The 72,089-nt window shown below is 37.6% G+C and overlaps 1 pseudogene; it reads right to left on the minus strand.

The window, feature by feature from the left end:
- Positions 1 to 3,175: 3,175 nt before the first annotated feature.
- On the minus strand, positions 3,176 to 57,265 carry LOC101685935 (annotated as a pseudogene).
- Between the last annotated feature and the right edge of the window lie 14,824 nt (positions 57,266 to 72,089).

The following is a 72,089-nucleotide window of genomic DNA, read 5'->3' on the forward strand; positions in this document are numbered from 1 at the left end:
CTTGGAAAGAAGATGGATTTCACAGTAATTGGAGGTAGCTCATAGTGGAAGTCATTGGTAAATTTACCTTGGGAGATTATATGGAGTAAAAGATAAGAGGACCAAGGGCAGAAACGAGAAAACCCAAAATTAATGTATGAGGAAGTAAAGCAGAACCTTCCAAGGAGGATGAGAAGGAGTAAACCTTGAAAGACTCAGGCAATGTGTCACAGAGACAAAGAGAAGGGAGTTTTTAGAAGGACACAATCAACAGAGCAATATGTTTTGAAAACAAATAAAATTATGATAATGAATATTTTGGATTTACAACCAAGAGGTTCTTTCTCTTTTTATTCAGCATGTTCTATACAATATTGATTTATTTTTTTTGGCTTCTATTTGTTCTTGTGTTGACAAGAGTATGGTAGGAGAAATGTTCTCCTGCAAGTGCTCATAAATGTGTGTCATTGCATTACACTCTTCTAGGCTAATATTCCCTTCTAATATCAATGCTTTGTACTGTCTCCTAGAACTGCATTTTTTTTTTTTTTTGACCAAATGATTCCTATTGGCCAGCCCAGAACCCTTTTCAAGAAAGTGAGTCATCACCACATAAGTAACTTTAAGCTTCTCACAAATTTCCTTTTTTTCTTTTTGATCTGTCCTGCTGATTGATCTGTTGTCACTTGTCAACTAACAATGCATTTGTATCTCTTTATTTGGATATCAGGGAACAAACTAACATTTCTTTTGGTTAATTTTCTTTTTCTCATTTCATCAGAACTATGATTCTGAGATCCTGCTCCAACATCTCAATCACTGTTAGCCCTTTGACTCTTTCTTGCACATTTTGTGAGGTCTACAATTATATCAGCATCTAATTTTGGCAATGAAGTTGTACTCACTGTCTACATTTTTCTACAAACATCATCTGTTCCATCCTTTGTGAGAATTTTATACATCTAGCCTCAAAATGCTTACATAATTTCATAGAGCACCTTTTTAAAAAAAATTTTAAGCTTAATTTTTGTTAATTAAGACAATAAAGGTATCTCGTTAGAATACTTGGTACTGTGCTGTACCTTGTGATTCCTTGGGAAACACTGATTTATCATAGGGTATGTGGCTATCACTGTGATAACTTCGGGTAAAAAAAATTATATAACTTAAATATTTTCTTTGGAGAGAAAAATACATACAATTAAAATGTTTAAATATCAAAATAGTATAAAACAAATCATAATCAAATTAGCAGTGCATATAATAACTGTAGTTAGAATTAAAACTCTCAATAAATCCAAGCCTTTAATGGGGAAAACACACATTAATAATTAAGATGAGTGCCATAACTTTAACTTGACAGCATCACAAAGACACTCCATATGACCTTTTCTTAGATATTCTGTTCATCGTATATGAGGCAGTAGTTGGCTGTGGCAAATAAAACATTCCCAAGGTTAGTAATGTTGGTATTGAGATTTTAATTAGGTTTTGATGTTTTAATTCAATCTCTGCCTTGTCATTTTCCAGTCTGTTTGGCAACAGCGTGTAGGAAACAATAAAGCGTATTTTTCTTCACCAAGACTAGTGACCCAAGGTGTTATTGTGACAAGTAAACTCTGATTCTGTAGGGGGGAAATGTATTTTGCATCCCATGACTTCATTTACTTAGTAGAGGTTCTTCTGGTAGAATTCTACAATTTCAACTCACTTAAAAGGAGGTGCTTGTACTATGTTAGTGGGGGATTAACAGATAAATTTTAACTTACATTGTTGAAAACATGTTTGTCCTCATTTACTAAAACTTGGAGCAAATAATGTCTTAAGTAATTTACCTGTCACAGTTCTTTTGGAAGAATTAATTGGTTAGTTGTTGTCCAAAGAACTTTTAGAAACACACAAGAAAGACCCAAAATAATTGAGAATAAAAGGCTATTTTATGTTTGATGGTTGAGTCTCGGTCAAATCAAACAACACTTTTTATGCTTACTTTCTTGAGCGTGTAGTTTGTTAGTGTGAGAGATGCATAAATGTAACACTGTCCTGAAGCCTTGTTCAATCACTTCCTGATTGGAAATGAAAAATTCATAAATATGGAAGAGTAACAAAACAGTGAAAGAGCATATGTATAGGCAATACTGATGTTCATTAATCTTTCCTCCCTCAGAAAAAGTAATCCCAATATTTATAACTATTTTTCGTATATAGGTTCAGAGATCACTTGGGTCCACAGTGGTAAGGGGAAATCTGGGTGAAGGGATCAAGAAGATAACCACAGTTAGATGGGGAGGATGAAAGAGGAATAGGCATTCCAGTCTAGGCGTGAGCAGAATATATACGTAAAATGGGGAGGGAACCATGTGACTATAGCAGCCTGCTTATTTTAGATTCCTAAGAAGGCGGTCAAGGTGGGAGGATTAGGAGGGACCATGGTCACATTTAGATGGATTCCTGTCTGTGTGTTTACATCTTACACACTGAAGAGGCTTTGGGAGTTACTGAGCATGGGTGTGGCCCGCTGAAATCTCTTTCAGAAGAAAGGGTTAGGCCACCTATTCTGGAAAATTGTATTTGGGGCAGCAGTCTTCAAAATGAGGTATTTTTAGTGGGAGGTTCCACATATTCTTTTCAAGGATATGGTGCTAAGGGGACTAATTTCCAAACCCTCAACTTTCATTTTTACTTTTTTCCAAAAACTCATCTGTGATTAATGTCATGTTGGTTCTTAGCTCTTACTCCTCCTAGAGCCGTGACCCTTCTCCCACTTCTCCCAAAAAGAACATTTCCTCTCCTCAGTCCAGAGTCTCATGCTGGTGTACTGTTCTTGGCTGGATAAATCTCCTAAATGTCAAACAAGGAAGCAATCCAAAATACTGTTGTGGATATTAAGAAAGGGAGAGCCCCTTAGGAGGAACCTTATAATGAATCCTTTACAAGACAAGTGGTTTCCAGTGCATTTCCTTCAACAAAATGTAAAGAAGAACCTAACCAGATTGACACTTGATTGATTATTCATTTTAATTTTGATAAGGTGTTTTAATGTTAAACATGGAGGTAGTTTAAATAATTGAGTGATTACTACAGGAAAGAAAAAGACTTTTATCCCTAACTTTTTATTTGTTTTAACAAGATTGCCAGATGCACACTTCCACATATAAGTAAAATGGATAGAGTTGTTACAGAACTGCATCATATTCTAGCAATAATTAATTATGATACATGCACTAATTTTTTTTTTAAGTTTCATCTCTTTCACTAAGTTATGTATTTCTGGTACTATTCAGCACCGTATACTTACCAGTTAACAAAATATCAGATACGTTTATGTTGGTTTGACTAATTATATACTAGTTATCAAAATATGAATTTTGTTAAAATATTTAGAACTTTTGATTCTGGAAAAGAGAAGTATATGGATGGGGAACCAGCACAAGACTTTGTCCATAAAAATATATTACATAAGATAAAATTCTACAGTGAAATGGAATGCAAATATGAATTCAGGGAGAAAAGGAATGATGTAAGAAACAGTTTGGTTATGTATATTTAAAGTAGATGTTGAAGGGTGTCCTCTTGCTATGGTAGCTTTCCATTGGATATATTGAAATGAGCTAGGTAACTGTTTTCCTTAAACAAGTCAATATTTACAATATGCCTGAAATTACATCCTTTGCAAGTACCTAAAGATACATTGAAAAACTTCAGATGTCAACTGAAAAGTGTGAAGAGCTGTGTATCTTTAAAAAATTATTTTTGGAAGAACATGAGTAAAATACTTGGAGAGGCTTGTCCTAAAAATGTATTTGCATATCACACACATTGTTTGTTTTTGCTTAGCTTGTATGTTTTCCATTATTAAAAATAATAAGGTTTTCTAAAAATACCCACATTCACTTGCGTAGGATTTAGAAATATCAGTGATTGTGCTGGGCAGCCACAGAGGAAGGAAACTACTGACGGTGGAGGTTGCTCGATCCCCTCTACCTCCTTCTTGGAGGGCAGAAAAAGGAGAGGCACTGGAGTCAGGGGCACACAGGGCCTGTAATGACTATTTCTGAACTTATCATTTGGCTTTTTCCCAGTTATTTGTCATTCCATGGCTTTATCTTTTTTTGTTTTGTTTTGTTTTTGTTTTTGTTTAAGATTTATTTGAGAGAGGGAGAGAGAGAGAGAGAGGTGGAAGGTGCAGAGGAAGAGGGAGGGGGGAGAGAGAATCCTCAAGCAGACTCCCCACTGAGTGCAGAGCCTGACTGGGGTTTGATTTCAGGTACCCTGAGATCATGACTTGAGCCTAGACCAAGAGTCAGCTGTTCAAGCAATGGAGTCACCCAGGTGGCCCTCCATGACTTTATCTTCTTTCTCCTGAACTGAATGATTCAATTTCTGAGAGCCCTGTCTTTGTCTTGTGTTCTTTTTTACTTTTCCTAACCAGCTACTATAGTCCCTGGCACACTGTAGTATACAATATATTTGTATTTATTCACATCCCTCCTATTTCATGAAGAACATTTAAATTGGTGATTGATGGAGGGGTTAAAGGGGTTGATAGGGTCAAAAATAATACCCAGATCTTGAACAAACACATTGAAGATAATGATTGTGCTGTGAAAAGAGAGAGGCATAGGATGGAGAGCTTATTCAAGTATATTGAATTTGTGGTCAGTTTGGGGTCAGGGCTGCTGCTGGCATGGAGAGACCTCTCAGCAAATTGGAAAAGGTGCCCTCTCTAGGTCAGCCCTTTCTGGGTCCATTAATAATATCTTTGGATGAAGAAAAAAAAAGCCCCCTTTCTTCAGGTTAATGCAGTCCATGTCAGGGCCCAAATTTAACAAGAAGGGTCACCTTCTTCCCCTCTTGTTCAAGGGTCTTTATGCAGTGTACTGACTGTACAGCTGTGTTTGTATTTCTGCATAAGTTAGGTCATTGATAGGTAAATAACAATTTATCGTATGTATTTGGTTTGTTCAAAATCAGAGAACTTTATTTTGGCAAAAAAACCCCACAAAACATATATTAAGTTGTACTCTAATTTTAGATGGTATTATTTATCAGGGTTTCCTGCTGAATTCATGTTAACTTTTGTATTCAATTCCAGAAATCTCTAGTTGATAAGTTAGGGAACTTCATAGACATGCCTGCCTCCAAATAGATAGAATATATATTTTATCACCCTGTCACAAACATCTCCTCCCATTTTCTCTTGCTTTGCCTAAAATTTGCAATATCAGAGCAAATCAGTTTGTATTTGACAAAGGCTAGCATATTACCTACAGAAGGCCGTGATTAAATAACACATATTTTATCAGGAAAAGAGAAAAGAGATCCTGAATTAGTTTGTTTATCTGTGAAAAGATTGTCCTTTAAGGCGTGTGATCCTGAGCAACAGAGAAAAGGCATTTATTCACTTATCTCTTCATTCAGCCAGCAAGCTATATTTTCTATATTTTAGGCATTGTCATTGGTATCTCTCTCTCTCTCTCTCTCTCACACACACACACACACACACACAAGTAAAACTTTTATCCCTTCTTAAGGCACTGAGTCTGGTGAAAGAGAAAGATAGGCGCACCCAAACCCAGTAGAGTCTGTGTGCGTTCTTCCCAGAGGCATGCATGGAATCCTGCAGCACGGGGAAGTACAGGAGGAGTCCATTCTGCTAGCTGAGGAAGGCATCACTAAGAAAGCATTATCCGAGTTTACCATGGATGGAATGTTTACATCCTCTCTAAACTCGTGTGTTGAAGATCAACACACAAGGTGATGATATTTAGAGATGGGGCCTGTGGAAGTCATTAAAATTAGATTAGATCATGAGGGTAGGGCCTTTATGATAGGATTAGAAGTCTTATAAAGAGAGAGAGATCTCTCTCCACATGCATGCACAGAGGCAAGTTCCTGTGAAGAGGTATGAAGGAGGGGACCCTCCACAACCCGGGAAATGGGGCTCTTAGAAGAACCTGACAATGCCAGCACCCTGATCGCAGACTTCGAGCCTCCAGAGCTGTGAGAAAGGAGTGCTTGTTGTTGAAGCCATCCAGCCATGGTGTTTTGACTGAGCCGCCAGAGGTGAATAAGACAGAGCAGACCACTACCTGGGGCTTTTCTCATGGACCATGTGCTGGATGTCTTCCATCTGACCCTCTGAGACCACTCTCTGTTTTTCTGTCTTGCTTTCTCTTCCACAAAACCAGCCTGCATGGGCTACATCTACAGGTCTCCCTGGTCTCTAACTTCCTGCTGTTGAGCTCTGGAAGGAGATCTGATGCAGGGCAGAGAGTGAGGTTGTGGTATTTATTTCATAGGCCTCCCACCTGGCAAGGTTACCTCTGGCTGCTTTTCTCTTCATTATAGGTCACTGCCCTTGGAAGGTGGCATTCGCTCCTAGGATTCGCTCCTTCTGGCTTCTGATTACTGCTTCCTGTGTTTGTCTTTTTGGATCTAGGGAGGGTCACCCAACTCACACCATCCCGAGCCCCAGGGAACTGCATTATCTCTTTTGGTTTATCTACACCCTTCCCACACGTTTGCAGATAGTCCCTTGATTAAACCCTACTCACAGTATCTTAATTTGAGTGCACCACCTGTTGCCTGCTGGGACCCTGACTGATACAGATTGTAAATTGTGTGAAGATGTATCTAACTTACCCAATAAATGTTAGCTATTTTTAATATTGCATTGTGATAATATTTTGAAATGAGAGCAATATATATATTTTTTCAATAGTGCCTGTTTCAACTTTACTTTTCCAATTTGAAGCAGGTACATGGCTGATTTTAATGCTTCTTCAAAAGATTTGTTACAGCCATAGCAGACAAAAAGAACTTTGGGGGTATAAAATGAATAGACCCCAAAGGACTTAAGATTTGGGACAAACTCCATGTCAGACAAGATGAAGTTGAGGAGGAGGAGTCAGGGAGTCTGGGGTGGGTGATCCCTCAGAAGGGACATTGTACTTTTCCCCCACTCCTACCACGAAAAGGAGTAGAAAGGGAGGCCAGAGCCTCTGCAGAGGACCTGTGGCTTTCACACACAGACATGATTATAGTCCGGGAGCTGACCTGACCCCAGTCAAGCAATGACTGGGAGGTCTAGGCAGAAATGTCAGAGATGGTCTCACAGTTTTAGAGCAAGGCAGGAGTAGCCGATGAATGCCTAGTGGCCAAGAAGGGCAGGGAAACAGCAAGGAGATTTCCTGGAATTGCCTGATTAATGACCAGAGGCTAGATGAAGACGGTACAGTTATCAGGGATGCAAGCATGGACTGATGACCATCAGTGGATGCGTGCTAGGCAAAAGTCTGGGAACTTAGACACGGCCCCAAGGAGATGGTAAAGAGAAGGTGGATTCATGGATTGATCGATATTAAGTTTTTACTTCCCAGAGAAATGGATATCAAAAGAAAAAGTTATCTTTAGTTGTAATAAAATGGGTTTTATTTCTTACACACCCAAGATTGTAGGCACTGAGTCATCCCTGCTACATATTATTATTAGTCCTATTAATAAAGTGAGCAGGGATGGAGAGCCCTCCGTGTGGAGAGCTTCCAGTGTGTTCTAAGACGAAGAGGCTGAGAGAGTGGAAGCCCATGTGGGCACTGGCCGCATGTGCCTTTGGACGCAGGAGTAGTAGAAGATGCGGGTAGAGCTGCAGGCAGAGGGTCGCATTATGAGTGATGACCATTTGCCAAGCAATTTATATGTGGAAGAGCCTCTGCTCACCACTATAGCTTCATTATTACTCCTAGTTCTCCCCCTCAAGTCCTCATTTTACAGAGAGAAGTTGAAGCTAAAGGAATTGGCTAAGCGCCCAGGTCACGTGGCTAGTGAGCGTGGCAGCCCTGGAGGGCTCCGTTCCAAACCCCAGGCTCTCAGCCCCTTTCCTAACCTGCCTTCTCAGGAAAGAACAGGCGGCCATGCCCCAGACTTGGCATTTTATTAAATAGGCAGCGGGAAAAAAAAATTACAAAGTTGGTGCTATGATGAAATTGATGCTTTAAAGAGAACATTCTGTTAACAGTGTGGAGAAAAAGAGGGGAAATGCAGGATTGGAGGCAGAAGGACCAATTCAGAGGCTTTGCGATGGGCCAGGTGAGGACCGCCAGGTCAGGAAAGGTCAGGCATTAAGGGGATGACAGGAGGAATAAGTAGTGTGTGCTGCCTTGGTGACTGTTGAGAGCACTTGCTGTTACCGGTGAAGAAGATGACAGCCATTCGCGGCTTTTTCGTGAGTTTACGTAATGGCAGGCGCAAGAGCTTTGCCCCTGTTTGATAATAATATGTACAGTGAAAAATCGGCAACTGTAGTATTGAGAGAGTTATAAAGTGTGCTGTGATTGCCTCTCTAGGCTTCAAAGAAGACATGACCTTTCAGGTGATACGTGGAGTGTGGTTCGAATCGGGAGTTGCAGGGATGAGAGAGGGGCGAGGAAGAGGGCAGGAGAAACAGTGGCGGAGAAGCCAGGTCTGTCAGATCGATTTCCTCGTGTGTCTAGAGGAGTTTTATTCAAACAGACTTTACACAACATGTACATAATGATCTACAATTTAGTGATACCTTTAAGTTTTACTTATTTATTTATTGAAAAGCATTGGTTAGCATTTAATGAACCTCCCTCTACGGGACTTCAAGTTCTAGGGCACAGCACACCCACCCCCCCACCCCGCCCCGAGTCTTCTCCTTTGCTCTTCTACCAAAGAATCTGTCCTTCACAGTGACAGGCCATTTTGGGAGCTTTCCCTTCCCCCAAAACTTTGCAGTAGGCAGGGCACAGCACATCAGTGATAGGAACAACTCCAGTCCTGTGTTTGGCAGCATTTACTGGTGTCGGCTCACTGACCAAGATCCACAGTTTGTCAAGGTCAACAGCTGGGCAGAGGCTGTGGTTTCTCTTTAAGGAGTAATGCCTCACACTAACTTATCCAAAGTGACCTGAGTCATACTTTTTGAGGCTGATCGGGTGGTGATGCATGCTGCCAGCATCATCCCGGCCTCCTGGGTGCTTCCAGTGCTGGCCCACGTGGCTGCGGCCGTGGCTGTGGCCCATGTAGCCCTGAAGTTTCCAGGTCTTCCTCAGTCTGAATGACTATATGCTTGGTCATAAGGCCAGAGGGAGGTGGGGTAGGGGGCAAACTCACCCGTCTGCACAGGGGTCTGTAGGACTAGGGGATGGGGAGGCGGTAAGGGGTCAAGGATCTGCTTTGTGGCACATTCAGCAAAAATGATGTGAAGGCCTGGCCCTGCCCCTTGGCCTCATCAGAGTGGCGCTGGAGTCACTGCCCTGCGTGTCTCAGAGACCTGAACCCTGGGCAGAACAAGTAGCCCCAGGCTCTGGAGCCTATGCTGGCCACCCTGCCCTGTGGCCCACTATCCACTGCCTAGAAGACCCAGGTAAGGTCCGGGGTAGGTGTTTGTGTGCAGCATGAAGAGTCCAACTCACCTGTACCAACAGGGAAGCCAAGGTACGAAAAACTATTGGTACTTTTTATAAAATGTAGGTTATGATAAGGTTTGTCAAAGGAATTTTGCATGCAAGAAAATGTGTTAGAAAAGGTGGGCAAGGGTTTGTGTGGCTTTGCTGGTTCATGTGAAAGTAGTTTTCCATTTATCCCAGTATTGTAACTACCACCGGCCAGGGCAGACCTAAATCTATAGTGAAACAAGGCTTCTGCTGACAGAGAGAATAGAGAGAACTAGCAATTATAATAGACACCTTTGAGGCTTTGGGGTATAGATAGATCTGGGGGATCTGTTGCAGAATAAATCAGAGTGCATGGGAATTCTGTTTGTTCTGTTACACCAGTTATGTAACAAGCGTTACACTGACCGCCTATTATGTGCTACTGACTGTGTGGTTCATTTTATATACATTATTTTTGACCTGCTCAACATTCTTCTTTTTATATATATATATATATATATATATATATATATATATTTATTTATTTGAGAGAGAACACACAAGCAGCAGCAGAGAGAAAGGGAGAAGCTGACTCCCTTGCTGAGCAGGGAGCATGATGTGGGGCTCAATCTTAGAATGGTGGGATCATGACCTGAGCCGGAGGCAGACACTTCACCAACTAGGCCATCCAGGAGCCTCCACCTTGACATTATTATTATTTTTTTTTTGTAAAGATTTTATTTATTTATTTGCAGAGAGAGACACAGCAAGAGAGGAAACGCAAGCAGGAGGAGGGGGAGAGAAAGAAGCAAGCTTCCCGCCAAGCAGGGAGCCCAGTGCAGGGCTGGATCCCAGGACCTCCAGATCATGACCTGAGCCCAAGGCAGATGCATAAGGATTGAGCCACCCAGGTGCCCCACCCCCCTCCGACTTTTTAAAGATTTTATTTATTTGCCCTGTCAACATTCTTGAAGGCTAGGTAGTATTCTGATTTTGCAGAGGAGAAAATTGAAGCTTGGAGAGCTGTCTTCTTACTAGTAGGCAATGTAGTTGAAATTCAACTCCAATTCTCCCCAATAAAAATTCTGGTCTTTTTCTTGTCTGTTGCATTGTCTCTATGTCAGTAAGCTGCTGCAGACTTTGTTTGTGCTGAAATAAGGATAGTTAATGTCATCAAAAATGTGAATCTGAAATTATTTTATGATTCTCCAACATTTTTCAGTTTGGAAAAAGAAAATCATTCTGTGAAAGAATGAAGCACATGCCCTCTTTTCATAGTTCCCTTTCCCAAGGTAAGAGACTATATATTTGCTAATACAGGGAACAAAATCCAAAACATGGAAGGAAAGGGAGCAGAGAGGCAATGCTGCCCATTTGCCTAGATCTGCTCTGAACTGTTCCTGCTAACAGATTTAGCTCCAAACTTTGATTTTCAACTTTATGCTGTTATGTGAAAGAAGCTGTGCTTATTCTTATTTATTTAGGTTTCCAAAAATAGAATATTTGGTTATTTTAGAAATTGACAGAAATTCCATAGCCTCCATCATGAACATTCTCCTAGGAACAGAGACCAAAAATACATGCTTCTAGCCGATTTTGAGCCTTCATTTTGCCTTAGCCTAAAAATTCCCTAATCCAACAGAACAGTTCTGAATTCTAGGCTCTATTTTTGAGATTTGACTCTCATCTGGAAATCATTTGTTCTAAACTATATGCAGGAACCCATTTCAAACATAATTTAGGTTCAGTGTATAATTTCAGGTCTAGCTTGCAAAAGCTTGTTAAAGTTTGAATGATCATGTATTGAATTATACTAGCTTTTAAAATATAGGTATGCATTGAATGCTTTTTATTTATTATAAAAAGACTCTATAAATGCCATTGCATGATAGTGCAAAAGGGGGCTAATTAATTATATTTTTAATGACTTTCTCCCTTGATCCCTGTGACATTGCTTGTGAGAGAGGGACTGCTTGATGCATATTATCGGGTTGCGGCATTTAGTTTCTCGGGTTATACCAAGGGGCCGGCGGGGAGTGGACAGGAGCTGCGAAGGCAAGCTGAGGTAGGTCCTAACTGGAAAGCTGAAGGAGCAAGAAGCCTTTCTTCTCGATTCTTTCTCTTCACATTTAAAAATGTATACATATGGAATGATTTTATACATACATGTATATATATTTACATACTTGTCTAGGGACATACATCATGTGGTATTGTTTCATTGGGTTGCTGTGCCTGAAATGTTAAGCCTTTTAAAAAAAATAAAATACAGGGGAGCCTGGGTCACTCATTCAATTGGGCATCTGCCTTCAGCTCAGGACATGATCCCGGGGTCCTGGGATAGAACTCCACATTGGGCTCCTTACTCAGGAGGGAGCCTGCTTCTCCCTGTCCTTCTGCCATTTGCCCTGTTTGTGCTCTCTTGTTCTCCCTCAAGTAAATAAAAATAAAAATAAAAATAAAATAAAATACAAACAAAATGCCCCCCTACCACTCATAAAATTTATTTTCCAAAATTTCCATAGGGTTTCTGTTGCACATTTAATTTTTGGCAGATACTCCTGCAATAGTTTTTTTTTTTTTTTTTTTTTTTTTTTTTTTTTTTAATACATAGGGTTCTTGACTTTAGGTAAATAGCAGCAATTAAAAAGATGAGCAGACATATGCCTGTATCTGTGTGATGTTTGCCTGATGAGGAAACTCCGTGGGCGCAGAGGCTGTAAGTCAAAGAGACAAGAAGCAGATAGTAAGAGAGTTTTAGAACACATGGCTGGGAAGCAAGAGGCTAGCAAAACCAGGAGGAAATTACTAATGTGTCTTCACAAAACTACTGGAATTTTTTTATTAAGTTGACAAATTCCTGGTACTCAGGAGCAAGTCCTTCCCCATCTTTAAAAATTCATAAATTAAAACACTTGAGCATGTCGTATATTTAAATTCAACAGGGAAAGTTTCACAAATCTGGTAAGCTTGCTGCTTTGGAGAGTAATGAAGTTGTAAAAAATACTTCGGTCTGTGCTACCTCAACCCCTTTGATATTATTTTTTCAAATACCCATGCAAATTTGTGTAATCTGCTTGATATTAAGGGTATGTTAATTTTTCATAAGACATGCAAGAAATGAAGCACATGTCCCCTAGTAAACATCAATAAAAACTGCTTGATTTCTTATGTAGTGATGAGAAATGATCTTAAATTGTCTAAAATATGTCTGCCCCACATAATCTGATATGAGAGCAATCAATAGAAAGGGATTTTGAAAATCAAGGTGCAGTTTTGGTGTTAAAAATTGGCCATAGCACCTGTTTCCTGATAATGGACCCAATTTATCTTTCTTGAAATGACAACTAGATAAACTATTATAGGACAAAGAGACTTCAGCAAATCTTCTTTGAAATTTGTTGCTTGTGACAGAGTATTTTTTCTATGCAGGGAAAAAAAATATTGTTCAGGTGGAATTAATGCATGGGCTGTGAGATGCACATATTAATCAGGGTTGGAATTAGAATGTAGTCATAATAATGGATTGGCTTGAATTAAAACCTTTAATTTAACAGATCATATCTGGGGCTGAATGGCAAGTATATACTTGGCTTTGAGTTCTGATGGGAAATAAAGAAAAACTAGAGTACAAGAATAAGTGGAGACAGAGGAAGGGTCAGATGCAGCTTTGGAGAGTGCAGGGTAGGAGCATAGAGTCTACAGAGTAGATTCATGGAACTCAGGGTAGAGAGAGAAAGATGGCCAAGGGGTGGGGGAGAACCAGGATTTATATTTTTTGGTTTCCTTCTTTTTTTTCTATTTTTTCATTTCATGAATCAGTTAATATTCTTTTCACTAACTGTTGTGGTGGCCTGAGTGACTGGTAAGATTTGCCTGCCTGAAACTATTGATGCATAATACATTATATGGAATAATATTCTTACTGTCCTTTGAGGCTTGAGTTTCATTATCCCGGGAGTACTTTGATAGCATTAAGCTACTGGATAGCCTCCATACCCACTGCACAGGGTTGTATATATCTGGTTGTATATTTACAGTGGTAGCTGAGATTTCAACTCCCAAAAAAAGCATTGTTCTCTAAAATCAAGCTATTTTTGTTTCTGCTCAAATGTTGGGTCTAGCTACATTTAGACATAACATGCATGACTAGATATTAGCCAAATTAAATATATGTAATTATAATACATATATTAAATATATGTAATTAAATGAAGATTTTGAGTTATAAAAGCCAAATCATAAATACCTATCTTCCTTTATGCTCTTCATCCAAGTTAGGGTGTGTAATTTTCAAAAAATAATGCTAGAAGTGACCTTTTTCTGCTGAATGTATGACATTTCCATACTAATGGCAGGGGCAAGTCCTGTCTGTGAGAAGCTAGTTACTTTAATATTGTAGTTGATTAGGAAATATCAAATGTTAGAAAAGAGACTGTTAAAATGGATGAAATTATCAATGTAAAAGTGATAGGAGAAGAAATCAGATTGCCATAAATTGGAATAATTTAAAGTTAGTGTTAGGGAATCAGTAAATGAAAGTAAATTAAAGATAAAATAATTTAAATGAGCAAAAATTGGGTTGTCAGAATTGTCTTTTTGTGTTTTGTTATGGTGAAGAAAAATAAGCTTTTTCATCACATACATAATGAATTCACTAAAGAAAAGTGCTTTAAGTTGTTTGATTAGGCTGATGGCTTTGTGTTCATCTATCTACACTTTTGCATGTTGCTTTTAAAAAATTCTGAATATTTTCATGCTGATTGGCTTGGTTACGGGCCACAGTTACAGTTAAGGAATAAAATGAAGGAAATACTCCCCCCAAAACAGAAACTCTGTTCTTGACCCGTGATAAACTAGTTGCTTTATTTTTCACAGTTGATGATAGGATTAAGTAATAAGAAATCAAATCCCAGTTTTGAGAATCTGGAGCCTACCTTCTAGGAAGCCAGTGATCAAGCAAAATAAATAGTTTGTTTGTTTGTTTATTTATTTATTTAAAAAGATTTTGATTTATTTGACAGAGCGAGTGAGAGAACACAAGCAGGGGGAGCAGTAGAAGGAGAGGGAGAAGCAGGCTCCTCACTGATCAGGGAACCTGATGCGGGGCTCCATCCCAGGACTCTGGGATCATGACCTGAGCCGAAGGCAGATGCTTAATGACTGAACCACCCAGGTTCTCCAAAATAAATAGTTTAATTGAAAAAGAGAAATTCAAAGAAAAATTAGTTATGAGTGAACCGTCTTATCCATTGCTTTTTCACCCCTCACACCCATTTTATTGTATATGTTTTTATAGTTTTGTTGATGTCTTTTATTGAGGGTTTGCGGTGTTTGAGATGGGGAACTTTGAAGCCAACAATTAAAATTTGCTTCTGGATTTCATAATCTGAGAAGTTTATGGATGTTCGGTGTAACAGTTTTCTCTTCTGCGTTTTCATTCAAAGTGGCTAATTATCAGACACTCTAATTAGGTTTACTACTGGATAGGGATGGAGCAAGCATTTATTTTAGAATATCATGTGTTTTTGAATATGTATTAAGAAATCTGAGCTACTATGACCTTTGATCCAACTTTCTTTTAAAAGAGGCTCTGTCATTACCTACTCATGGGTCAACCACCAAATTGAGGACTTTCGCCTTCTTTTATAGAATCCTCAGTAGGAATTGAGATGTAAGAAAATTTTTCTTGTAGAGACATGCATTCATAAAAATGTATTTATTTCTGAAAATCCATTCTAAAGTCACAATCTCTATGAATATTTCAGACCCAGTGTCAAGATACTTAATATCACCAACATAGGAAAATATCCATAGCATACAGACTCTACATTCCCTCAGAGGTAAGTCTGGATGTGAAATAAAATGGTGTTTCTCAAATATTGATATGCATAGAAGTCACCAGAAATCTTGTTGAAATGCAGATTTGGATTCAGTTGGTGTGTGGTGGGGCCTGAAATTCTTTCCTAACAAGCTTTAGGTGATGCTGATGCTGAAGTCTTAGCCTCACACTTTATGTAACAAGGGAATAAGGCATTAATTACAGTTTGGCTGTCCTAATGGAAAGAAGCAGAAGAATAATACAAAATCCATTCATAATTGACTTTTGAATATTCTTTTGTACTTATCTGATGATGAGTTTATATCACATTTAAAAAATTTAGAACACTTTAATTGAAACATTATAAACATTTATAAACATTATAAAGATTTAGGAAGTACTAGAATGTGGCAATAACTCCCTAATAGGCTCCTCCTGATTTTTTTTTTTTTTTTAGAGGCAATTTAATCAATTTAGATACTGGTTCTTGACAATGTAGAGTTGCATTATTTTTCTCTTGGAATCTAGTCTTGTCTGATTTCTTTTTAGTATACATTTAAAGGTTCTATCTTAGAGCGGGAGTGTGTTGGTTTCTTTGTACCTTACAAGTTTTCTTATGGAAGTAAGGTTAAAGATGATAGGTGGATTTCCAAGTCAATGCAAAAAAATTATTTTGGGGGCACCTGGCTGGCTCTGTGGGTTAAGCCTCCGCCTTCAGCTCAGGTCATGATCGGGTCCTGGGATCGAGCCCCGCATCGGGCTCTCTGCTCAGTGGGGAGCCTCCTTCCCTTCCTCTTTCTCTCTGCCTGCCTCTCTGCCTGCTTGTTATCTCTATCTGTCAGATAAATAAATAAAATCTTTAAAAAAATTATTTTGTCTGTGTGATACTGGACTACAGAAAACAGGTTTCAGACTGTGAGAATAGGGAGTCTTGTAGGAGACGAGCAAGAGGAGGAGGAGGAAGAGGAAGAAAACAGGGGGTTGCTGCTCTCCTGGGTACAAAGCCAAACTGATGACATTTTGAAATGGTAAAGTATGCCTTTAGCACTGAGCCATTGTCGAATATTCAGCTATCTTTCTATTTTCGCCCTTTCCTCATGATCCTCAATGTTCCATGTATTCAAATCACCTAAGCCCATATCAAACGGAGTGATGCCGCCCAGGGCCCCATGTAGAGTGCACACCATGCCACCAGGGGACAGATTTCCTGGAATTGGGCAACATACATGAAATCGCCTAAAGAAACTTGCCTGAATGCAAATGCTTGTACCTGTCTCAAACCTACTGATTCAGAATCTCTGGGGTGGAGCCCAAAACTGCATTTCTCTCAAATTCTAGAATGTGATATTACATCCATTAAAGTCTGGGGACCACTAGCCTATATTTGGCATGTTATATACATCTGCTCTATTGCACGTAATTGTTATTCTGCAGCCCCATACATTTAAAATCTAATTTCTCTCACATAGCTCGTTGAGGTATTGGTGAGAGGACAGATGTTATAATATTCGCAAAACTATTTGGATCTTAAAAGAACATTATTGTTGACTGAAATGCAACTCTATTTGGCAGGATTTTAGGTATCATGAAGGAGAGAAGGAATTTCTGAGATAAGTATATTTAGAAAGGAAAGAAATATGTTTGGGATAGGTATAACCACATGGACAGGATTTTTATAACTGAGATTCTCCTCTGAAGTAAAAATTTTCAAAAATTTTCTTTTAAGAAAACTTCTTGGCTTCCTTATGAAACAAAAGATTCCCTAAATAAATATGAGCCCCTCACCCATCCACACATCATCATGTATAGTTACTTTTCAGTGATGAGGCAGTCTCTATCGGTGATAGAAATTTGGGAGCAGAAACAGCTATTTTTGTGTGTGGATGATTAGTAAATTATGTGATGGTACATAAGGGCTTTGTGGTTTCATGATATTTCCCAGGTTACTAAACCAAGGTCAGCAAAGAAGTAGCAATTACCTTGTTCCACAGATAGCCACTTCTGAATCCTTCCTGTGGAACCAGGCAACAAAACAGCTTATGAAATTAAGAACATATTGTGGCTAAAAAAGGTTTTATAATTTTCTTTCTTCATCCTTCCTCCCCTCCCCCTTTTCCTTCCTTCCTTCCGTGTTTCCTTCCTTCCTTCTTTCCTTCCTTGTAGGAGAAAGGCTATTTGTTGATAGGAGTTTGGATCTACTATGTGAAATATGCTCACAGTTAATCGAGGTTGATTTATGGTCATAACCTTAAATGGAGAGAGACAGGTCTGAGGTTGAGATGAAAAATCACACACCTTAAAAGTCCAATTTTGATTTTTGCTAGGGCTCCACACAGATATTCTCCTTTTAGTCTGTATTTATTTCCTCCTCCCACTCTTCATCTGTGAAATGGTGAAGTAATAACTACTATGCAGCAATGTTCTCTGGGAGTAATCAATGTTTTTCTCAAGATGAAAAATAGTTTTTATGCGGAATGAACAGTATTATTTTAATTTTAACCACATGCTGTGCATAAAATACGTCATTAGGCAAAAAGTTTTGTTCTGTTTTTAAACTCAGAAGTGGAATATGATGAGACACAGTGAAAATCCACTATTTTACAGACACAGTGAGATGAGAAGTTGAATATCTGCTGTAGCAAAACTTTCCACACTTTTAAGAAATAGCATGGGGTTTAGGTGTTTGTTTTTATGGGAACAGATCTTGCTAGTTCTTGGGAAGGGAGACTGAGGACCACTATCTTTGTGGTCGACTCTTCAAAACTCTTCCATGACTGGAAGGGACTTCAGAGGGGGAAAAAATGAAAGTTTGAAGATATAGCTTCTTAAAGTCCTTGTCAAGCTTATAGGGCTCCTAGTCCCCCGGCTAACTCATATTTGATGTTAAGTTGTGGTCTCACTCAGAGATAAAACTCAGAATTCCTGGAGAGAAGAGGTCAAGGAGTCCTTTAACCTTCTCCACCTAATACACAGGGTGTATTAGGTCCTTTAAAACTGAGAGAGATCTCTTAAGGTCAAACTGTAAGAAAGGCAATATTTCCTTTAAAAATCTTGAAATAGACTCTAGTGCTGCTGGGGATATAACTGGAGATTGGATTTGGGGGAGAAATTTGGCTAAAAATAAGTCAATGATCTGAATAGGCACGGACTGTATAATATATGTGGCTATTTATAATAAAATTAACTAAAATTAAATAAAAATTAGGATACAATTCCCCAGTCATTCTGACATATTTCAAGTGTCCATTGGTCACCAGTGGCTAATGGCTACTATGTCAAATGTATTGAATCAGAACATGTGCATCGTTGCACAAAATTCTACTGACCAGCACTGAACTAGGTCTTGTGGGCAGAATCACCCATTATGAAAGGCCTTTCTATACCCTGAACGGGTCACACAAGTCTGACGTGGTGCCCATACTTTCTTTCCAACATCATATTAAAACTTTATCTACAGATTCCCCACTGATCACTTATCTTTTTATCATTTTGAAAGAAACAGAGTGAAATGCAGTAGATATTTTTTTGTCAGATAGAACACAGTTGGAATATGTACTGAGAGAGGGATGCCATGTTTTTCTGGTATATTGAAATATAATCCCCCATGCTCCAAGTTTTAGGAGTCTCCATGATTAGTAGAGAGAGTCTTCATTTGAAAAGGAGGTCCCCAATACGAGACTGCCTGTGGTAATTGGGGTTCCTCGCCTCCATCCAGTCATCGGGCAGGGAGGAAGCAAGCAAACACTGAGCAACAGCTCTTTGTTGAGCAATGTCAGGGCATGATGGGGAGAGATGATGAGGTGTGGTCTTTATTCTAAGGTTGTTCCTATGAGACTGAGGGGCGGTTATCTATATTAGAAAAAGACAGAGACTTTGTGCTCCAAATAAATTTAAGTATATTCTAGGGCTGTAACTTTGGAAGGGAAAAAAAATATTTACCCAAAGCTTCAGTCTCTTCTCTGGTGCAGCCCCCTCTCAAAGGGGAGCAGGTGAAATCTGGGGGTAGACATACCAGAGGCCAGAGTTTGGGTAGAGGATAGAAGCAGAGGGTGACAGCAGATTTGGACAGATTTTTTTTTTCCTTTTTTTCCAAATACAGAAACTCTTTCTTGGAACAGTTGGTAACAGCACTAGGATGCTGGAACTGGCCTGTAACATGAGGTATTTTTATTTTTTCTATTTATAGAAACACTGAAAGGCAATTTTTCTACTGGCCACAATTGTTTGTATTTCTCAGGCTTCTAGTCAACTGAAAAACAAACAAACAAACAAACAAAAACAAAAACCAGCAACAACCAATCAATTAACTTTCCAACTTCAGATGAAATGAGAGGATATCAGTGGTATTCTGTCAGAGAATGAGAGGTGTCCAAATCATACAGTTCTATGTTTCTGGGGAGAAAATAGGTGCCTGCCTAGAATTCTTTCCATTCTGGCAAAGGTAAAGGAAAAACAAAAATGTGGAACCTGTAGAAAGATTTGGTAACCAAAAGAAAAGATAAATAATACATATGTAATAAACATATGCATATTTCATTGTAGCTTTAATCACTAAAAATTTCTGAACCTACAGGGTACCTGGGTGGCTCAGTTGTTAAGCATCTGCCTTTGGCTCAGATCATGATCCCAGGGATCCTGGGATGGAGCCTAGCTTTGGGCTTTCTGCTCAATGGGGAGCCTGCTTCTCCCTCTGCCCCTCCCTCTGCTTGTGTTCCCTCTCTCACTCTATCTCTGTCAAATAAATAAATAAAATATTTTTAAAAATTTTCTAAACCCAATTAAATTTTATACACTATTATATACATGACAGTATAAGAAAGAGATGAGATAATAGAGATGAAAAAGTATGTGGACTAAGACACATAAAATAACATAAAAGTTAGGTACAATAACTAAAAAGGTTTTTAACAAGTGGAAATAAAATTTTTACCTGTTGTAGACAAAGTAAAAAACAGAAGATCAAGGATCACATAAAAGATTAATTTAAGAAGTTGCCTAGAATGCAGAGGAAAGGAAAAAGAGGTGAAAACAAATTAGTGCAAAGATGACAAATAGAAAAGTTCAAACAACAAAATGTAAAAACTTGCTCTCTTTCTGAAGAAGAACGAGAACAAATGACCGACTAGGAAATGCACAAAAAGACCATGAGAGAAAACATTCCAAACTAAAGAATAAACTTGGCTCTGTAAACTCAAATGGCTCAGAAGTTGTCAAATGTAACTAAAAGGAACTGACTATAAACACATTCTGATAAAAGTCTGGGTATTTAAGAATGAAAAAAGAAATCTACACATATCTAGGATATAGAAAAACATGAAATACAATAAAGAATAAAAATGGATTTTAAACCTTTCCATAACTTTGAAGAAGAGAAAACAATAGAACAGCCTTGCCGTAGGCCTTCCCAGCACCTTTGCAATACAGTACACAGAAGAAGTGACGTTTGACATGGAGACTGCTTAGGGCTGTTTGCAGCCGGTAGGGGGTGGGGGACACTAGTGTGGAGTTCCAGGTTGGGGTGTTTGTTTAACCACCCAACATCCCCGTGATTCCCACTCTTGCAACCATTCTTGGCTCACCAGGTTGAAGGTATTTTATCAGGGACTTTAAGGGAAAGGGTTGTTCTGGTTTCCATTTACATGGGGAAAAAGATAAGGATACACTAAAATGCTAGTATTCATTCTATTCTGGAAACAAATAACCAGAACAACTCTCAAAAACTTTTAAAAGTAGTATTCAGGGACACCTGGGTGGCTCAGTTGGTTAAGCAGCTGCCTTCGGCTCAGGTCATGATCCCAGGGTCCTGGGATCGAGTCCCACATCAGGCTCCTTGCTCAGCAGGGAGCCTGCTTCTCCTTCTGCCTCTGCCTGCCATTCTGTCTGCCTGTGCTCTCTCTCTCCCCCTCTCTCTCTCTGATAAATGAATAAAATCTTTAAAAAAATAAATAAATAAAAAGTAAAAAAAAAATAAAAGTAGTATTCAAGTTGCTTCAGTGAGGTATGGAGAAATGAGCAGAAATGGACTTGTATGTGGCACTAAGAAAAAATGTAATGGAAAAATACAAAATTATTATAACAAAATTGTAATAATGAATAGCTTTAAAATGATAAGCAAGTTTTTTTTTTTTTTTTGAATCTTATTTATTTGATGGAGAGAGAAATCACAAGTGGGCAGAGAGGCAGGCAGAGATAGAGGGGGAAGCAGGCTCCCCGCCGAGCAGAAAGTCCAATGCGGGGATCAATCCCAGGACCCTGAGACCGTGACCGGAGCTGAAGGCAGAGGCTTAACCCACTGAACCACCCAGACACCCCAATAAGCAAGGTTTAAATACAGATTATTTAAAAAAATGAAAATATGGAGGAGTCGAAGTAGAATATAATATTGGGCAGTTTTCTCATTCCACATAGAAGAGATCAGGATGTGTTCTTGAATGGTTGATATTCATAATTAGAGAAACCAGGTTTTGATATTTAAAAAATGCAAATTTAACACTTATGAAACAAAACCAGGACATTTACTTTTAAATCACAAGGGCAAAATTAAATAAAGTACAATATAAGGGAAATATAATAAATAGAAGGCATAAAACTAGATTAGAGGAGACCAGACATATAAATCATAAAAATAAATTTAAGTACTTTGAAATTTTCTAATAATAGGCAACTCTCAGATTGTGTGTAAATATCAAAGCACAGATGTCATTGGCAGGCAATTTTGCTGTTAAAAAGCTCTAAATCCATTAAGAAAAAAGATAAAACTTTGAACATATCATATAAATTAAATTCACAATATACACATTTGAAAATAAAAAAAACTTTTAAAAAATTAATGTATGAATTAAGATGCTAGGAAAATAATAGCTTAATAAAGCTGAAGAAAATAAAATGAAGGGATTAATAAAAATAAAGGCAGGAAATAATGAATTTGTCCCAAACCATAAAATGGAACTAGGTTCTTCAAAAAGACCAATAAAGTGTGCTTGGGTAGTTCAATCAGTTGGACGTCTGCCTTCTGCTCAGGCCATGATTTTGGGGTCCTGGGATTGAGCCCCACAGTGGGCTCTCTTCTCAGCAGAGAGCCTGCTTCTGCCTCTCCCTCTGCCACTCCCCCTGCTTGTGCTCTCTCTCTCTCTCAAATAAATAAAATAAACAACAGAAACGACAACAAAACAACAACGCCCCCCGCAAAAACCCCAAAAGACGAAAAAAACAGATTCAACGTTGGCACGTGTGATCTAGTTTAATATATGCGTTTATTTAAAATGAGAAATTGGAGAGAGTTTATTTATTAATATTGAAGCGATCAAAACAATTTATTAAAATAATGGGAAAGCTGTATGGCAACAAATGGAAAAATCTAGAAAAAATGGACCTTTTCTTTATAAAAATTAAAGCAGAAATTTTAAAAAGAGAGTAAAAGAATTTTCAAGAAGGCTATTTGGGGTAGATGCCAGTCCTGCTCAACCAGGAAGCCTAGCCAGAGAACCTGAATAGCCAAGGAGGCCACCCTTCAGCCTCTCACAGCATACCTTACAGCCTGACCTCATCAGGGAGCCCAAATAATGACGACAGGTAACCTGAGGACCCAGCCTACAGCCGGTCTTGTGGCAGAGCCCAGTCATTGACTTTTGTATATTCACTCTTACATTCTAGTTCAGTTTTTTTTTTTTTTGTTTTTCCCTATTTTTTTCCTTGAGATTCGGTTTCTTATCCTCTTGATATATAGTTGTATGTATTCTGAGCTTTCCTACTAAGATTTTTGCTATTTCAAAGCTGCATTGTGTTCATAATTTTCTTGGTATCTTTCAGCTTACTTTTACTTCCTTTATTGACAGATTTTCCCAACATATACTCTGTGACTATTGAAATGTCATTAGGTTAATTGTCATCATTTTTTGTCAACAATTTTATATGGCTTAGATGCTATTTCTTTTCCCACCCCTTCCCATATTTCAGTGTTGTGCATTTTCTTGAGCTATTGGGAAGATGTTCCTGTGGAGAGCTCTTTGGATTGAGAATATCCCTTCCGTTGTTATGGGAAATACTCAGAACATGGCCTCTGTATAGCTGCCTTTGTGTCTTTTATAGGTCAGTCTATCTTAGAAATGTTTGCTGTTCTCAGTTGCAGGCTTCAGCCCTCAGCTACATAGGCTTTGCCTTCCAAAGTAGCGATACCAGACTTACTCTCATCATTTTGCCTATATACTGCTTTCCAGGATTCACTTCCTTTGGGTTCCTCCACCCTGTGTCTGAAGCTTCTGTCTTCTCGTCTTGCTTAACACTCCTGATTTATTATTTAGGAGCATTTGGGGAGGACTCAAAAAATTGTACTGTTGTCATCATCACGTTGCCAGTTATTGGTTTATATAATATTAAGAGGCTTACATTTTTCTTTATGTAGTGAACTCTATCAGTGTTTTTATCTCTGTTTAGAAATGTGACAGATATATTGATGTTTACTTGATGCCCCTGTATTAGCATTTTGGGAATACAATAGTGTTATGATTTCCCACTACTTAGTAGACAGTAAGAGGACAGTGATCATGTCTCCTGCATCTCTGTTCCCGTCACCTGGCAACTGCAGATAAGTGCTTGTTGAAAAAAAAGTGAATAAAAAATTTGATTAGTGAATTACTATTTTCATTCAATACAGTTTTTATTCTTGGTCCACTTATGCACAATCAGTTACACACCTTATCAACCCTCTAAATTTCTATCACCCTTTTCTGCTTTTTTTTTCTTCTTAGAATACACTACTATCATGTTATATCTTATTTATCTTATTTATTTTTCCTCTCCATCCTCCTCCTCAACAAGAGTGTAAAACTTCACAGAAGGCAGGAATTTTATGTGTTTTGTTCACTGCCGTAATCCTGGTACCTAGAGAAGATGGCAAAGAATAGATAGATGTTCAATAAATATTTTTTCAGTGAATGCATGAAATCTTGGGATCATTATCAATTAATTTCCATTAATAATAACAGTCCATTAACTAATGCATAATAATCCATTAATTTCACCTTTATGAATGGATTTTCATGATCCTCATTCTTTTTTTTTTTTTTTAAAGATTTTATTTATTTATTTGACAGACAGAGATCACAAGTAGGCAGAGAGGCAGGCAGAGAGAGAGAAGAGGAAGCAGGCTCCCCGCTGAGCAGAGAGCCTGATGTGGGGCTCCATCCCAGGACTCTGGGATCATGCTCCGAGGCAAAGGCAGAGGCTTCAACCCACTGAGCCACCCAGGCGCCCCCATGATCCTCATTCTTATGTGAGGTGTCTATCAGTTGAAATCATAGAATTCCTAGCTTTTGAAAAATACAGTTGAAATTAAGAAAAAAGGAAAACCTGAGATCATATGTTTGTTATAAGCAGATTTAGTTAACAGAAAATAGCTCAGTAGTTATAAAAAAGAAATTTTTTCTTTTTTATTATTTGCAGAAATATTACATTATTTTACTGAAATACTCTAAGTTTAAAACTGAAGGTGGTAATTTACGTATAGTACTGTTTGCTTTACTGCCTGCCTTTGAGAAATGACAACATATTTGAGAAAATAAACGATACAGTTTATTTTCTTAAATGCTTTACTGGGTGAACATATCATAAACATTTAAAAAGATTTCCATAATATGATAAAGTAGGTCTTATTTGGTTTTCGTATGTAATGCACATTCATGACATATTGTTTTCTCTTGGGTAAAACTATTTGTAAGTTCATTGAGGCTGTTACTGTGTTTTAATCACTTTTCTATCTATAGCAGCTGCCATTGTACCTGATACATAGTAAGTGCTTAATAAAAGTTTATGAAAGAAATTAATTACTCTTTGATATCATCTATGTTTCAAATAAATTAAAGTCAGTGACTTAGTCAGCCTGTTTATTTGAGGTAGAATAAAATGTTGCAACAATATACTCATTATGGTGGCCATGAAAACACATGGATCAGACCTCCTGTTAGGGGCAGGTTATTGACTGACAGCCTCAGGAAAGGCCCCTCTAGATCACCCATCATATTTGCCTGAGACCATACTTCTGGTGGGCCACTCCCAAGTACACTGGGGAACTAATGTGGCCCCTTTCTCTATAAGGTAGGATTCCTCCTGTGGGTGACTTTGACTTAAGGACTTAAGGACTCCCCAGTCTGTCTGGCTGAAACTTTCTTGGAACTTTGTTACCATTGGAAAGTCTTTCCTGTCATCCTTCCTTTTCTTTCTCCCCCATTGTGCTCCCTCCCCTAATAAATCTTTTGCACATCTAATGCCATTTTCTCTGTACTTCTGAATTAACACAATAATGCTCACTAACAGCTTATTTTCTCTTCAGCTCAACACAATGGATAGGTCAACAAGAATGTACAACATAATGTACCTTTGATATGTAAATTGGTATTTGGCTTGGAGCCATTGTTATCTGGTTTACAGTTTACTAAAGAATCAAGGAGGAAAAACAGTGGAGAAAGATAACATCTGTGTCTAAATGATCCCTGAGGCCAGTATGCTATCTTTGATGAAAATACTGGTAAAAGCAGGAAATGTCAATCCACCCAGCTGGACAAATACTATTGCTCTGGTTCAGTGATAGATTTCTCAGCCTGCTTGGAGATGGAATTGAAGGGGCATAAGCTACAGAATAGGGAAGTTGAATTCTCAGGAAGTTCTGTACTCGGCAGAAATCTCAAGGCTTCATGGAACAACCAGAAAAATCATTCATTCATTCATTTTAAATATTTTTTTTCAAATCTTATGAAACTATCTAGTTAAGTCTAAAGTGTAATGATTCCATTTGATAGACCTTCTTATAAATTCTCAATGAAATTAGTTGGTGATAGAGAATAGTAATATTGAAAATAACTAAGATATAAAGTAAAATTTCTTTTATATCTAGATTATGATTTTTCTGAAATGTCAGTTAAGGAAAAAAACCCTTTAAATCCATACTGAATATTTTTTTTTTCTTTCACATTTGTTTTACTTGGCATTATTCATATAAAAAGGAAACAAACCTATAGTATTCAAAAAAAGTCAACATAACAAATAAGCAAAATAACCCCTTAAAATTAATTAACTTTATAAATTTAAACTTTTTTTTTTAGATTTTATTTATTTGACAGAAAAAGAGATCACAGGTAGGCAGAGAGGCAGGCAGAGAGAGAGGAGGAAGCAGGCTCCCTGCTGAGCAAAAAACCCTGATGCTGGGCTTGATCCTAGGACCTTGAGATCATGACCTGAGCTGAAGGCAGAGGCTTAACCAATGAGCCACCCAGGCATCCCAAATTTAAACTTTCAAAAGTATAAAATCTAGTCCTCAGTTAATATGAACCCTCTTGCAGTCCTTCGCCTTTTTATACCTTTGTCAGGTGATTTTTATTTTTGGAGTGAAGGTGAGTATTGGGTATGATTGAGATAATTATACCTTGTAGGGGGGATCTAGCAACCCATGGGACAGCCATTTTCTTAGGTTGCAGTAGGATGGCAGGCCTGTGAAGTTTGAAATATCTCTTCAGTGATTTGGATATAGCCCCATCTCTGCAATGGGAACAATTGACCTCCCCATTGGAGGAGGTGATCAAGCTGCATTGCCAGATAGCATGAGGCCTGCTTAGAGGAGCACCCTTCGTCAGAGGTAGTGTTGTTGAAGTGATTCTATTTCAGGAAATAATTGAGGCATCTGTTCAATGAAAGGAGAAGATCTAGTTTATTTTGTTACTCAAGGTGGATCCTCTAAATCCAGATTTTATGTGGTTAGCTTTCAGAAATGGGCCATGTTACTCTTTGGGATGTTGATATTTAATAAAAGGAAAGGACATATGGCAAAATGTTTTGTTAAATCCAGAGTACATGACAGGCTTGAAGGCTATGACAGTCAGCAATCTCATCTATATTCAGGAACGGGTCATCTTTCCCCTTCCCCAGATTCTCATAACCTTTTTTTTTTTTAAGATTTTATATATATTTATTTATTTGAGAGAGAACGAGAGGAGGGACAGAGGAAGAGAATCTCAAGCAGACTACCCACTGAGCATGGAGTCCAATGTGGGGCTTGATTTCAGGACCAACTCATGAGATTGTGACTTGGGTCAGAAACAAGAATCAGATGCCTAACTGACTGAGCTACTCAGGTACCTCTCTCTCATAACCTTCTTAATCAAACCAGAAATTATTGGTCATGCATTCTGTCATGTAGTCTCCTTCAGAAACATGTCTTTATCTGCTAGTTGTCTCAAGTTCTATCCAACGTCCCATTGCTTTTCAATGTTTTCCCCACTACTCAGTTCTATTTGATACTGCTGTTTCTACTCCATAATTTGTCTACAGATGAAGCTAACGTTTTCCTGCAACCAATCTGTGTCCCAGTGACAACCCCTCAGTCTTTTTTATTTCTTCACCAGTTCTTTTTATAGTTTTCCTCCTATCTTGTGAAACTGACAAGAATTTCTGTTTATAAATGAAATCCTACTTGGTTGCCTGACTTAAACTATTATAAAATTATGACTTTAGGCATCATGCACAGGGGATTATCTGTATGTTATATTTTGCACAAAGTCTAGACTATTCTGCAGTGTAGCGGTAGGGAATGAGATAATTTGGGAGAGATTAGAATAGTGCAGCCAAACTAAGAAATTCTATTGTTGCTGGTGAAAACAGGTATCTCCTCCCTTTATGAACATGATGCTCTTTTTTTCTTTTACTACAGATAATAGAAATGATATTGCCTGTAGAACCTCCTTCCCTCCCACTCCTTCAACATTTACACATCCCAGGCTCCTATAATGGATGACAAAGCCGGTTACTCAGCCAATGGAGGAAAGACAGAATTCCAAATTATGAATAGATCTATTTTCTCCCAAATTTCTGCCTCTTCAGCATTTTAAAGATACTCGTTCTTCATGGTGCTCATATCTGGCATTCCTCTTTAAAACACAAATCCTCTTGCTATAGTTTTCTTAAAGAAAAGTAGAAAGAATGACACATGAGATAATGCCCTAGATTGCTTTTCTGTGTAGCAGGAGCCAGCATGCTGTTTGAATTTTGGCTGCAATATGGTAAAGTCTGCTTGCTTTCAATTATTCAAACCCATTTAAGTTTTTCATGCCAAGTTGGATAGCTTTATATTTCTATTTTCCCCATTCTGATTGAGACTCTTTGCATGAATTATAGCATCCCAAGGCTACTGCATGGGAAGGTAGCTTCTAAAGCCATTTAAGAAGTTCATGGTATTATAGAGGGCACGGATTGCATGGAACACTGGGTGTGGTGAAAAAATAATGAATACTGTTTTTCTGAAAAATAAATAAATTAATTTAATTAAAAAAAAAAAAGAAGTTCATGGACTTCAAAACAAGGAATCTCCTTGTTACTGAACTAGATAGCCCTTTCTTTTTCCTTTTGACTTGTGGTATCTCATGCTAGGTACTGTCCCCCACTGATGGTGTGGTCAGTAGATTTTCTTTTAGAAAGAAGACTATTACCTAAAGCAAGCTCCTTTCCAAAGAGGAAACTCACGGGTCACACAACCTGTTAACTGAAAAAGCATAAACAAAAAAAAAAAAAGAAAATAACAACAACAAAAAAAGATCAGGAATTGATGAACTGATTTAGACATTGGCAGGCCGAAGCTACCTATATCGCAGTTCTGTGTGGATCCACTGTGTCAGCCAGTACGTGTGCTAGTCCCCATGTGTTATTTATTTATTTGTACCCTAAAGCATTAGCACTGATTGCAACAATTGAGTGACGTGGTTGGCAGGGTGAACTGTGAAATAACAAAGTCTGTGTCTGGCTGGTCATGAGGATAATGCCAAATAGCACAGCCAACTCCTGCCGGTGGCTATGTCAGCTGAGCTATCCAGAAACATTTTTTCTCTCATTGATTTTTTTTTTTTAATTTCTATTAAACCAGGATTGGGACCCAGCAGGTTTGGAATGATGCCAGCATCCTGTGGAGTTGGAAGAAAAGGTTGAGAATAGAAAGTATATTGACCCAATGTATTGGACAAAGGGCAATAGAGGTGATGGAACAAGGTACCGAGGTATTCGCTCTGTGAAAGCTTTTTAGAACCAAGAGATTTGGGACAACAGACTACAAATGGAGCGGGTGGTCAGGTCAAAGAAAACCCCTTTCAAGTCCTTTTGATAGAACAACTTCTTTGGATTGCTGGGAAGACTAAGATCTTCACATCTGTTAATATTTTTTATACGATTAATTGCAAATGCCTATTTGAAATAAGGGAATTTCCAGCTGTTGTCTTGGAATGAAATGACTTCGGAAAACAAAATTAATTGGAAACAAAATTAATTGGTGTATTTCTTCCTTTGCGTGCATGATAGTTCCTCAAAAAAAAAAAAAATAAATGAAAGGTCTCAGAATAGGTTCTCTTGCTTGCATAATATATTAAAATGTGCCTTAAAAATAGTATGTAACATAGAAGACTGAAACAATTCACTCTGCCTTGTGAAGAGTTTATACATTTCATGATATATGAAATAGATGTAGCTAAAAGTCTTGCTCTGCTCTGTCTTCTGATCGATCCATCTTCATACTACCTACCCACTCAGCTAATGTGTAACTTCAAATATCCATGCAGACTTCCCTAGGAAATCTCCTGTAAAGACATTTGACCATAGCCATCTTGGTGAGCAAATCTTCTTCTACATGTGCAAGGGGAACTTTGAGAAAACTGTAGGTATAAAACAAATTTGGGGACAGTGTTAAGAAAATAGTGGTTATGGAAAAACAGTATGTGTTTACAAAGAACAAGTTATGATGATAACATCTAATTTACTTTTCTACTATAGATAATGGGGCAGAGAAATTATATCCTATTGGGGCAGAATATTTGATCTAATGTTGGAAGATAGCCTTTTGGGCAATAAATACATAGGGATAGTAAGAAAAATCTAACTGTTTGAATTATCATAGCCTAACAGAACTGATGAAAAATTTAAAAACTTAAAAAATTAAAAAACTAGAGGGACATATGAAGGCATGTGATTCAGAACTCTTTTCTTATTCTAACATAGTTAGATATTTTTAGGGATAGGTGCAATGCTTATCAAATTTTCAGGTGATTCATCGTTAAAATGTTAGATTAAATTTAGTATTTTTAGAAAGATTTCTACAAGGGAAATTTCAATTGAAATTGATGTGATTAAATTAGCAGAGATGATGTAAAGACCTACATTTAGGAAAAAAAATAATTGCATGAGGACAGGATTCAGGCGGCTTGGCATGGAAGTTGTGTATGTGACAACGTCCTGCAGGTTTTAATCTAAACAAAAAATTAACATAAACTCTCTGTGTGCTATACCTGCCAGAAAGGCCAATGTAATCACAGAAGTGGGCAAACAACAGAAGGGAGATAGGCATCCACATAGCGCTCATCTGCACACATGTGAAATATGGTGTCCAATCCCTTTTGTCACAGAGTGGCACAGATGAGTTAGAAATTATTCCAAGGCATGCAAAGTGACTTACAAGAATTCTGGAAGTCTTCACTACTTGCTTATTCAGTACTGATAGTGTTTCCTAGTATCTACTATTGCCAACCTCTACACCGTCCTCTTTTGTAAGTATTGCTTAATTTGATTGCCATCACAGCCCCTTGACATGTAGTTCTTATATTCATTATCATGTCACAGATGAGGAGCCCGAGACCTGCAGTGGTTGAATGACTTATGCAAAGTCACCAACTACCAAGTGGCAGAGGTGGAGATTTTACCTGACTCCACTCTCCCTTTGTTCAGCCTCTGAGCAACGCAACAAAAAAAGCATTACTCACTTCCATAGTTAACTCAGTGAAATGCAGGGCTGTACATTCAAGGTGCATAAACTCTGGCCCCAACCTGCCTTTCCACATGATTCTTGCTATGTTCTTTGATCCAACAGTGCTCCAGACAAGCTAGATCACTGTTCAGCTGTGTCTTAAACACTGCTCTTTGATCTTACTAGTTGCTCAACTTAGAAGAGACCTTTTCCTTGGCACTCCTGTCCAACTCCAACTGAAATGTGATTTCCTTTCGAAGATTTCCTGACTCCTTTAAATAGAACAACCTCTCCTCTAAACCTTTGGAGTTCTTCCAAAACAAATCTTTTGGAACTAATATTAGTCTTCTTCTAATACTCATTTCTGTACATCTTTTAACTTTAATAAATAGTATGCTCTTTGACAACAAGGTCTATGACTTTTGCCTTGTTCTCAGAGGATTCTGTTTAGACTTATTTCTTACACATATTAGTGGTTCAATAAATATTTCTCAAAAGAAAGAGTAACATGGATGATTGTAGTGGGTGACCTTCAGAGAAAATACTGTCAAAAATATCACAAAAGTTGAGGTGCCTGGGTGGCTCAGTTGGTTAATTATCTGCTTTTGTCTCAGGTCCTGATCTCAGGGTCCTGGACTGAGAACCGCATTAGGCTCTCCGCTTGGCAGGGAGTCTGCTTCTCCCTCTCCCTCTGCGTTCTCTCTGTTTCTCAAATAAATAAATAAATAAGTAAAATCTTTAAAAAAATCACAAAATATTCAGTAGGATGAGATACCTATTGAAATATATGTTGGCATTTAATAAGTTGGTCTGAGAAGTGTGGAGCAGAAGGTATTCAATATACTTGGTATTCCAAAGGAATTGTCTTTCAATAGAATAAAATGTCATTTTATCTTATCTGTCATAAATGGACTTATATTTGGAAACAGTTTGAATCAGACTTGGGAAATCTAGAATTGAGAGTACAGGTGTCAGTTCTTGGGATTTTCCTTTTGTTAGAAAGTATAAGTTGGCAGATGTGGGGTTGGAGAAAGTGACAGATTTCCAAGTACAAGCCTGATGAGATATGAATATAGAAATCAAATCTCAAACATGGCTACTAAACCAGGTAGAAAAGATGTCTTTTGCACATGACAAATCAAGCTCCAAGTACAATCCAAGATTTATGGAAGTACAATCCAAGTACAATCCAAGATTTATCCAACCAGGCAAAGGAGTTCATATATTCACAGTGTATAACATGGGGTAAGAGCATAGGCTTGGAGACTTCTTTTGTACGCTAAACAATGCTGTCAAAATATAAAAGGTTTAATCATTCAACAATGAACTATTGGGCCCCTTGTGTCAGTTCGGGCTACCAGAAGAGAGGAACACACCTGATGACCCAAGGAGAGATGATGGGGGCATCTTCCTGATGGTCTCCTAAGGCTATCTGTAGTAGTATGACTCCTTGAGTCTTCCATCTTCTACACACTGTCAGCATATATACAATCCATGTCTGTAGCCAAAGATCGACATTATCAAAGCTCCTGAGACTAGCTTACAAAACCAGAATGCCATTTTATTACTTCACAATAAGAAAAACAACTGTCATGGCATCAGCAGAACTACAGAGGAAGCTACAGTTAGGTTTTGCGGTGAGTCTGGAGCTTGGATCACAGGAAATAGGAGATTTGAATGTTGACACAGTGCAGTGCAGGGTAGGTACCCTGATACATCCATCCTCACAATAGCATCAGCACTGCCAAGGGGCTACAACACTTCAAGATAATCAGCTAAGAGTGCCTCTTCCCGGGTGTGTTCTTGAATTAATGCCTACCAGTTCGCCTCAGTGATTCCTTGTTTTTGCTGACATGGCTGTCTAATCTTTTCCTCTGAAGGATACTTAACAAGTCAGCTAATAGAAAAAGAAGAAACTATCTGTTGTTAACATCTCCTTTCTCACTTGAACCTCAGGAAAGAAAGGCCAACACTGTAGGACCAAAGGTAAATTGTCCTTATTCTACTCTACCTCCTGCTTGGGAAATTCACCTTGAGAAGAATTAAGCAAGGATTATACAAAAGGAAAAGGAGTGAGCAAGTTTAGTGGTTGAATCAAAGGAATTCTAAGAGTTCCCTGGGTGACCGATTAGGTGGCTGAGTTGAATGTGTGTTGGGTACCTGGGATGGGTTCCCCTTCAGCTTCCTAAGGAGATAATGGGCCTCTGATGGTGTGACACAGAGAGATGTCAGTGGTCTGATCACTAATAGCTGAGAACTTCAGACTTCTGGTGACAGGTATCTGTCCAGGATGGGCCTGGGAACAGAAAGCTGCCCTGTGGGCTCATATAGTATCAACACCGTCCTGAGTAGACTGGACAGAAGGGAATATCTGAATGTTCTGGTCCATCAAAATCCCTGGAACTCTTGCATAACATTAGAGTGGTGGGGAGTTCCTCTCCCACCACAATAAATTACTGAAACTTAATTTTCAGTCAACCAGATATGTGCATGAAGGCTTAGAGTTGATCAATCTGACTTTGCAAACTAAAAAGATAAATTCATTTTTATTTTATGATGGTATTAAATCTTGGTGTAGGAGGTCAGTATTTATCCTATTTCTTAATTCTTTGGGGAAAATGCACAAAAGAAAAATATCTTGTCCTGCCATCCAGAAAGCACCATCTTCTGGGGAAGATATACAAGTCGATATGTTATTGAGTCATGATGATACTGTTGTTAAATATTATTTCAGAAATTAAGTGCAGGGCATGTAAGAGAAGTTCCTATTCCAGAGTGGGTTAGGAAGAGGGAGGAAGCACACTAGTGAAACCTCCATTTACCTGACAAAGATGCCCCAACCCTAAATGAAGTCTGGGAGCAGATCATATTTATGTTCCTGGAGGAAGCTACCTTTAGCCTTTCTTGAAGAAGGAAGGGAAAATAACGTACTAGGAAAAGGGATTTGCAGAAATTCTGTTAGTTGTGAGCCAGTGCAAGCCATTTGCCAGTGGCTAATTTGAATGAATAAAATCTCTGCAAATATATCTGAAAATGATATTTGTCATTCAGTAAGTTATATTAGTGATATTTTTTCCTTCTATGTGGATCCATCCATACTCACTCATCCAGGCAGCAAAGAGGATAATTAGGGACGGCTGGCTTGGATTATGGATGTTGTTTCTGATTAGGAAACTCTCTATAGTTACCTGACTCCTTATAAGGTCTGAATCTAAAACACTGTTCTCTTAGCAAAGCACTAATATATGGGCCAATCAAACCAATATATATATTCATCTGTAATCAAATAATTTTTTGTAATCACTATTTGTTGATCCATTACTTTATCTCCCTTTACTGTTCTGTTGAAAGAGATGATGTAGTCTAAAAATGTAAAACAGTGGAATAAAACAGAACCTGAAAATTAACTATGAAGTTTCTGGGTTCTGTTGCGGGATATTTCCCCATATTTTATAATGGCGTTTGAGATGATTATTATCCTTTTTCTATAGTACTACTTGTGTTCTCAATTATTTAGATTTTATATTGCTGATAAACCAAAGGTTTAAATAAAAGTTGGGTGAGTGGGCATAAAAATTGCAGAAGTTGATGAAGATCAACTTAAAATAGTTGGGGAGTGATGCAAATCACGAAGGAGCTGATGAGAGGCAAAGTGCAGTATATGATGAGGTCTTTGGCTATTTAGTTTGCTCTCCGATGATTAGATGTTTGAAAACTTTATATTTAAAAGCTGGTAAGAAAGAAAAGAAAAATGCAAGGACAAAGATAAAAGTGTGGCATATATCTGTGATATACTCAGATTATTACAAGACCCAGACAGAGCTGGGAAGTACTTGAGAAAAATAAAAGATGCATTTAAGGGTGCATTTAAGGTCTCTTTGGAACAAGAAGAGTTCAACTTATATTTTTCTCTTCATGGTTTTCTCTGCATGCATAAAAGCTGATTCTTGTTGCCAAGGCAGCCCCTGCACTAAACATCTCACCTAAAACCTAGTGTAGTGTTCTCTATGATTCCATTTTGTTCTCCTCCTATGGGTATTAAATTGATGAAAACATACATCAAAGACCGAATTCAGGGCAATTAGGGATTTCAGATCTGAGAATTCTTTGCAATTAGTATATAAAGTATGATACACAGACGTGAGCATGGTGTGGCACTGGGAGTGATGGGAGGAGGTATGAGGAGGAGGAAAATAAGAGATGGGATGAGTTGCTATCCCTCGCCATTCTCGCTGGGGTTTCTCTGATTATCCAGCAAGGCAGGAATGTTCACACAGCCTTATGTGAATATGTGAAGGTTTTTTCTTTTCTTTTCTTTCTTTCTTTCCTTCTTTTTTGTTGTTTTTTTGTTTAGCTTTTTAGTACTTTTGCGGGAAATTAATTTCTAATTCATTTCTATGAAAAACAGACTATTTATTACAGTTAATCCAATAGAAACTATGTCTCCCTCAAGGTAAGTCTGTGGTGTTTCCATCAGGAAGATCTGTGTTCTCTGGTGTTTCCCTCAGAATGGTCTAGAGTAACATACATTTGGGGAAAGTTAGATTAAATAAAATTACATAAATTTTTGTGTGTGCATGTCTCAGGGATTTAAGTACATTAATGGAAGCATTTTCAAAATGTATTTTCCACGAAAACTATGCCAAATATTTTCTATGACCAGACTTCACTGCATCCCACTTGGGAAATACAGGTAAAGTTACAGTCTGCAAAATAAATCTCCAAATAACTTGTTAATATCTTAATTCATGTAATTAGGGAGAATTCAAAATATGCAAAATATTATGTAATTTGTATACAAGTGGCAGATATTATATAAAACATGAAAATGAAAAACAAATATAAAATGCTATTTCTTGAAACTATTGACTGTGAAATAACTTGGCTTCACAGAAGTAGGAAAGAATTGTTTATTGAGTTAAGAAAAGTGTTTGAAGAAAATATGATTCCTTTTATTATATAGAGATATGTAAATTGCATAAAGAAACTAGTTTCCTTACTTGATTTGAATATCACATTTTGTTCCTGAAAAGTCATTCCAGTGCCTGGTGTCTATTATAGATGAAGTGTCACAGTGCCTTTCTGGTCTGGAGAATTCTAAGGAAAATAGTCTGTAACAGTGTTCCCAGTGCGATATTTTATAGAAATAGTTATACAGGTGATACAGTCATGCAGATATTCACATGGTACACAAATGGATATACACACATACAAACTTACACTTATTTTGAAACACACATATTTTCAAATTTGCAACATAAATTGTGTGTTGTACAGAATGGGGAAATTTAATTTCACTTAACCCTTTTTTGTTTTGTTTTATTTTAGTATTTTTGACTTTATAAAATCCCAAGGCATCATTGTGCGTTATGGAAACACTTCATTATGGGAAGGACTTGAACGGGGTGGATGCCACTGATTTCTTGGTCATTTTCTGGCCTCTAGAGTGCATAGTGACCATATCACCCCTTTCAGCGTTGTGCCTGAAATGGGCATCTTTCCATGCGGGATATGCAATCCTTGTACAGACTCTGATTTAAAATATTACTAATAGTCTTATTTGGTATTCACAATAATGGAATAGTAAGCTATCTAATGTGTTATTATTTGGTAGAGATTTAACTCTTTTTATTCTATTATTGGTTGTACTCTTTTAGGATTTTCAACAAATTTCTCTCTTTACCTTTAGGAAATGCTTTATTATTTGTTGAGCATTGGTCAAAGTTCCTGATTCTCATAAAAGAAACTTCAGCATTGCCCTGGTTTGTAGAATATTTGTTGGAAGCTCCTTTGATAATGTCAGAAATGACATCATTACTGTTCTGGGAGGAGTGCATTATTTCATGAACGTGCGTTTCATCTCCGTACAGCATTCTTAATGACAAAAATAAGTTATTTGTTGAAGATAAGACTTTCTAAAACTAAACATTTTATGATAATTGAATATGTTTTGAAAAAGCAGAAATTTTGAGATAGTCTCATTAAGGCAATTTCCACTTTGTTTAAAATCAAATCACTAAAGTAATTGGTAATGCCCTTTCAAAGAGAGAAACAAAGTATGCACTCTCTAACATGATTCATTGCTTTCCAGAGAAGGCAATAGAAACGTATAGTTGTTTTTTAATTTTTTTGGAGTGTCTCATAATTGTAATTTACACATACAAATCCCACAGGCATATGTCACCAGCAGATGGTATTTATTAAAAATCCACATGCATTCTTGGACGGTTTAAGTGTCATTCTGCCTGAAGGCAAAGAAATGGATTAGATGACCTTCCAAGGTCATTCTGCTTAGAACTTTCAAGAGTATGATGCAGAATTGTCCCAACTGTTTAAAATGTTTTTATTTAAAATATATGTGCAAGTCCAGTATGTTTGATTGCAAGTGATGTATATCTAACTTGAATCAGAGTAATAAAAAAAGTACAATGTATGGCCACTTTAAAAGCGTGTGGTCTGCATGGGCATTAGAAATAATTGATTCAAAGAGTGGAATGCGGTAAATTCTCCTTTTCCTCTCTGCTTGTCTTTGTGGGTTGCTCATTCTCTCTTCAGTAGATAGAAGGGAACATGGGTCCAGAAACTGATGTCTCAGTCATCAAAGAGAAGTCCTTGCAGCCAGCTCTGTTTAGAAACCCTGGGCACAGCTTGATCCCAGAAGCAATCACTGTAGCCTAAGCTGTAGTATTAACATTGACTTCCCTGGGTCGTGGGCCTTTCACTGGTCATGACCATATCCACACCACAATTAAGAAAGACAAAAAGACATTCCTGGTATCCTGAGACTGCCCCACCCAAGCTCCCAAGTGAATGTTTTCACCATGACAAATGGCCTCGAGACAGTTTTAGGAATATTAAAATTAAGACTGAATATTGTCTGTTTCCTGAGAGTCCATCAAGACCAGTATCTTCATGTTGTGCATAATTCTTATTGTGCATAATTCTGATTGTAGTCTTCCCTAGAAGTCCAAACCGCTCAAGACATACATGATTGTCTTTATTATCTCTCCATTTGGCTCTGGACCCCTCTGATCTGATATAATCTCACACAGCTCCCTGATTGCCTTCCATCCTCCTTTGACCTCCCCACTCACTGCCTGTACGCACCTGCTCTCAGGAACTAAGGTTCTGTTTTCAGTAAAATTGTGTATGATCTTTAACTTCTCCAGACATTCCTTTTCCCTTCTGGTTCTGCTGAAACCAGACCATCACTTGAGGATGTTGGATTCCTCTATAGTTTCTCAACTGTTTCCGTCTGGCTCTTGTTTTGTCTCCCTCTCTCACCCCATATAACGTAATACCTAAAGATGGTGTAAATGTTCTTTTTCTTTTATTACCATTCAAGTTTATTCAGACTTTCATTCCCCTAAAGCCTTAACTTTTTTTTTTTTTTAAAGATTTATTTATTTATTTATTTGACAGAGAGAAATCACAAGCAGATGGAGAGGCAGGCAGAGAGGGAGATAGAGGGAAGCAGGCTCCCCGCAGAGCAGAGAGCCCGATGTGGGACTCGATCCCAGGACCCCGAGATCATGACCTGAGCCGAAGGCAGCGGTTTAATCCACTGAGCCACTCAGGCGCCCAAGCCTTAACTTTTTAAATAAGGACTCCCTCCCCTTGTTGCAGTATGTACCAACTGCATGGTAACTGACATATTTATTGATAATTTTAACATAACTCTTTTTTTTTTTTTTTGCCACCCCGTCTTACCTTTTTTTTTCTTTTTTCTTTTTTGATGACTTCAGCATCATGTGGATGACTCAACCCACACTCTGAATTTTCACATCTTTGAGTTTCTCACTAACAATGATCACTCCCTCAGCATCAACTCAGCTATCTAAGCCTGGGGAAGTACTCTATAGATTTTTATTCTGAAAGGTATACCTGATTCTCCCTTGGAAGTAATGCACCATAAACTCAGCATTCCCCATTTTTTTTTTTTAAAGATTTTATTTATTTATTTGAGAGAGAATGAGTGAGAGAGAGCATGAGAGAGGAGAAGGTCAGAGGGAGAAGCAGACTCCCCAAGGAGCTGGGAGCCCAATGAGGGACTCAATCCTGGAAGTCCGGGATCATGACCTGAGCCAAAGGCAGTCACTCAACCAACTGAGCCACCCAGGCGCGCCCCCCCCCCCCGCCGTATTTTTTTTTTTTAAGATTTTATTTCTTTATTAGAGAGAGAGACACACAGTGAGAGAGGGAACACAAGCAGGGGGCATGGGAGATGGAGAAAGAGGCTTCCCGCTGAGCAGGGAGCCAGACATGGGGGTGGATCCCAGGACCCTGGGATCATGACCTGAGCTAAAGGCAGATGCCCAATGACTGAGTCACCCAGGTGCCCCATCATTCCGTGTATTTCTAGTTCATCAAGTCTAGTATCACCTGCTCCTGCAAACATTTAACCCTTTAAGATTTTCTAGTCATTTGAATATTATTTTTGTTTTTGTTGTCATTAGTACTCCTCTTGTTCTTAATATCTCTCCTTAGTTTAGATGCTATAATTCATATAAAATATATCCTCCTCCCTATAATGTCCATTCCATTATCCCTCTCCCACCACTATACTCAGGGAGAGCTTCAACCTCATTAAACCTACCTTCCTGCCTACTCTGTGCTTGCACTTGAGAAACTAAATGTTGTTGAAAAACAACACTCCAACATGTTGATTTGTTTCACTTAAATTTATGACAGTATATCTCAGGAAAGTTTCAGGGGTCCCTGGCCATCTTATTCTACTTTTCTGTCAATATCTTGTCCCGTTGTCCTCAAGAACTGTGTAATTTTTTTTTCTCCTCAAAATCTGTTTACTCATCCTCAACTAATTATCTCATTTTGTTTTTCATGGAAAGAAAAAATTAAAAATCATTACTTGATCTTGCTTCCATCAAATCAAATAACCCACTTGCATCTGCATTGCCATATTTTGCCTTGCAGCTGCATATGTCGTCTTGTTTTCTGCTAATTGTGTCTGAAAGGTTTCTGCTTATGCTGAATGAAGTGTTGCCCTGTTCAGATCCACCTCTCAAGATTAAAGTACTTATTCCCCAAGCCTGAAGCAAAAACTCACCCCTCTCTTCCCAGACAAGATTGCTCTGGAGGGTTTTCCCAGAACCTGAGCGTCTGTGGGGTAGGCTGAGACCTCTATTGTGGCTGCATCAATGTTCAACTCTTCCCTCAGTCTGGTCCTCTTTTCTTCAGCCCTGTCCCCAGATTTGACCCCCAGGGTACTCCCATATGAAGCTCTTGCAGACATCTATTTGTCTAAGTGTTTCATAGGGAATCTGGCCTAACAGAAGTGGTGCCTGGAGTGGGTCTGAGGGTCTGAATCTAAAATAGGATTTAACTGCCACCAGCCAGTTCCAGTAAAGCCTGGGGAGGATCCAATCCCTTGTGGGGTCTCTTGGTACATTGGGGTGCAATCGTTAAACATTTTTATTTTTGATGAGCTGGGACAGTATACTCATAGAAGGAAAAGCACTGGTGAGGCAGTATCTCAGATACCTTAGAAATTTGGGCAAAGTAATAATTATAAGGATTATGGAATTTGATTGTTGGGAGCAATACATGTATTTCATAAATTAAATTAATGGCTAAGTGTGGGAGCCAGAGGACCTGTTGGGAAACATATGAAGAAACTCAATCTCCTGTAGCTACCAGGGAGAAAAAAGCAGAGGAACCAGGACCTAATTATAAGAACAACAGAACACCCAAGAAAGTGGCATTCTCAGCCCTGGCAAGTCTTATGGCAAAGCCCCCATTCAGGGCTCTAGTTGGAACAAGTGGAATGCTGAGATTTTGGACAGAGACATTTGGATGGGTGTACTTGAAAATTGTAACCCTAGATTTTCATGAACCATCTACACTTGCAGCAGCAATTTATGCCTTCCTGATTCCCATATGCTTGAAGATGATGAAGGACCTCTGCTTTGAAAAATGGCAAATGTCCTCACCATTTTTAGGATATAGCCAGACCTCACCTTCTGACCACCAGAAGAGTAATTGGAGTGAAATTACAGCATGGACTGGTTGGAGAGATGAAATGCCAACCCTGAAAAGGGTGGAAAGAAGCTGTTCCAATGAAGAGCCAAAAGACCTAGCCAAAATGTACAGGAGTCTGGAGACACGTGTTGATAGGACTGGGTCCTGAGAGTACTGGATCCAAAGGACAATTATGGAACACCAGGGTGAGAAGAGTTTGTGGAACTCTTGTGAATATGGAAGTCCTCTTTAATATTAAACATTTTAATTACCCAGCAAAGACCCTGGATCTAACATGTTGCTACTTTGACTTTTGAAATTTTGAAGAAAGTATTGGCACACTCAAAGTATGATAGAAATGCCAGAAGTGCTACAGAAAATGGCAGAAGGCGGCTCAAAATGCTTAAATAAGTAAGGGTGGATATCTCTTTCCCAATGGGTGTGTTCAAAGGGAGAGTTCAGGGTCTGCCAGCTTTACAAGGAATGCTTTAGTAGGAGTGGCCCATGCATCACCAAGAAGGTAAGTGGCAGGTGCCTTCTACAAACCAAGACTAAGGGAGGCCCAGTGATAGCAAAGAGAATGACAAGACCTCAAAAAGTAGAGGTGAAGTGACAGCTAGTCATTTGAGGCAAGGAGGGCTCCCAGAAAATAGATTTTAGGGTGGAAAATTTAGGATAGAAGGTTTGTTTTTATGCTCGTTATCACTCTACTACTATATTATAAGCTATTTGAGGGCAGAGAATTGCTTTACTCCTTCACTTGTATATCTTCAATACTGAAAATATTGCTGGACGCTTTAAAGCTTCCAACAAATATTTTGGAAAAGAGATTATTCTAAGAGGGTGGCTGGGGTTGGGGTGGGGGTATCGACAGCACCAGTACTAGGATATTGTGAGATTGTTAGCCACTCTACTTTGTAACTTCCATACGTTTTTAACAGTTTGGCAAAAAAAAAAAAAAAAAAAAAAAAGAGAGAGAGAGAGAGAGAGAGAGAGAGACTGGGCCTTTAAAAATTGGAAACAGACTTATGAATTATAACCTTTAATAAAGGCATCTGTTACAATGTTAACTTGTGAAACATTTACTTAAATTGAGCTTTATGTAAGCTCTTTACTGGGAGGCATCGTGCTGGTCAAACCCAGCCATCTGAAGTTACTTTGTGACATGGAAAGATAGTAGTGATGATAATTTTTGTTCCAATTACTAAAAGGAAGTCTTGAAAATTAGGAGAGAAAATGTTGAGGTATCTGGATAAATTTCCTGGTGAAAAAGGAGAGGGAAATTTAAACCCATATTTCCCAAACTGTGTTTCCTGAAAGCATGCAATCTGTGATTGGTGACTCCATATTCTGTGTTCAATGTGTTTATAATTCTAAGTCTGGGAAACACCACCCTAGGTTTTGTGTGTTGGGTATAAGGTAAAAGAGCACATATTAACTATCTGATCTTCAGAAAAGATGATAGCTATTTCTATTTAAAAAGGGTAGCATGGTTTTTCATGACCCATGATTTGTTAAAGATTTAGGGAAAGGAAATGTAAGACTATGATTAAGAAGAACTGAGACTGAAGGCAGCTAATTGAACCTAGATTTTTTAGATTTCTTTATATCTTGTTTCATATAAGTTTTAATAGTTCAAGTGTTTAGTGTGTCTGATATTTTCCAGGTTCTGTTCTAGTCATTGTAGAAGATACAGAGATGAAGTTTTATGTGGTTTTTCCTCTAAAGGATATTCATTTTAATAAGTGGTTAGTAGCAGTCTGATATTCGTGTTGAAATCATCAAGAAAAGCATCATTTATAACATCTGTTAGAATATTGTGATCAGGTAATCACACCTACACAAAAAGTCATTTGGGCAATAGAAATCAGTAGTTCTGATGCCACTGCCCCTTTGATAGCAGTCTTCTGAAACTTTTGACAGAGCATTTAAGAGAAAAATAGTATTGTTTATAATCTTCATTCATGTCTTTAAAATGATCATGCATATTATTTAGGCCCTTTTAGCAAGGCAAAACAATAAATAAAAAATCACCAAGTGATAGAATTTGCTTTCAACAAGCTCAATTTCCTTCTTTGGTACTGCTTTGCCTCCCCACACACCCCATATATGTACTCGGCTTCCTCCCTTCACTGCTTGACCACTTGCTCAAGTGATTCATTTCCATCATGGTATGCATTATAGAAAACAGTGTAAAATGTTACCTATCTTTGGAGATTTTTATTTTTAATGAATTAATGTTTTTAAAGAAAATGGTGGAATTTTTATATAAATCAATGAATGAGGAAGATAAATGGGGAGAGCACTAAGGATTGTATTCACAACCTAAAGTCATATCGTGTAAGAACTTTCTTTGATGTGTAAGTCAATTCCACCCCTCATGGCAAGCATTCTGTGTTCACATTGAATTGATTCTCATTCACTTGAGTCTTGGGATTGAGTGGATTTTGCTGTGGGCCCTGCCTCATAAAACAGGGATTCAACTTAAATTGCTCAGAGTAGAAAATTTTATAGGGTAGTGCTGCAGAAAACTAAGCAACTAGTAGCTAGGCAACAGGAACAATTGTAAGAAAAGAAAATGTAGAAAAGACCAAGCAGATACTATCTATATAATATTTCGTATTAAGAGATTTTAAAGTATTATCCTTTGTTTGTTAGTAAAACTTGCTTGTGATACTCAGTGTCTCTCACGTACACCTTTATATGAAATTTATTTTATCAGATTATCTTCCATCAGACTGATTGCCTAGGGCTTTTTTCCAGAATTCACTTAGCTGCTTGGTTCAGGCTACCCTGATAAGAACTGTAAATTATTATATTGTAAGCATTGTCAACCTAAGAGTGAAGCATTGGGCTTGATGGGACCATTAAGCATCTGCCACAGCCTCTTGGTAGATAATACAATTCAGCCCCTAGGGATAACACTTGGCCAGAGGCTGACAGCATATCCAGTACCCTGCTCATTGCAAGTCAACTGCATCAGCCAAGTTAGGGAGAAGGAGGTCCAGGGTGCTTAGAATCCAATACACTACGGGGGACCATTTGCCTGAAAACAAGACATCCTACCTTTTAAGGCCACAGGAACTATATTCTAGTGTTTTACTGGGGCACTTTCATTTACCAGTATCATTAAACTAGTTCAAACTAGGGAGATGACACTATTAGGGCACCACCAAATTCCTCTGAAAAGACAAATGGAGCTAGATATTTGAAATAATCAAACAGTATTTTAATATCCTTGCTTTGTAATGTGGTTTGATTCTTTCCTTTCATTACAACCCCCTTTCCTCTACTTCTTTATTCAACAGCACTAGCATTTGATAGCTCTCTTACTTTCCAGCATATGAGTCAGGGACCCAAGGAGAAACTTGAGCTCCAAGTTGCAAAATTTTCACCCAAGTTCTCATATTGACCCATCTAGAGTCAAGTGCTCACCCTTGAATTAATGGCTATGACCAGAACGGGAGGTAATGTAGGTAAGCTGGCTCAAGAATCATAAATGTATGTGTGTGAACAGAATTCCCAGGGGTGAGAGTGAAGGAGGCAAAATGACTGTTATCTACTGTGCCTTGACACTTCACCATATTCTTTAGATAAAGATGGGTCACCTCATTTTATTATCTTTAAGAAGAGTAATAGCTGGGATATGTTATGTAAAGGATGTAAAGGCCTTACATGGAAATTCATTTTCATTCCCCACATCAAGTTTACAGTGACTCTTTCTTTGGAAATAAAGATTGCCCATTTCACCAATTATAGTGATTCATAGTGATTAGCAATTATAGCAAACAGAGCAACCAAAGAAACACACATTGAGGCTACAGAAAGATGCAAGCCATACATATTCACTTCTGCATTAGCAAACAAGTTCTATTGATGAGGGAGCAGGAGGCTGGCTGAGGACAAAGCAAAAGCTGGCGCCTTGCACCCCCCCCTTCATCCGCTCCCCTCCATATGTGTAGCATTCCTCAGACACCCCTGACTGCCATAAAATGATAAATAGTTAACTTGCTGAGATCACAATCCTGCAAGACAGGAGTCTCCCTTGGTCTGCAAATGTCCTTGAGATTACAACAAAGAAGTTACCTTATCAATAGCCCAATTTCCAAAGACACAGAACTCAGTTCCTCAAGCCCTAATGTCACCCTCCCCTCCATAAAAAACCGAAGGAGGTGGAAGTAGAAGGAAAAGTAAATAAAGTTAAATTTCTTCTAAACCTAAATCTCATTAACAGGGATGCTTGATAGCAGGAATGTAACATTCCACCAGGAGACTCTCAATTGTCTTTACTTGATAGTAACTAAGCCTTCAATATTCTGATAGTATTCTTTGCCCCAATAGCCCTTCTGAACACCCCTTTGTCCTCACCTACCCAACTCCTGTGTATATAACCAACCACTCCTCACAACCCGGGGCAGCAGCTCTTCCTGCCCATGGGTCCTGTCCCTGTGCTTTAATAAACCACCATTTTGCACCAAAGATGTCTTAAGAATTCTTTCTTTAGTCATCAGCTCCGAACCTCACCCCACTGAACCTGACTTAGGTTCTGGGACTTCATCACTATCATGCCTACAGTTAATGATAAAGTTTCTATTTCAGAGAAGACCAGACCCCAAGGGAGAAAACCAGTATGTATAAACACAGACCATCCATGTAGTTTAGATATTAGCCATATAATTTAACATTTTACTCTACTTAAGGCAAGAGGAACTGGAAGTTGTTGTAGAAACCTTCAGTGCATTCCTTATGGCTCATTTTGTACAAGTAGGCATAGAAGCTATGTATGGGTTTCAAAAGGGTGTGGGTTAATCTCTTCCTGAGTATTTATTTTGCAATATTCCTAATGTCACAGTCTAAGAAACCCATTCTAGGTACTGTTAAATATTGATGCTTAAACTGATTGAATCAGACTGAATATAAAGCCCAGAGTGACTGTAAATGAAAGGGTGCCACTTGTGTAAATTGAGGAATAATGCTGTCCTCCAGAACTATGGCTTAAAGTTTATTTTTATCTGGGAATGCTGTGGTCTGGACTAAATTATACAACTTTCCTGTTTGGTTGTGGAGAGTGGCCAGAGAAAGTTTGCACACAGAGGAGTGATTTTTGGATAAGGTTTAGAGGGAATGTCTTTCTACCACAACCATGTAGAGCATTGTGATTTCAATTATGTAATGATGAGTATGTAATCTCAAACAAAGATAATTACACATGCTAGAAGTTTTCTTTAAACCTCTGTACTTTGGCTTTGCTAAAATGGGGTAGCATGTAAAAGCCACTCGAGTATATTGAGGTTATGGACAAATAACAATTTGCCTGTGCTTTCATCTATATATTTCTTCAGAGTGTGGTCAGTTGGCAAAACAGACGTACAAGTCTAAGAGCACATGCTAATATAAATACAGCACTCCAACATGGAAGGTTGACCACTTGCCTAGAGTAGAGGATAAATGTTATGTTTGAAGGAAAGCCAAATGTTTTGTACATAAATCTAGGAACAAATGTCCAGCTTCCACTCAAGTCATCAAAATTCAAATAACGCCACTTCATCTACTCTCTGTGGCCTAAAATGCTTTTCTCACTGTTCACTTAGCTCTTCAACAAGACAAACCTATTTGTCATCCTTCTGAGCATTGAAACATATGAAGACACTTATGTAACATCAACAGCAGAACAATAGCCGTGTGTGTGTGTCAAGGAGGAACAAACAATTAGAAGTTTTGTTTTTCTCTCTCTTGGCTCAATTAGGGTAGGCACAGATTTAAAAAATTAATCACACCAATCTTAAGCTTAATTCCATCTCATTCTTTTTCATCCTGCAAACTTTGTGTTAATTTCCCCCACAGGCCTGTCTATGCTTTTATTACCAAAGCAAAAGCTATCTTATTTAAAGCTTTTGTGTTGTATTTTGGTCCCTATGACTCTGGATCATATCTACTTTAAGAGAATATAACTAAAAATGGGCCAACTCTCGGTCCCTTATGTTCCTGAAGATATGATATCCTTTGTGTACCAAACTATCTACTCCTTCAAAGTTAGATGCAGATTTTTTCCCCACCGACATCTGAAGTCCAATTGCTGGTCTTTTTGACATCTTATAGCCACATATTTTCTTCTTTTTCATCCACTCTTTAAAAGGAATGTCTTGGAGACAGTCTTTTCTGGCTTTCATCCCTACTCCTTGTCTCTCTCACACTAAATCCTGTAGAAACTCCAGAAAGCATCTGTGTCACCTTCCTTTTTACCTGTGTCTTTCTAGTGGCATTATTTGAGATTCAGTGTGACCCATCAGAGATGGCTATTTCTTTCTTTTTTTTTTTTTTTTTTCTTTTTTGAGATGGAGGCAGAGGGAGAAAGCGAGAGTATCTTAAGCAGGCTCCATGTCCAGAATGGAGCCTGATGTGGGGCTTGTTCTCACAACCCTAGGACCATGACATGAGCAAAACTCAGGAGTTGGATGCTTAACCGACGGAGCCACTCAGGCACCCAGAGATTGCTACTCTTGGTTTCATTTCACTATCCTTTTAAAACAAAATAACATACATTCTCAATCTACATTGTTATTGTGAATTTTGCCACAAGAGCTCACAGATATTCATCTGAGAGCTTCCTATTTCAGTCCCCCAAGTATTTTCTTAAACATTTTATTTTTAATTTTTAAAAAATATTTTATTTACTTTAGAGAGAGAGAGAAAGAGAGAACAAGCAGGGGGAGGGGCAGAGGGAGAGGAAAAGAGAAACTCAAGCAGACTCCACACTGAGTGTGGAGCCCAATGAGGGGGTCAATCTCACGAGCCTGAGATCGCTACTTAAGCGAAATCAAGGGTCCAACATTCAACTGATGGAGCACCCAGATGCCCGTTTATTAAACATGTTAGACTTTTAAGTGATTATGATCTTTATGTAAAGGACTACTTCAGGTTAAAATAATTTAGACCAGAGGGTATCTTTGAAAAATACAGAGCATCTTGAAAGATACACAGACTCTACCTAGTGCCAAGGGAAACTATAGTAACTGCAAATGCATATTCTGTAGTTACTTAATAAATCAAAGTGTAAAATACCTAAATTGTAGCTTTTTTTTTTTGGACTCTAGGTTTTTCTCTTAAAACACATTTGATTTTCTTTTTCTTAGGTTGGCACTCTGGCAGAATCTTGTATTAGAAACAGTGATCTCTATGGAGATATAGATTATAGTTCATGTTAAAATATGTTTGCTGTTGACATCCTTTTGGCTTAAACTGGTGACACATTTAGTGGAAGTTAAGTGTTCTAGAAGTTGTTTAAAATGATTTTGACAAGAAAAAATGATGCCATAAATATTATAACAAATAAATAATTTTTTTTTTTCAAATACTAATGTGTCTTAGCTCTTTACTACAGAAGTAGAAAATGTGGTTTCAGAATGCTGGTTGTTAGGTCTCTTATAATGGCTGGACCGCTCTGAAGATTTAAATCAGGATGAGACTAGCACAGAGTTTGTAATATGTCCTATGAAATCTAAAGACTATTTTGATGATGTGGAAAATCCCCGAAAGAAAAAGATTAGTGTTAGAAACCTCCAGAGAAGTTTGATTTTTCAAAATAAGAATTTTTGTTTGCTTGCTTACGTTTAGTCTTGGACCTCCTGAATATTCCTTTCCCTGACCTAAAATTTCTGGTCTGAGAGGGAGACTCCACAAATGTCCCATCTTAAGGATATCTGTGAACAAGCACTGTTCCATGACTAGTTAACTGTAGAGAAACCACTTTCAAGAATTAGTTCTAACACTAATGAACCCACACTAAATAAATATGAAGCTTCTTTTCCATGAGTGTCCTTCAGTTATCATTAGACGCTTCAAGTTTTAGTAGGGTTTTTGGGACACTATATAATGATTAAATTTTCTTTCTGTAAAGTTTTAAAATTCATATCTTCCACCATCATAAATTAAGCTACTTTAATCTTTGTCTTTGGTTTGTCTAAATAAAATGGACATTTGGAAGTCAATGATTTTCCTGCTCGAATAGATGTGGCATGATTATTTGACCAGTATTGTAGAGAGAATTCAAGTATCAGATAGAACAGTCTCTGGGTTATCATCAAAACCTGATACCCTGTTATTATATAATTGAGGCCACAAGGTTGTCAATATCAAACACATTCATTGCTTCCTTAAATCTGCAACCTGAAACCAAAGTCAGAATTTTAAGTCACAAAGACATCACTGATAGCACGTGGGAAATTTTCAAAGCTGTGCCAGGGGATTTAAGGAGCATTGCTTCCATTAATCTTGCTGAAAGTCTCATGACTAAATCCCTGTGCATTGCTTTTAAGATTTGCTCAAAAATGTCTCGGCATACAAAGTATGGACAAGTTATTCATTACAGCTTTTACTTTACAGCATTCTGAAACTATTTCTAAGTAATTTAGCACTGACTTTCCTCTCCTATAAAAGATCATAAAATACTTTTTGCCTAAATGAAAGATTTGCTTTTTGATAACATGAACTTTTATGAAGAGTGAAAACTAGTTTTTACACAGAGCTTGACTGGAAGGAAAACAAGTAGTAAAGTTAAAAGAAACTATAGCAGGTCTATTGATGTTTTTTTTTTAATAAAAAAAATATACAAGCTTAGAATTTCTTACTGCTTAAAAAATATGTTTATCAGTGTATATTATATATAATTAATTTTATTAATTACTTGTAATTATATTAATAACATAGATAAATTATTACATATATTACATATACAAAATCTCAATCTCAATCTACCTATAATTACCAGGGTAGTTCATAGTCTAGTTGAGGATATAGAAACATAAAGCACAGTAGAGAAATGTAACAAAGAATAAGAAACTTGAGAAAAAGAAGATTTGAGACATGGAGTCATCTGAGGTTTTTGGGTTATACTGCTAGTTGGGTAGTGTAGGACATAAAGCTTTAAAGTTTTAAAGTCAGATTTAGAGGGCTTTTTCAATGCAGCAATAATTCACACTTCATTTTGTAGGGATAATATGGTCAAGATATGATTAATAACATCATAGAGATATTATTAGTAGAGATAATTTAGGAGATTTCATGACTGAAAGATTGGCATGAGTAGACAAGGAAGGCGGACAGGTGAGTAAGGAGGCTGTTTCCAAGAGCAAATAGAGACAATACAAATCTCAGAAAAGGAATTGCCCCTGAAACGCACAAAAAGGAACAGACTGAAGGCACTGATGAGATGTGCATTAGGGAGAAAGGAGTCAATAATGACTGAGGTTTTCAGCATACAGGGTGAAGATATGGTGGAAAATAGTAAAGGCAACCCAAAGTTGAGGCAGAAGATAATAATTTCTGTTTTGGTTATGAGAAGCTAGAATTCTCTGAGGTTTCTGAGTACTTACTGAGTGAGTTTTGGGGCTGTTTTGAGACATTAGCTCATAAATTGTAGTGCTGATGAGCTCATCTGGAAAAATAAAGAAAAAAGAGTAATGGAAAGGAGATTAATGGGAGTTACTTGGTAGTAGTTGAAGTTAAGAAAGTAGTCAGGAAAGGAGATGGAGCAAAGTGGTGAGAAAGAAGAAGAGGGCCAGGAAAACTGTTATCATTAAAACTATGGAGGAATGTCATCGGGGCCCACGGGGCAACGTAGTTGAGGAGGATGAAACCATTAGTCTTGTTAACTATAAAGTCATCGGTTTACTTACAGACAGCATTTCCAGTAGAGTGGTCGGGACCAGACCAGTAAGGATGTGATCACCAAAATCAATAATGAGAGATAAAAACAGGTGGAAGGAGGTATTATAGACTTACCCTTCATAGATGTTTGGAAATAGAACCAAGGAGACTCATGAAGCAGTACCTTGAAAAAGCACAGATGGAGAGAGAGAGATTCTGAGGTAAGGAAGAGAGACCTGAAAGTTTTTGCAGGTATGTAGGGAATGCTGTGGAGGTAGAAAACCCTTAGGCAAAGGAGAACTTTGATACTTCCATTGGCTCAGTCTTTAAAAGTTATTAAGTTCTCTCTCTTTCTCTGTATCAATATGATGTCACACACAGGATGATTTAGATCATAAAAACTGTTCAGGGAGCTCCCCATATCAGTTAGGATAGGCTAATTACTGCTGCAGAAACAACCCAATGCCCCCCCCCCCCCGCCAAGTTGGTGTTTTAATAAAATAAAGTTTATTTCTTTGTTCTGATTTATGCTATTTTTGGAATGGCAGGGTCATTCATAACATTTATACAGGGACCCAGTGTGGCAGGGGCTCTATCTTGCAACTCATAAGAGAAATCATAATCATCACTGGGGGAAAGTAGGGGGCATCTCACACAAAGTGTGAACCTTTCACACTGGGTTCTTAATACTTTCTCAGAGACGAACCATGAAGAGACTGTGGACTCTGAGAAACAAACTGAGGGTTTTGGAGGGGTGGAGGGTTGGAAGGGTGGTAAGTATTAAGGAGGGTTGGGGGTTGTGGGTATTAAAGAGGGCACGTATTGCATGGAGCACTGGGGTGTGGTGCATAAACAATGAATCTTGGAACACTGATAAAATAAAATTAACAAAAAAACTTTCTCAGAGAAGTGACATATGTTACTTCTGCTCACATTTCATTGGTCAAGCTAGTCACATAGCCAGCTGACTTCAAGTGGTCAGGGAAGGGCAACTCTGCCAGGTGCTTGCTAGGAAGGAGAACCAGAAATTTTGTGAACATTTGTAATGATTACAATACTGCCTTACAAGCTTAAAAAGGAACTGTGGGATTTAGAGGAACTGGATGAGGGAGCAAAATGGGTTGAATTAATTACATTATCCAATGCTATTATGCTTCTTGAAATGCATATAATATTGAAATCATCTCATAGGAACACCTGTGAAAAGGAGTTCTTCATAATTGTTTCTGAATGCCTCTAATAAAATGAGACAATTAGCCTTCTCTAATGTATTAGTTATGATTAGTTTCATCTGCATATGACAGGAAAAAATATAACAGTGGTTGCAATAAGATGCAATTATTTTTCTCTTAGGTAAATGTCTGAATAAGAGTTTCCAGGTCCTCCATGACCATCAAGGACTAGGGTTCTTCTACATACGTTCTGGATCATCTTCAATGTTTGACTTCCATTTTGTGGTCCAGGTTGCCTGTTTCATCCAGCTTAACCCATCTCATTTCTATGCCAGCTGCTCGGCTTCTCCCTAAAAGTTTCACTACCACTTCTAGATATATTGCATTGGCCAGAAATTAGATACCCACAATGAAGGCTAGTCTATGTGGTCTTTATTCTGGGGAACCATGTACTTCATTAACAGCTTGGGTCTCCATTTCTGAGTGAGAAGAGGAGAATTGGTACCACGTGACTCTCCATTTTACACACTTTGCCATGCCTGTGTGGAGGATCTTCCCTTTTGTTTTGGGATTTCCTCCTATTTTTAGCCATGCCAAGAATAGCTAAAATTCTTAGGAATCGGGAACTCCTTGCTCCACATCAAAAATGACTCTCATGGAATACATATATATTTTGGAATCTCTTCTCTAGCCTCTTCCTGAAAATGGAATATCACTCTGAAAGGGAATGACATCAATATTGGTTTTGGTGCACTTTATGCCCACTTCCTAGTTTCACTGAACTCACATCTCTTGGTGGGAAGTGATAGTAGGCTGGAGAAGGTTGGGCCAGAACATTCAGTTGACTATGAGTTTAACTAATAATGTTCTGTGCAGAACTGGGCTCCATGTGGAGGTCTTGCTATAGAATTCCGATGAGATAGTGCATATTGGAGAGCAATAGAGACTCTTTTCCTTTTTGCTTTACTCCCATTGTGGGAGCTGTGAGATGGAACACAGTTTACTACCAAAAGAGAGAAGAGACAAAGTGCTGTGGAACTTCTAAAGCAGGCAAGTTGGCAGCTGCACTTGACCCTCTGTTAGACCTGGCACAGATTTCAGGAAACAGTAGAGATCGTTTGCTTCGTACTTTTGTTTTTCATTTGTTCCTTGTTAGGGCCTCTCCACTTCATACACCAGATGTTGAACTTACATTATTATTGTGTTGGTAGTAGTAACGCAAATTTGAATTGTAGGAGAATGCATTATTCAAGTGGCAGATGAGATAATCCTTGCCAAAGATGCATGAATTAAACATGCATTAGCCTGGGGCCTGATGGAGCTCTGAGTCAGGGAAAGTAAGAGGGTGGTTGGAAAACTGATAGTGGAGATGTCTGACAATCTAGGATCCACCTTCTGCTGATGATTTGTACTTTAAGATAGAGTAATGATGGAGAACAGGAAGCAACATTCAATACTGAGGATTTTACATTTAATTAGGCATTGGATTGTAACCTGATTGAAGTCATAAAAGAGTAAAAACACTTGTAAGTCAATGCTAAGAGGACAAAAAGCAGAAATGAACACTGCCCTTATTTCCAAATTCATATTTCAGTTCACTTTCTGCTGTCATCTTTAAATCTCATATGATATTATAAATCCTTTTTGCCTATTAAGTAAAATTTATTTTCCTCTGAAGTTTGTTCAGATTTTTACTTTATGGATTATATGATGAAATTCAGTATTGGTTATTTTATTTTTATATTCCTGACCAACTCAAATCCTTTTTATAATTGCATAGCCTTCCCATATCAACAGCTGTATCTGGATGTTTAATAGTCCTTGTTTCGGACAAACAAAAACAAATTAAGAAAAGATATTACACTATTTTTATTTATTTTTATTTTATTTATTTTTATTTTTTAAAACATCTTTTATTTTTATTTTATTTTGTATTTTAAGACATCTTAAAAAATATTATGTGACATTGTCTATATGACAAAGAAACATTTGAAAATACATGCTTGCGATAGGATGTCAAACCATCATCTAAAGCTCAAGAGTGTAGAGACTTAACATATTTATTTATCCACAGCTTGATGCTGGTTTTATTTTAAGTAGATGTGCATTAATAAAAGATAGCTATTGTTTATGCCAAATCATATCTTTTTCCTTTTTACAGTAGAGAGGCAAAGCAATCTATTATTTTGGATATTTGTTAGCAGAGAGAAAACAGATCAGTCATATAATCATATCACTTTGTAAGAAGAATCTTGACAAGAAATTTTGCACCAAAATTGATAGTACACTGTGGATAGCAGATTATAATCTCCAGTGAAGGAAATATGAATAAAAGGCAAACAATATGAAATGATATCAAGCAAGATATTCTGCATCCACATTTTTAGCCCTCCACTTTAGGAATGGAAGTGACTTAGGTACATGTACCTGTTAGAAACAGGATGGCATAGCAGATCACTCAACTGACCCTGAAAGGAAATATTAGCAAGTCGATAGACTATGGATGAAACCGTTTATTCAGTTATGAGAGCAAAATATGATTTATATTGTGCTCTCCATACATGTTTGTCTATTATGTGAGTCTAAATCGTGTGAACGGCATTTTAATACATCTCAAAGTAAGCCAAAAGATACTAAAATTTCAAAAAGGGTCCTGAGCAGTAAGATGTAGTTACTTTGCTATCAACATTTCCATGCAGATTTTGTATGAGCAGGAGGAATTACTTGTTCTTAATAAGAACGAACTAAATCTCTTCCCTCCTTTGCTCTCTCTTTTGAATTAATTAGTTTTGGCTTGCCAGAATCTCTGTGCAGACCATAAAGAATGGAGGGACTTGGCATGTACCATGTTTTCTCCACTGCATTAATTGAACTGTAAATGAGATTTTGGTCAATAAAATAAAACATGTTGCCCAGAGCACACAAAGAAAAGCACAAGAGAGATTCAAGTGCTTAGTAATGTGAGGAATGAACATAACATAAAGCTTCTGCCATAAATCAATTCAAATAAAGTGTAGGGTGTACTCCTTGTTGATCTATTCCCATAAGCCATTTTACAAATTCTTAGGCAGACTAAAGAAAACAAAGTTTTAAGAATTTGATGTGCTTTTCTTCTCCCAGACATAGTTGGTATTCTCTAACACTGCTCTTGGCATAATTCATCATGATTTCAATATCCATGTAGATTATCCCTTCAATACCCTAGACTCTTAATTATTTGACCTTCTCTCCTCCTACAGTTTTGACCAACAACTTTCTCCAACCTCTTGCACCATGATCACACCTTAGGTCCTAGCATTCCCAGTACATGTGACTCTGTAATTCTCATTTTAAGAATTCCATATTCAAACTACCACCTCTTATTTTCCCAGCTCACTTCCCTTAGTGCCCTTATTTCAACACTCTCTCTCTCTTTTTTCCCCTTATTGGTGCTTAAAAAACAGTGAATTTCAGCCCTGTTCATGTCCTCGTTCATTTCTTTCCAGCTTAAATTTCATTGCCAGTCATAATCGCCCCTTTGTGTGTACATTTGATGCCCTTGGCCTCTCTCGTTTCCTCATCGTCCTCTCATTTCCTCACAGTCACCTCAATGCTGTTTAAATCCCATTCTGCTTACCCTGTGGCAGTAGCAGTCATAGCTCAATGTATCTGGAGGAAAACACTCACCATGGAAGGTGAATCCCATTTGAATTCTTGATTGTAGGCACAGGAAGAATCATAAATGCAGGAATCACATTATATGCCACTTGCCCACTTCATCTTTCTTTTTCCTAGGCAACTGCTTCATACCTCCCCATCCTCTTGAACCCAGAACACTCTTCCCTTTCCTCCATCTCAACTGATAATCTTTCTTATTTCACCATGAAAATAGTACTTCATGAACACTCTACCTCCTTCCTCTGAAACTTCCTGAATTCCTGTCCTTCTGTTTTTCTCCCAAACACTTTGATCTTCTAATGTATGTGTATGTGCACACACATTATCTATCCTCTACCTTCTATCTATCTATCATCTATTTATATTTGTTCTGGTTCCTCCATTACAACGCAGCAAGTTCCATAAGAGTTGAGATTTTTCTTTTTTGTGTATTTGTTTTCACTGCTCTATCCCCAGGAACTAGAGCAATATTTGCTATATAGCAGGTACTCAACAACATATATTTAATTAACTAATTAATTCAGTGTGAACGATAATTTGTATATGATAGTCGGAAAAATGATATGTTCAATAGCCCTTTCAGAAAAAATTCAGTTTGCAGTGTGAATCTAGATCAATGGCATCCAAACGCAGAGATCCATGTTAAAATTTTAGGACCACCTTGTTGCTGAAGGCAAAGAATATCTTCTGGCTTGTCCATACCTCTGTAAAAGAAACTCCTGTGCTCTCTTGATGTTTGTTTCTGTGCTGCTTTTTATTCTTGTCCTGGAACAATTTTTTAAAGAAATGTTTCTGGCCAGAAACATACTAACAAATAACATCTCTTTAATTGAACCTTCTTGCCTTTACTGAAGAGGAATTAAATGCCCAGGCTCAGATTGGTGGCTAATGTGGGACCAGGATCTAGGACCCTTTCCTGTTTATTTTTAACTTGTCTGATTGTAACTGTTCCCTCCATCAAATTTAAGGAAAATTTAGACCTATTTACTGGGGAACTCTAAAGGCAGACACAGAAAATCATTCTCAGGGAAGCATTTAGGTGATAATGGCATGTCCCCATTTGGGTGAGGGCAGGGACAACATCTTTCTGGTACACCAAATCAGTGATCAGCTGTAACAGATTTAGACTTTTTATTACACAAATGAAACAGAACTTATGAAAAGTATGACTATTTTTTCTTAAATCATCAACATTGCTGTGACACTCACCTTATAATTTGCTCTTCTCTTATTCACAAAATTTTCATTAGTCCTGTTGTTCTCTTCCTCATCCTCGCTCTGGACTGCTGTGTTTGTGCACATTAACTCAGAGTCAGCCTCTTGTTGTCTGGAGCTGTCCTTATTTCTACTAATCTTGAAAGGTCTTGGTGCCTGAGGTATCGTTTGCTGGAGGGTTTTGTAAATCTCAGGCTTGCTTTCAGAGGTATAAAACAATGTTCTCTTGGATATTTATTTCTTCCAAATGGCATTATTCCTTTTATTGACACATACTAATGAAAGAATCAGCAATAGTTAGATTCATTACCTCCATACTAGAAAAATGAAGAAATTCTTTCTAAAAGTCTTTCAGTGCTCAGACGTCACTTGATTTCCAACTGTTTCATTCTGTCTACCTTCAGCTCCTAGAGCTGTCGCATGCTGTAACATGTCTCCGCCTTTATGCTAAGAAGAATTCTCCCATCTCTGTTTCTACTGAGCTCTATACTCTCTTTCATCCTTCCTTCTCTGTTATATCTGATTTGGAACACTCACCTTCACAACTTAAATTGTTAGCAGCATAGGCTTTCCAGAGGTGCAAATCCTCTGTAGTACCAATCAATTTATGGGAGAGCTCAGGAGAGCCTTCCATCTTGTAAAACTAGCTCTGTGTGTGTGTGTGTGTGTGTGTGTGTGCACGCAAGATTAAAAAAAAAAAAAGCCACACAGTTTCAGAAATATCAACTGTAAAACTTTCATTAAAATAATTCCCCAAGATTATTTAATCCAACCCACGTCTCGCTGCAGCATCCTCATGCTGAGGATAGCCTTTTCCATCTTGAGTCTTACCCATAGGGTTCTCACCACTCCAGTGCCTTCCTGCTAGCTCTTTCATATGGGCCTTCGGGCTAAGAAGTACTTTGCCTCTCTGCTTCCTTCACTTTTTACATTTAAACCTCCAGATTTTTAAGTTCATCTTGCCACGAAGACTTTTCCATCTTCTAAGGGGATAATTAGCTAATTTGTCACCAGACAACTCATTTGTGCTAATAAAAGGAAGCCCCAGAAGACAGATTCTTGTACCCAGGGCCCTGAAGCCCTACTTGAGTAACAAGTGCACTTTCCTGGAAATCTTTTAGCCATAGTGTGCTACTTTTGTAGTCAAAACTATAGATGTAACTAATAGTAAAATTAACAAATTTTAATATATATTGAGCATTTCTTAACTGCCCAACTCTCTGTTTAATGCTTTGTGTCCTTTTTCCTATTCTTCAGAATTACTCTGGAGGGAAAACTGAGATAAAGGCCATTAAGCAACTTGCCCAAGGTCACACAGCAAGTTTGACATAACATATCTTTTAATCTCCACAATTACGCACTTGGCTGATGTAGAGAATTTAAGTAATTTGGCATGTATCACAAGACCAGTGTGTAACAGATTCAGTTCTCAAAATCTCTCTTCTGACTGAAGATCCTTTGGATTCTTCTACGATATCTATATTTTTATTACATCATACTAACCTTGTAGAAAGCAATAGACCCCTTGAAAGATGAGACGGTGGTATCATTATCTAATGTCACAATAACGCTGTGTAACACTCAACCACAACACTTCAGCTACATGCACGATAAATGTTGATTTGCCTCATGAGTCTTGAGGGGTTTGGTTGATCTGGCTAGGTTGTCTCACTTGTCCACAGTCAGCTGCGGGTCATCTAAGCAGCTCTGCTCATCCTGCCTAGGCTAGCCCATGTATCTGGAGGTTGGCTGGCTGTTAGCAGATTTAAATAATCTCATCCGGAATGCCTGTACTGGCTCTCATTATCCATTAGGCCTGGAAATATTCTCATGAAAACCTTAGTAGAGCAAGGAGCAGGAAAGTCCAGTCATGCAAGCACTTTTCAACCTTCTGCTTATATCACATTTGCTAAAATCTGTTAGCCAACCCAACTTAGGTGGCTAAATCCAGAGTTAGAGTGGGAGAACCCTAAAAGTTTATGGTGAAGGTCATGCATACCTAGAAGGGAGAATGCTTGGGTCATTTTTTGAGAACTAACACAAAGGTCTAACAAAGTTTTAGCAGAAACAGAAAAGGAACTCAGGAGTCCTCTGAGAATTTCTCCTCAAATAATTTACACTCTAAAAAAAAGTAACATTTTCTTTGCCATTTTGTCACAGCTTAATGTATTTCACATATATTGCCTAGTACATTCAAGCTCTAGGAGCCAACATTTACTAAAAATTGAACGTGTGATCTTTGGTGACATAAATGCATTTGTGCTCTTAATTATGGACCATAAAATAGACATCAAATTTGAATAGTACCAAAGCAATGCTGCCTGAATTTGTAATTCTCTTTCAAATAGAGTGTTGGCCCAACTCACTGTCTAGTGATTTCATGGCTTAGAAGTTTGTTTTCTCGAATTTGATGCAGCTGTTCTCTCTGAATGAAGGTCCATGGGGAAAGGTGGATAAATACAGAAAGCTTCTGAAAGCCATCCCAGATCCCTCAAAGTCAGCCCTCTGCTTAATGTCTGGGTCAGAAGTATAACAAAGTTAGTCTTGGTAATTGTTGATGAGTTTTCAGAGACTCATTATCAATACTCACAACCTGGTTTCAGTCCAGTTGAGCTTTATAAAGCTAAATTCTAAGCAGAATCAAAATGCATGAGAATAGAAAGCTCAGCCTGATGCTTACAACCAGTGATAGGTAAGGTATTTGTAGGACAAATTAGCAGTGTTTTATTTCTTTGATTTAGCAAAACACAAAGACATGCAATACCAGTGAGTTTTGTTCCTCTTAATTCGCAGGCACCTAACAGTAAAGCAAGAACATATAAGTGAAGTGCTCTGAAGTTATATAAAATATCCAGCCCTGCTGTGCAAATCACTTGCACAAACCACTAGTTGTAAGAAGTTTTATTTCCCCACAATAATATCACGGATTATATTCCCATCTGTCACAGCTGTGCTGCGTATCCTCATTTCTATTTATTTCTTCTTCCCTCTTAATCCTTCATGTCTTCCAATGGGCATTGTGTCAATATCTGAAAGAAGTCTAAGCTTCAAATATATGTGGGTGGTAGAGGGGGATCTGAGGAATGGGGAGAGCAAGGCATCTTAGGAAGAAAAATTCACCTTTTTAATACCACCCACATTCACTATTTTCCATGTTTCCTTTAGGCCTCTCATTACTATTGATTTCAAACAATATTAAGTAAAAAATGTCTTTGATTATATAAATTCTTACCATATGCTTTTCTCTTTTACCCATATTTTGGTTCACCTCCAACATTTCTTTAGATTAGAATTATCAGAGCTAGATCTAGAACTAGAGCTAGAAAGGCAGAGACAGAGTGGACAGGAGTTCAGAAGCCCAGGGTTAATTGGGGGGAAGAAGCCACAGAAGTTAGCGATGGATCATAAATGAGGAGTCATGAAAAAAAGGAAGAAATCAGATATGCTTCCTCACTTTCTAAAATAGACAAAGGGAGCAACACTTGGGTGGCTCAGACAGTTAAGTGCCTGTGTTCAGCTCAGGTCATGATCTCAGGGTCTACTTCTCCCTCTCCCTCTGCTGTTCCCCTGCTTGTGCTGTCTCTCAAATAAATAAGTAAAATCTTAAAAAAGAAATAAAATAAGCAAAGGGAGTGATAGAAATATCACTTATGGAGATACGAGAAAATATAGGAGGGGTGGGTTTTGAAGAGAATACCAAGTTTAAGATATGTTTGATTTAAAATGACTTCAGATCATTCAAATGGAAATGTGAAAAAGGGATATTAGATACTAATATCTGGAGCCAAATGTAAGTGCTGAATCCTACAGTGGTGTACACACCTACCCAGCAATCCCTCTTCTATATAGAAGGAAATTATTTTTAGTAGTAATTCTGATATAAAACAGATAATAAAAATAACCAAAAAATACAAAAAAACCCCTCATTTTATTGAGTGTTTGTATTCAGTAAAAATAATTAAACATTCTAGTGCACAAAAAGAAAAAGCAATGGAACAATGCTTTTTAATTATATTAATGGTTTTTTTTGAAACAAAGGGGAATAAATTATATCTACCTATTGTTTTGTTACCATAATGGGTAATAATATTACAGTTTTTTTTTTAAGATTTTATTTATTTATATGATAGAGAGATCACAAGCAGGCAGAGAGGCAGGCAGAGAGAGGAAGGGAAGCAGGCTCCCCACCCAGCAGAGACCCCAAGGCGGGGCTGGATCCCAGGACTCTGGGATCATGATCTGAGCTGAAGGCAGAGGATTTAACCCACTCAGCCACCCAAGTGCCCCACAGTTTTTATTTTTGAGACTTCTGTAAGTTTATCAATGATCTTATGAAAATATGTGTTTTTATCACATATTTTTCACTTGAGAATAGGATGGGGGAAATTTATCAATGTATCTTCTTCCCTAAGTGATTTATTCATTTTAATTTCACAAAGTTTCTTTCACATGAAGTAAAAGATAAACAAAGAAGACCTTAAACATAATGGTAAGTTTGGGACAGATTCATAAAAATCCTATTTCATAATAAATTCTAGAAATTACAATAATGTTTATGTCTTTGTTTTTTTCAAGACTAATACAAGTAGTTTTTACCTATTTCTGCAGTTGAAAAACTGCAAGTACAAATTAAAATGTCAAGTAGTCGCATAGAATGACAACTAAAATAACTCAATTTCTGTTTCTTCATCTTTACAATTACTGTGCTATCATTGGGTATTTGTAATCTGTTATTAAACTCAAAAACATATAATACCTTTGGATTCGGACAGTGTACATGAATTGAGCTCAAACTATATTTAACCTTTATTAAATTATTCTTGAAACTGATGTGTGTAGGTGAATCCAAGTAAATCAGGGACTGAGTGTATATCTGAGAGTTTCCACAGTTAATTTCCATTAGAATATTGTTTATTAAATAGTATGAAATTAAAATGTATTAGTTTGAAGTTGACGTATGTATTATCAAAACTCAACAATAATCACAGCAGTTTTTTAGAACTTTATCAAGATTTCCCTCCTCCCCCCAGGGAGGAGTATTTCATCATTTTAATATTTAAAATTTCCAACAAATGGTGATAGTAAATAACAGACTGACTTTTATTCCATTTTGATATTATTTTGAATTATCTACAGTGATGCCTCTCTTTATTGCCTCTAGTGGTGCACTCTCTGCCACTCCAGTTTTGGTATGTCACGGGGTCTCTAATATAAATTTGGGAATTACCAAACTTTGGATAGTATTTAAAATCATGAGTGTCACAGAAAATTTTCAAGGATTTTTTGGTAAAAACAAAAGTAGCACAGGACAGAATCGTGGGGATCTCCAAATAGGAAGATGGAGGAGGAGACCAGGAAAAAGTGACTGGGGAATTAAAAAAAAAAAAAAATCAAGAGAGAGGGGTATCACTGAAACAAATTAAATAGGGTATTTCAAGAAGGTATAAGTGTTCATCTCTGTGAGAATCAGCTAAGATATCTAATAAAAGGATTGTTGAAAAAGGAACCATAAGTTTACAACATGGAAGCAACCGGTGACCTTAGGAAGAACAGTGTCATTAAAATATTGGAATTAAAATGGACTTAGTATAAATGAGTTGTAGAGTATGGTTGGATACCTAGAATTCCCAGTGAAGTAACAAAATGGAAAATGATGAAAACAGGTAACTCTTGTTCATTTAATGATGCTCACACAGGAAATCAACATATAAAATTTCATAGCGTTGTCACGCTGTAATGTCAATTAGAAAATAAAATGAAAAAGTCTAATAACAACTACCTAATTAACTACCTGAGTATGAAACTAGCAAGAAATATGCAATACATGTATAAAGAGATATATAAAACTTAACTGAAAGACATAAAAGAAGACTAGAACAAATGGGGCAAAATATTATATTCTTGGATGGGAAAGCATAATGTCATAAAGTTCTTAAGTCTCTTCAAATTAATCTATAAGCTCAAAGCAATATAACTCCAACTCCTAACAGGATTTTTTTTCCTGACAAAATGATTCTGAAGTACATCCAGAACATAAAATATGGAAAATAGCTATTACATATCTGAAATGATACAATCTTAAGGGACATGCCCCTAGCAGATATCAACTTATACTATAAAGCTACTATAATAAAAAATGGGTTTATTGGCACAGGAATAATAAAATTGACCAGTGGAACATAATAAAGGCCTTGGGAAGAGACTTAATATATCTGTGGAAATTTAATGTATGGTTAGGTGAGTCCTTCAAATCAGTGCTGAAAGGAAAGTATGCCCAACACCGCAGGAGCACTACCTTACATCTTCTTGGCCTGACCTCTGATTCCAGCCCAACTTCTCATGCACTGTTCCACACAGGTTTTGACCTTATATTGGCTCCTTTATTTATTTATTTTTTTTAAATGAGTGTGCTGAGTATCTCTTGATTCCTCTCCTGAGTCTTCTATGATAGTCCTACATGAGTGCAGTTGATCTTGATCCATGCCACATGAAAAAGGATGGGAGCCAATGAATGATTGCCTCTCTTTTTTGACTTTCCAGTGGAGGTTTTGAGTCACATGTTGCAAAGCACCTGAGTATGTCCCTGACTACGTAACTTAGTCACCTCATCACCTGAAACTGTGGCACTACTTAATGCTTGAGTTGGCTTTCAGTCCTCTGTTGACTCCCACCCCCCCACTCCTCCTCCTCACATAAACAAATTCTCTAAAAGATGGAAAGATAAATGTAACAATAAAACCAAGGAAAAATATGAATGTATTTGAAAATAGTAAAAGTATGAAGTGGATGCTCTGTCTTTCCATTTTTTTCCTGTGTATTTCTGTGTTTTTCTCTTTGTTATTTGTTTAATCATCCAGATATTTGTCAAAATATCATGTTTGCTAAAAGTGCTTTCCCATTTTCAGTGTCGTTACAGATTTCTTCTCTTCTATACATCTTCCTGGTATTGCAGTTGGATTTTGGGTGGACGTGGAAATAAACGCACGAATTTAGTGTATCACCTGGATCCACAATGTTTTCAATTTTACATTAACTAATATGGTTGATTTTATATTAACTTGTATCTTGTTAATGCCATAGAACTGTATTAAAAAGACTAATTTGAGAGTCTCTGACAAGTAAAATTATAACAAAAATTATAACAAACCATGACAATTTCTACTCACTAATTAAGCTATTCTTAATTGTCCCGTTGAGACAAAAATGTCATCTGATGTTGCACTGTCTTTATCACAGCATTTTAGAGCTGGAAGGCCCTATGAGATTGTTGAGTCCCTGGATATCCAATGTATAGCTCGCTGACCAAATTAATCTATGTTGTCTTTCCTGGGGCTTCCCTGAGAGTCTTTCTATTTTTAAAAATTACATGAATTAACATTCATGGGCTGTTAGGCTAGGAATTCCTAACCATCTATCTATATCAACCATTTAAAAGTGCTTAATGCAAGGCTGAATTAAATAGTAAGTAGTAATTATTGTGTGCTTTATTTTAATTCAATAGAATTTTATAAAGAATTTACGAAAAAAATAAGTAGGCATATGCATTTTGTTGATCTTTTAACTATGTATTATGTCTCTGCTAGACATATATAATCTAGGCTCATCATTTATATGTTATAATATGATCTGCCTTTACATAGATAGCTGTTTGAGTGCTCACCATCAAATATTTTTTTTTAAATAATCCAAACCCTTCATTTAAAATATGTCAATGTTGGGGACTTGAGAGCAAAAGATTTTTCCCAGATTTCACATACAGAACTGTTTAGAAGTCCTCATATTCTAATTCAAAAAATTTAATTGGAAAATTTGATTTCTTTGTTTTATTTATCGGGAAGTAGATAATTTTTAGTGCCAAGTGAGTGGTATGTAATTAAATGCGGGCAAACATAGGACAATTTAGGCTACATGATTTTTACAAAAGTTTTTAAGCAGGAAAGAATGTCCAATGGAAAAAGAACAGCCTCTTCAATAAATAGTGTTGGGAAAATTGGACAGTTACATGCAGAAAAATGAAATTGGACCATTTCCTTACACCACACATGAAAATAGACTCAAAATGGATGAAGGACCTCAATGTGAGAAAGGAATCCATTATAATCCTTGAGGAGAACACAGGCAGCAACCTCTTCGACCTCAGCCACAGCAACATCTTCCTAGGAACATCACCAAAGGCAAGGGAAGCAAGGGCAAAAATGAACTATTGGGATTTCATAAGATCAAAAGCTTTTGCACAGCAAAGGAAACAGTTAACAAAACCAAAAGACAGCTGACAGAATGGGAGAAGGTATTTGCAAACGACATATCAGATAAAGGGCTAGTGTCCAAAATTTATAAAGAACTTAGCAAACTCAACACCCAAAGAACAAATAATCCAATCAAGAAATGGGCAGAAGACATGAAAAGACATTTCTGCAAAGAAGATATCCAGATGGCCAACAGACACATGAAAAAGTGTTCCATATCACTCGGCATCAGGGAAATACAAATCAAAACCACAATGAGATATCACCTCACACCAGTCAGAATGACTAAAATTAACAAGTCAGGAAATGACAGATGCTGGCGAGGATGTGGAGAAAGAGGAACCCTCCTACACTGTTGGTGGGAACGCAAGCTGGTGCAACCACTCTGGAAAACAGCATGGAGGTTCCTCAAAATGTTGAAAATAGAACTACCCTATGACCCAGCAATTGCACTACTAGGTATTTACCCTAAAGAAACAAACATAGTGATCTGAAGGGGCACGTGCACCCGAATGTTTATAGCAGCAATATCTACAATAGCCAAGCTATGGAAAGAACCTAGATGTCCATCAACAGATGAATGGATAAAGAAGATGTGGTATATATACACAATGGATTACTACGCAGCTGTCAAAAGAAATGAAATCTAGCCATTTGTGACGACGTGGATGGAACTAGAGGGTATCATGCTTAGCGAAATAAGTCAAAGGAGAAAGACAACTATCATATGATCTCCCTGATATGAGGAAGTGGTGATGCAACAAGGGGGCTTAAGTGGGTAGAAGAAGAATAAATGAAACAAGATGGAATTGGGAGGGAGACAAACCATAAGTGACTCTTAATTTCACAAAACAAACTGAGGGTTGCTGGGGGGAGGGGGGTTGGGAGAAGGGGGGTGGGGTTATGGACATTGGGGAAGGTATGTGCTATAGTGAGTGCTGTGAAGTGTGTAAACTTGGCTATTCACAGACCTGTACCCCTGGGATAAAAATATATTATATGTTTATAAAAATTAAAAAAGTTAAAAAAAAGTAATTGCAAAAAAAAAAAAATCAAAATATTACAGATGCAAAAGAATTTACAAGGACCATACAGAAGGGTACTCTGTGCCCTTTCCTCATTTTCCTCCAATGACTACTTCTTACATAGACAGAGTACAATATCAAAACCAGGAAATTGACATTCATAAATCATGTATTTATAGTTCTGTGTCATTTTATCAGATGTGCATATTGATTAGCTACCACTGCAATCAAGGCAGAGAACTATTCCCTCATGACAAAGGTCTTCTGTATATTACCCCTTTACATTCATCCTCCACCTTCTCTCCATCTTCCTCTGACCATCCCTAACCCCTAATACCCACTAATCTGTTCTCCATAGCCATCATTTTATCATTTTAAGAATGTTACTGAAATGGAATAATACAAGACATGATCTTTTGAGATCGGCTTTTTAATTTCAGTATGTACTTGGGAACCATCCCAGTTGTTGCATGTATCAGTAGTTCCTTTTATTTGTTTTTTATTGCTTTGTATGGTTCATCTTTCTACCGCATGGTATGGTTGTATCACTGTTTGTTTAACCATTCACTCACTGAAGGGGATAAATGGCAGGAGTGAGATATGTATGACATATGTATGTTTCACTTTTTTTTTTTTAAAGAAATCTTCTGTTTTCCCTTTTATATCCCCACAAGCAATGTAGGAGAAATTCAGTTTCTCAGAATCCTTGCCAATATTTGGTATTGTTACTATTTTTTTCTTTACTTGTTTTGATAGGGGTGTATTTCATTGTAGTCATAACTCATATTGCATTTCCCTAGTGGCTAGTGATGTAGAGAATTTTTTCTTATGCTCATTTGCCATCCATAGATCCTCTCCTGGGAAATGTTTCTTTATATCTTTTGCATGTTTTCTAATTGAATTGTTTATTTTTATTTACTGTTGAGTTTTCAGAGTTCTTTATGAATTCTAGAGAAACTAGAAACTATACAAACTATACAAACTATATCTTATACTCTTTCATATTGCGGGCTGCTGTGGTTTTTAGGGCTTCCACTAGGTCTCTGTTGATATCATGCTGGTTGAGAGGCATATGGTGAAATGCCAATCGAGTATTACCCCCACCTTAAAAGACCACCAGAGATGTGAGTCAAAGCCAATCAGCAAGGGTCATTCATTGCAGGTTCGAACCTGGACCTCTGTGCCGCTCGTTGCCGATAACGCTGAGAGGTCCAGAGCTGGGTTGGTGCAGGGTTTTTATAGACAGGTACAAACAAGTTTCGGGTGGGGCTGAGCTGATTGATTGTTTGAACAGGCATACTTGGCGTCAGTGGATTGGGTCAGGGGACCCGCGTGCGAAAGCAGACAAAGCAATCTTACAGAAGCAGAACTGGCTGGTTAGCCCACGCATGCGAAAAAAGCACTATCAGGATATTGAAGGCCTGGTTACTATCAAGTATAGACAATTGGGAGTCTCCTGGTGGAATGTTACATTCCTGCTATCAAGCATCCTTGTTAATGAGATTTAGGTTTAGAAGAAATTTAACTTTATTTACTTTTCCTTCTACCTCTGCCTCCTTCGGTTTTTCATGGAGGGGAGGGTGACATTAGGGCTATTGATAAGGTAACTTCTTTGTTGTAAATCTCAAGGACATTTGCAAACCAAGGGAGACTCCTACCTTGCAGGACTGTGATCTCTGCAAGTTAACTATTTATCGTTTTATGGCAGTCAGGGGTGCCTGAGGAATGCTACACATATGGAGGGGAGTGGGTGAAGGGGGGGTGCAAGGCGCCAGCTTTTGCTTTGTCCTCAGCCAGCCTCCTGCTCCTTCAATGGGTGCCTTGTTTTTGTTTCCCATGTAGCCTCCCATGACACTGGTTGGGGTGGTCTCTTTCCTGCTGGGTAGTAATAAAAGTCCAAACTCTCTGTTACTTTTTCTATGATGCCCCCCTACCATGCAAGGGGTGGGACACCTCACTACCATCAGGTGGGGTTAGAAGTCCAGGCTCTCCATGTGATCTTCCCCTGACACCATGAATCTGGCACTTCAGTATTACTCAGGAGGCTTGAAAGTCCCAGTCTTTACTTGGCCTTTGCTGGCACCACCATGGTAGAGGGATTATAATGCTTCATTATAACCTGGAGAAGGAGATGTCTAGTTTAGTGGCAGGTGTGGTGGAGCCAGAGTATTTCTAGGGTATTTGGTTGAAGTAAGACAATTATTGTCTAAAAGTTTTCTGTTTTTTCTAAGCTGCCTGTTTACTGGTTTCTTGAATAGTGAGAGCAGGCTTTCCTGGGGCTCCTTTCTGTCTACGTCTATTGGTGTTTCCAGGTGCCCATGTCTCAAGCTCTTAGTCTTAAGGCAGAAAGAAAACAGAACTTACTGCTGTGTTGTTCTTTGAGTACCCAGGTTCTTAGCTCATCTGTCTTTTTCTCTTCATTGTTCAGAATCTTCATAGGTCCATTTTATATATAATGTCCAGGGCTTTTAGAAGGAAGCAGAAGTCTTACATGATTTATTTGAATGAACAGTTCAGAAAATAACAACACAGTAGGGATCATTTCTGTGGTTAAAATGTTGTAGCTGTTTCTCTTTGCTAATACCGTTGCCCAAATAATTACAAGTGGGGGGAGAAAAAAACAACAAGCAGAATCCAAAGTGAAATATCCGATAACTTTATGTACTGTATGGTGACTAACATAACACAATTTTTTTAAAAAGGGGGAAAATAAACACATTAACAGCTCATGATAGGCATTGTTTATTGACTGAGCAGACAGGAATTCCCAACCCTTTCTTACTGGTTAGAAATATAAATACTCACTTTTACATCCTTTTCTATAGCTCAGTTCTGGTTAATATAACATAATGAGACCTTCTGGGAAAGCTTGTTTTCTTGCTAATAGACGCCAGTTAAGGAGAGTTCTACCTATTTTTCCCTTCCTTCCTTCTTTCTTCCCTTCCCTCTTTCTTTCCTCCCTCCCCACCTTCCTCCTTTCCTCCCACCTCTTCCTCCCTCTCTCTCTCTCCTTCTATCATTCCTTCCCTTATTCCTTCATTTTTCCCTGATGGGGAGGAATAAGCCATGGTAGCACAAGGAAAGGTAAAAAAAATTATAGAAATTCCATACTTTATATCAGTGATTTATTAGATTTCCCTGTAAAATCTCAGATAATAATATTTTAGGCTTTGTGGGATATTCCATCTCTGTCATACATACCACGTCTCCTGTTCTATCATGAAGGCATCCATACACAACATTTGAATGAATGATTATGGCTGTGTTCCAATAAAGCTTTATTTACTAAAATAGACAGTGAATAAAATTTGGCCACTGGGATGTAGTTTTCCAATCCCTGCTTTATATCATTCAGCAACTGAACAACAGTTGGTAACTGCATAAGTCTATACTTCTTGTTATGGGAGAAAAATTAGGTTGTATTTGTTTAAGTCATTGTAGTTGGGATTCTTTTTTAACTTGTAGATGAACATATTGCTGATCCAAAGCCTATATGCAATATCTCCAAATTTCCCACTAGAGTTCTTGTGAAGATAAGAAAATATTGAAATTCACAGCACAGAAGATTAAAAGCAACATTTCCAAAGCATTGCATTAAACAAATGATGGCCCACTTAAGCATTTTTCCCTTCAAGAAAATAGCAGCATCTCTCAGGAATAAGATGGAAATATATTTTGATCTCATCTCTCCCTTTTTCCCTATCCAGGTAATCTTAAGTAATTCATAAAACCAGACCACTATAATTTTGTAACATGGATACACTAACTGTGATAATTTGGGTTCTCTTTCTATCCTTGCTTTCTCCCATTCAGAAACACACAGACACAAAACTTATCTGTCCAGTGGAGAATTATAATTTCTAGGAGGTAATGGGACAACAAGTGAAGTGATGTTGAGGTTTTCTGGAAAGAAGGCTTGGTGTTTGCTTCTCCCATTCTGGGGATGGAGTGCAATTTCTAAATGTAACAAACTCTAATTAAAGACCATAGCATTACCCAAACCATGATATGGAGCTTTACATTAACCAAGTGAGCAAACACGTGTGTGTGTGTGTGTGTGTGTGTGTGTATTTATTATTAACATATAATGTGTTATTAGCCCCAGGGGTACAGGTCTGTGATTCATCAGGCTTACACACTTCACAGAACTCAACATAGCATATACCCTCCCCAATGTCCATAACCCAACCAACTTCTCTTTACCCCCTCCCCTCAGCAACCATTTTTTGTGTGTGTGTGTGTGAGATTAAGAGTCTCTTATGCTTTGTCTCCTTCCCAGTCCCATCTTGTTTCATTTTTTCCTTCCCTATCCCCCAAACCCCCCACATTGCCTCTCAAATTTCTCATATCAGGGAGATCATATGATAATTGTGTTTCTCTGATTGACTTATTTTGCTCAGCATAATACCCTCTAGTTCCATCCACGTCATTGTGAATGGCAAGATTTCATTTCTTTTGATGGCTGCATAGTATTCCATCGTGTGTGTGTGTGTGTGTGTGTGTGTGTGTGTGTATGGCACATCTTCTTTATTCATTCATGTGTTGATGGACATCTAGGTTCTTTCCATAGTTTGGCTATTGTAGACATTGCTGCTATAAACATTTGGGTGCACGTGCCCCTTTGGATCACTACATTTGTATCTTTATGGTCAATACCCAGTAGTACAATTGCTGGCTCATAGGGTAGGGCTATTTTCAAGTTTTTGAGGAACATCCATGTTGGAGCAAACACATTTTTAAGAGTCTAATAATAGTTAATGTAGATAAGATTACAGTAAGATTGCCACATTATTTAGAAGTATAAATTGACATCATTTTTTAAAAATTGCTAATAAGTATCAAAAATTTTGAAAGAGTCCACAGGTTTTAATCCATTTATTCTGCTTGTAGGAAAATTACTTATGAAAATAATCACTGTGCAAACAAAGCTTTAAATATAAAGAGACTGTAACAGGAGTTTCAACATGCAAAACATGGAAATTACATATCCAATAGTAAACAAATGACTAAATACTATATATACATGAAAAGGAATTTCTTGAGACCACTCAAAAATTTTTCAGTAACAAAGGGAATGCTTAAAGTATGATGTTAAATTGAAAAAGCAAAACTTAGACCTGTGGTAAGAATATGTTCTGCTTTTGCATTAACATATTTGTGTGTTCTTGCCCTAACTTTTATTTTTGTTCTACTGTGACTACAGTGTCAGACTCATTCATCTATATTTTTCTACATATTTTTAAAATAAACACCTATGTACCTATCTACACAAAAGAAAGATAAGAAGGAATTTTAGCCATGCCTTAGCAGAGTCTGTTGTTGGGATTACACATGGTCTTCATTTCTTTCTTTAGGACTTTTGTTTTCTTAATTTTAGGTAAGAAGTAGACATCAGGAACATAATTTTAACTTAACTTAAAAGCAATTCTGCACATATGAAAAATATAGCTTTTTATCCATAAGAAGTCTCCAGTCTATTTTTATGTCTCATAGAGAGTTAAACATTTTTATTCACAGAGAACAAGTATTTGGTTTGTACTCTGTTATCTTAGAACTTTTCTTTTAATTCAACATCTTTCTTTTCTCAGATTTTAAGGTCAGGGGAGGGAGAAGTGAGAAAAGCTTCCCCTTGATATAACTTTCTCTCCATCAAGTTTTAAAAATATCCCAATATCATCCATAATAGATGTGTTCTTTAGACTCACACATACTGAAGTGTTGCTTCGCACTCTAGCCCATTACTTGTCCCAAACTATTTCATGAATAGATCCATAGAATAAGAGTTAAAAACCTAAGTAGATTTTAAAGAAAAGGATTTAAAAACCTTAGTTCTGCCATCTTTGGAAGTAGTACATGTATTCACTCATTCCTTCATTAATTAAAAATACTTTTAAAATAAATATGAACTTCCATTTTATGGCAGCGAAGGATGATATGGAGTTGAAATAAATATACTCTCAGTATAACTTACAACCTAGGACTAGAGAAAAGATATGTGAATGAATAAACAGAATACAATTAGACAATGAAACACATAGCAGAAGAAAAATAATAAAATGCTAACTGACCCCAACACCAAACCCCAAAATTAACTAAAAATGGATCAAAGATCTAAACATAAGATTTAAAATTATAAAACTCTTGGAAGAGAACATAAGCGAGAGCTTCATGACATTGGATTTAACAG

The sequence above is a fragment of the Mustela putorius genome, unplaced genomic scaffold (assembly GCF_011764305.1).
Source record: "Mustela putorius furo isolate JIRA1106 unplaced genomic scaffold, ASM1176430v1.1 tig00003858_pilon_pilon_pilon, whole genome shotgun sequence".
Classification (NCBI taxonomy): domain Eukaryota; kingdom Metazoa; phylum Chordata; class Mammalia; order Carnivora; family Mustelidae; genus Mustela; species Mustela putorius.